General features: G+C 35.9%; 1 protein-coding gene across 2 annotated transcripts; it reads right to left on the bottom strand.

Annotated features, from left to right (window-relative positions):
* Positions 1-600: 600 nt before the first annotated feature.
* Positions 601-52,063, bottom strand: LOC138708066 (zinc finger protein ZFP2-like). 2 transcript variants are annotated; one of them, XM_069838198.1, is made up of 5 exons: positions 51,842-52,063; positions 29,542-29,789; positions 11,597-11,694; positions 11,183-11,326; positions 601-3,937 (listed from the first exon to the last, which is right to left on the bottom strand). In XM_069838198.1, exons 2-5 carry the CDS (start codon positions 29,597-29,599, stop codon positions 3,155-3,157), a joined length of 1,083 nt encoding a protein of 360 aa, XP_069694299.1. In that variant the 5' UTR covers positions 29,600-29,789; positions 51,842-52,063; the 3' UTR covers positions 601-3,154. The 2 variants fall into 2 exon arrangements, with proteins under 2 accessions (XP_069694299.1, XP_069694300.1); XM_069838199.1 differs by lacking the exon at positions 29,542-29,789 and having other exon boundaries at positions 51,842-52,061.
* Positions 52,064-52,323: the final 260 nt, after the last annotated feature.

Genomic DNA, 52,323 nt, shown 5'->3' with positions numbered 1-52,323 from the left:
CGTGTTAATTACGTAAGTCTGTGCTGCTTACAGCTGTTTCGGCGCTTCCTCACACCATCCTCAGAGCCTACTAGATCTCGGCATCATCTCGAACTTCTCTGCCTGATAGCAAACATATGTAGCTTTTTTTCAATATTTCATTTCAAATTCTGAGTTGTTCTCCTTCAACGTCTATGAAACTATTGCAAAACACATCCTCCTCTTCATTGAGATCTGCTGTAGTGTCAGCACCGAAACAGCTGTAAGCCGCGCAGACTTACATAATTAATACGAGTAAGTCCACTAGTTCATCAATTACGTAAAAAGTTCCCACTGAAATTGTTCCAGCAAACATCTGGTTGCAGTAGCAGTGTGAGGGTGGGCATTGTCGTGAAGAAGCACAATACTGCAGGAAAGCAGTCCATGCCTATGATTTTGGATTGCTTGCCATAGATTTCTTAGGGTGTCATAATATCGATCTGCATTGATCGTAGCATCTTATGGCAAGAATTCCACACCAAGAGAGCACCCTTACGATTCCAAAAAACCGTCGCCATGACTTTTCGACAGAATTTGTTTGAATTTTCGTAGTTTTTTGGGTGATGAGGAATGATGCCACTTGAGTGACTGGTGCTAGGTCTCTGTGGTGAAGTGAGACACCCATGTCTGATCAAACAAGGCATTTTCATCTGCGTGATATTGTGTCAAAAATGTCAGTGTTGCAGCCATTCTCTGTGTTTTGTGTTGGTCACTCAGTTGCTGGGGTCTCATCGTGCAGAGGCAACTGAGTGACCACCACAAAACACAGAGAAATGTTGCAACACTGACATCTTTGACGCAGTATCACCCAGATGAAAATGCCTTTTTTATCAAATTGTTACTGGTAATGAGACGTGGGTGTCTCACTTCACCCCAGAGACCAAGCGCCAATCACTCGAGTGACATCATCCCTCATCACCCAAAAAACTGCGAAAATTCAAACAAACTCTATCAATATACTTATATTCATACATATGAGGTCTCGCCATCCTCATTGAATAATCACGACTACTATTTTGTATTAGTAGTCAACAAGTGTATACCTAATAATTTGAAAAGAATTCGTTCTGGCACCGGGAATCGAACCCGGGACCTCTCAGCTCCGCCAGGACATGATCCACGGTGCCGGCCGATCTCTCCTCATTGTATAGTCAATGGCCTACTACCTGCATTTTAGATGTATGTCATATGTGCAGGAGCGCATATTTAAATGGCTTTATGGCCATATTTTAACAACAGTTTTTGAGTACTGTTAACGTTGATATATACCTATATTGTCCTAGCATAGCTCAATTGGAAAGAGCGCTCAGCGCACAGAGCTGAGAGGTCCCGGGTTCGATTCCCGGTGCCAGAACGAATTCTTCTCAAATTATTAGGTATATACATGTTGACTACTAACACGAAATAGTAGTCGTGATTATTCAATGAGGAAGGCGAGATCTCATATATATGAATATAGGTATATATCAATGTTAACAGTATTCAAAAACTGTTGTTAAAATATGGCCATAAAGTCATTTAAATATGCGCTCCTGCATATGACTGTGATGTAGTTTATGCTGTGGGCAATTTTATTGTTTATGGTGGCTGTACTGTTTGGTTTATTTTTCCTGAATGCACCCTGATCTTCTCCTCTGCTCACTGGAGGAATGACACACATCGCCAGGCTCGGCTGGGAGACCGGGCTAACGTTCAGTTGGTGAGAGAACTCGATGGAGTTACGACATCAAGAGAGAAACGGGCAGTCTCCCGTCTCGGCTGAGATAGTCGTCAACTCATCGTATTACGTCATCACGGTGGTCGGGTGACCCCGCTGATTTGGATAGCTACGACTTTCGTTTGTGTGGTATAATTCACCGGTGCAACATCGTTTGGATATCATTGCTTTACAGACTAAGGGATGGTCTGTTTCATTCTTAACAGCGTGCTGGCCAGCATTCCTAATTTTCATATTCTACACTACGAGGGATCATTAACGTCCATAAACCCACAGGGAAGTTCTCTGATGTCGCTACGCTATTAATGTACATAGCGGCTCACTTTGTTATGGTGTGTTTCCCAAGGATTTGAACTTTAATTCAGCTAAAGGTTGGAGACTACAACTTTATATGACTTATTAGAGCCCGAGTCTATCCGGACTGTATTTTCAATGAGTGTTTAATTTACTCTGTGATACATCGCCATTCTTACTTTCATTACGATGGTAGACATTAATTTTCTCTCTTTCATTCTCTCACTACTTTATATTGTTATTAGATTTATAATTCTTTGTCTTTTTGTATTTTTATATTAACTTATCTCTCTCAGTCTGTTTATATTAAATTGTTATAATTATCATGGTTTTTGCTTTATACTATTTGTGAAAGACAGCCAAAAATACCTAAAGCTACGATCCTTTTCCCTTTTCTGGGTTTTACTCAGGCATGCTAATACAACATGACTTATGTCTAAAATGCAGGTAGTAAGCCATTGACGAAACAATGAGGAGAGTTCGGCCGCCACTGTGGATCGTGTCCCGGCATAGCTTAGTTTGAAAGAGCGGTGAGAGGTCCCGGGTTCGATTACTGGTGCCAGAACGAATTCTTCTCAAATTATTCGGTATAAACTCTATCAACATGAAAAGTTATGGCGACGGTTTTTGGGATTGTAAGGGTGTCTTCTTGGTGTCGAATTCTTGCCAAAAGATACTACAATCAATGCAGATCAATATTGTGACACCCTAAGAAAACTACGGTGAGCAATCCAAAGTTGTAGACGTGGAATGCTTTCCCATGGTATTGTCCTTCATGACAATGCCCGACCTCACACTGCTGCTGCAACCAGATGTTTGCTGGAACAATTTCGATGGAAACTTTTTGTTCACTCACCCTACAGTCCGGACCTTGCTCCTGGTGATTTTCACCTTTTCACGAAACTCAGAGTTCCTGGACGGTAATCATTTTGGAAGTGATGAAGAGTTAAAGACTGCAGTGAACAACTGGCTTAAAGGGACTGGCGGCAGATGACTACAACTTGGGAATTCTAAAGCTCGTGGACAGATATGACAAATACTTAAATAACAGAGGCTAAATAAAGTACACTTCACAAACTCTCGTTACTTTCTGGATTACCCTCGTATTTGTGAATGGCAATTGCGTTACTGTCCAGTCAACTGTATGTGAGAACTATTTTTTGGGTGACTTTGAGAATGAACCCTAAATGCCTTAATACCCGTGAAAGATTTCTCGCATATTTTACAAAAATGTGTAGTTTCTATACTGTGCTTCTTCAACATGTGGGGTTCCAGCTGTGACTTCTGGCAGAAACCCTTACCACATACAGAGCACACATATGGCTTGTCTCTGGAATGAATAGGATGATGTCTCTTCAAATCTTTATTAGTAAAGAAACCTTTCCCGCAAGTGGAGCACACATATGGCTTTTCCCCTGTGTGCGTGAGAATGTGTGTTTTGAGATGACTAGGAGTCAGAAAATGTCTATCACACATCTTACAGATATAAGGTTTTTCTCCAGTGTGGGTACGGGTGTGAACCTTTAAGCTAAGAGCATGACGAAAAGCTTTTCCGCAAAGGGAGCACTTGTGCGGCAATTCCGTCGTATGCGTGAGAAAATGCTGTTTCATATCAGCGCGTTTCGCAAACGCTCTACCGCATTTTTCGCAGACATGGGGCTTCTCCCCTGTGTGGGTCAATGAATGCATCTTCAAATTCGTAGACAACCTGAAACTTTTACCGCAAACAGAGCACAAATATGGTTTTTCTCCGGTGTGGATTAGAATGTGAGTCTTCAGATGACACAGCATTCTGTACTCCTTCCCACATACGTTGCAAGTGTGACGCTTGGGCTTCAGAGAACTGCTAGGTGGTGTGTCGGCTTCTGGAGGACGGCTCCACAAGAGTGAAGAAGTGCCCACATTTTCCTGTCAATCAACAAGTTCACATTTCAACAACGATACAGTGCAAACTTACAGATACGACGAATTAATTCCATATATCCAGCAACTGACGGTAACAAATTCTTTATTATGAACAATCCGAATATCAAAAACACAAAAATAGTGGTATCTGAACTGGCGGTGGTCGTGGTGGTGGTGGGTAGTAGTAGTAGTAGTAGTAGTAGTAGTAGTAGTAGTAGTAGTAGTAGTAGTAGTAGTAGCAGCAGCAGTAGAAATGGTGGTGGTGTTGGTAGTAGTAGTAGCAGTAGAAATGGTGGTGGTGTTGGTAGTAGTAGTAGTAGTAGTAGTAGTAGTAGTAGTAGTAGTAGTAGTAGTAGCAGTAGCAGTACCAGTAGAAACAGCAGTACTAATAACAGCAACAGCAGTACAAATAGTAGTAGAAATAGCAGTAGAAATAGTAGTAGTAGGCGTAGTAGTAGTAGTAGTAGTAGTAGTAGTAGTAGTAGTAGTAGTAGTAGTAGTAGTAGTAGTAGTAGCAGAAGCAGCAGGAGTAACAGTAGAAACAGCAGTACTAATAACACCAGCAGTAGTACAAATAGTAGGAGTAGCAGTAGAAATTGTAGTAGTAGAAGTAGCAGTAGTAGTAGTAGTAGTAGTAGTAGTAGTAGTAGTAGTAGTAGTAGTAGCAGTAGCAGTAGCAGTAGTAGTAGTAGCAGCAGCAGTAGGAGTAGCAGTAGAAACAGCAGTACTAATAACAGCAGCAGCAAAAGTAGTAGTAGTAGTAGTAGTAGTAGTAGAAACAACAGTACTAATAACAGCAGCAGGAGTAGCAGTAGAAACAGCAGTACTAATAACAGTAGCAGTAGAAGTAGTAGTAGTAGCAGTAGTAGTAGTAGTAATAGTAGTAGTAGAAATAGCAGTAGCAGCAGGACTAGTATGAGTAGGAGCAGCAGTAGCAGGACTAGTAGTAGCAGTAGCAGCAGCAGTAGTAGTAGTAGTATCAGCAGCAAAGTAATGTTACAACAATGTCTGAAGAATATATCACACGCATATTTCTGATGGTGTACATTTTGGTATCTGTACCATGTTCCTTGAAATGAGACGAGAAAATGTTGGCCAGCTAACTGTTTCATTCACACAGAATGATATGATTTTCATAAAATTACACTGCCAAAGTTTTCAAACAAACTATAAATTCCCAATGGTGTGTTTAACTAATCCTGACACCATTTTTTTTTAATTCAGTGAAGAGGAAAAGTTTAATGTGTATTTCATGTAGCACAATGACATGAGCTGCCAGAAATTATTTAAACGCATTTTTAGTGAACATATTATTTAATGCTCAAGTGTTGTGGTCTCCTTGCTCATCTGATTTAAATCCTTGTAACTTTTATTTATGGGGTATCTTAAAAAATAAGGTGTGTATTCAAATTTTGCACACTTGAAAACTGAAAGAGAACATTTGAGAAGAAATTCCATAACACTTTCTATGTGAGGCATGCAAATATGGTGGAGGTCAACATCAAACACTACTGGTAACACAACCACCACCACCACCCCAGCACCACCATTAACAACATTAACAGAACCACCACTACCGTCACCACCGTTAACTTATACCAACAGCATTAGAATCACTACTGTCACTGCCATCACCAACAGTACCAAGATTACCGACAATCCAGCTTCACTAGTACCACTACTGCTGCTGCCACCACTCTAGTATCACCACCAATAACACCACCACTAATATTGCATCATCCTTACCACCACATTACTATTATCAATATTACAAGCACAACCACTCTTATTATTCTATTGAATTTTATCACTTGTGTAGCAGTAGCAGTCACAGTCCCAGTAGCATTAGTAGTAGTACATCACAACCAGTACAGATGTGTGAACCACCACTTTTACTGGTACTATTACCACCAAAATATCTACCAACTGCAAAAGCCAAAAGCATAACTACCACCATCAATAACACCATCAGTCAACAAAGCTTTCTTAACCAGGATAAGATGAATTAATTAAAAATCTGTATGTGTTATCGAGACTATGACAATGAAAAGTTCTAACATGTAACATTTGTTCAGAAACATATTTTATAGTGAGTGAATTGTATAAAAATATAAAAATGTATTAAAACTGGCCTACATCGAATCCGGCTACTTTCTTTAATGTGGTTCTTTCACACAATTATGTAGAATTTTTTTTTTTAAGATACAGCTTAAAACATACTTTCGCTTTTGTGGGTGATCTAAACTAAGATGATTTATTGGTTTATTACCCTTATTAAGCAGCTGCTCAGGAGGGGTAGCATTGTATCACCTTTAGAGAGAAAGGATATTCAATTATTATGCTTTAAGATATGAAATTAACATATCAGCAGTTAGTACTGGATTTGGAAGGTTCCTGTGCAGTTGTACACTGAAACCTGTTCAAATTGGAACCTGAATAATACGGAATCCTGTCTATTTTGGAACAATTTATTGGTCCCGGCGAAATTCGTATGTATTATGTATAATGGAAACTGTCCAACGTGGAAACGGAAACTGCCTGCTACTGTTCAAAACGGAAATAATATTTTGGATACACTGCTTTAATGTAAACTATATTTTGAAACAACGTGTAATTTCAAGGAATATACGAAATATGTAGGTCACTAAGATAAAAACAAGTTTTCTTTGCAAAATTTTAGAGGGTGCGAGGGTGTGTTGGCCTGTCGGTCATAAATTTTATTACCCTGTTGACTAGGCAGACGAGTCCCTTCAAAGATTTTCACACCCGTATACTGTCGTAGCTAGACAGAGCGCAAGTGTAGTGATTTTCTGGTAAAAAAAAAAAAAAAAAAAGTTGCGTAAAATGTGGAATTAACATTAAGTGATGAAGTAAAAGTTATCGAGTTAAAGGAAAATTATAAACGAAGTGTGTATGAAATAATGTTGAAGTTCAGTTGTGGAAAACTCAGGTGTGACACTTTAAAAAATAAAGATCATAATGAGTGAGTGGCTTGTGACATAAAAGGAACCAGAAAGAATCAGTTTATGTGGAAATAAATGAACTATTGTGGGAGTGAGTTCTTCATGACCTTTCAAAGAACAAGCCAATTTCTGGATTTATTCCGCAAAGCAAGCCATTGAACTGGCAAAGAAATTAGATAAACCAAAATTCAAGGCTTCTAATGGATGGCTTCTAGTTCAATTAATAATGTGCAGTGATATACAGTCCAGTATTATAGTATAGTGTTAGATATTAAATTGAATGAGATTAGTAAACTTTAGTAGTGTTTAATGACTAATGAGGAGTCACGATAACATTTATACAGAAAATGATATTTTAATCAAAATGATTCACGAAGGGAATAAGCGACAGAAAGCTGATTTAATGTGAGTAGTGTTAAATGGAATACTTTATACTTCTTGCAGTTTGCGACATGCCATTTTGTTTTTCATATATAAGAATGATAAAATATTCCATTTTAATTTCACACCTGAATAATACAGAAACCTGTCCACAACGGAAAAAAAATTAGGACCATGTCACTTCCGTCTTGAACAGGTTTTACTGTATTAATTTACAGTATAATAAAGAGACATGGGAAGTTTATGCAAATGCAATTTTTTTTTAGAAAGTAATATTTGCCTACAACTCAGGTAGTATCACATAAATTGAGACAAAAATAAATGTGTGCATTTGCATATTTCAGTGTAATTTAATATACAGCGCATTTTTGGATATGCAAGCTATGTTTTTTTCATATTTTGTCTAGTTTTTGCATATTTTGGCATAGTTTGGCATAAAACACAATTTTGTTTTTAATGGAAAAAAAAATTCTACTTGTAATGCTAAGAACAATCAAGCCACCTGCACGCATACTCAAGGCAACAACTCACAAGTTCTTATAACAACATAGGTAATCAAGAGAGTCCTCTATGTTGGCAGCAAATACCTCCGGTTAATACAACTCTCATTCTGCTTGCAGTGTTGTTATTTCAGTGGTTTTCCACAAGATCTTATGTGTTTCTATGTAAGTTTAGTAGGTAAAATTTATCTAGTTTATACTATACATAAGGATTTAGCAGTTTTTATGGCCCTCGCAGCAGCAAAAACATCCCTTTTTACGACGATAAAAGATAACTGTAATGACTTCTGAAAAAAAAAACCATAAGGAATTAACAGCATGGAACTCTTTTTCTTATGTTATTAAAGCATTTTAGGGAATAACAGGGCAGAAAACTACCACCAATTAATACAGATGTTATTGACAAACTATCAAAATATGGGCTGCCATATGTCACCAAAGATCAATTCTTACATTCGCATTTGGACTTATTTCCGAAAAACTTAGGGGTTGCAAGTGATAGAGAGAGAATTCATCAAGATATCAATCTAATGGAGCAACTGTTTCAAGGAAGATGGAATCGAGCAATGAATGATGGGATACTACTGCTGGTTTTCAAAAAGGGGCAATTCCACTTCCCATAAGAGGGAAAAGTACTTAATTTTTCACCATTTCATAAAGCATGTTGAGGGCTTTTTGTTAATTTACTTACATATTTAAATGCTTTAGCTGGTTTGTTAGTAAGAGTTTACATCACAGCATAGTTATCTTTGGCTAGTAACACAAAGATAGATAGACAGATAGTAACAATATATTTATATTACAAAAAAGAGTAATTAGAATAATTGTAAGTGCCAAATCTAGGGAATCGTGTAGGACTATTTTCAAAAAACTACAAATAATGCCCATGGCTTGTCAGTATATCTTTTCATTAATAATCTTCCTCGTATGTAATCGTGAAAACTTTGTAACTAATTCAACAGTTCATAGCATAAGTACACGTCAAAAAAATGACTTTCATACTCCATCGGCAAGTCTATAGTGCTATCAAAAAGGAATGCATTATATGGCAGTAAAAATTTTTAATAGCCTCCCTATCGATATAAAAAATGAAACTCAAAACATAAAATTATTTAGGGCCAAATTAAAGAAGTACCTAATTTCTCATGCCTTCTATTCTGTAGGTGAATTCATGACATTCAATAACACTTCATGAAATTGATACTAAAACTATGTGTTGTACTAGTAGACTATATTGTAAATCTCGTCTGTATATATTTCATCTAGATTGTGACTATAAATTAAGATTTTATAATAGTATAAAGTTTTTTGACTTGTTCCATATTCTAGCTGTAAGCATGTATGAATACCATGGAATGTTAATAAATACAATACAATACAAAAAAGGGACACCAATACAGTTTTTAATATGTAAAATAGCTTGAATTTTCAAGCTAAAGAAGAAATATCTACAACAAAAATGTAACATGTTACGAACTTTTCGAGTCATTTTCGTGTCAACACGTGCAAATTAGGTAAAAACGGCCTATTTTATTAATGTTATGATAAAAGCTCAATTTTGTTGACTTGTGTAATTATTAATATCATTACTGCTGTTATCATTATGACATCGACAAGAGATGTATTGTTTTTTAACAAACTGAAAAGCATTTTGATGATTAGCAATGAATTCAATATGCATTATGTGTAATTGTTTGTTAAATTTACTTACACAAGTCACGTGTATTTTGTTCTCAAAGAAGCTACTTACAATCATCATTTATGTATTGAATTCCAGTGACCATGATATCCATAAGTACCAAAGATATCTGTTTGAAATGTGCAAAACCAAATAACTAGGCCTACATACTGCCCGTGTCTCACATCCTGAACCGAGAGCTCCCTAATGCTTATAACCACGCCTCTTAGGTCTGCTCGGACCAGCAGTGTGTGGCACAGCAGCATATTACATGTGCTGAAAACATTATCCTATGCCATTGCAGGGGTCTTTGCTGCTTATAATACTGGATACTCTAATTGTGGTTACCACTATCGCTATTATCTCTGATGGCGATGGTGACGTAAGTACACACTAGGCCACTCTTCGTTCAGTCTGGACAATTGCTGAATTGCCATAGAGCAGCATTTCTCAAAGTATGTTCTGGGGTTCCATGATCCCTATATGATTTTAAATTTTATTTTATACTTTTTTTACTTGGTTACTTAACGACATTGTATCAACTACTAGGTTATTTTGTATCGATGGGATTGATGATAGCAAAATGGTATTTGGCGAGATGAGGTCGGGGATTCGCCAAAGATTACATGACATTCGCCTTACGGTTGGGGAAAACCTCGGGAAAAAATCGAAGCAGGTAATCAGCCCAAGAGGGAATCGAACTTGCGCCCGAGCGCAACTCTGGATCGATAGGCAAGCACCTTAGCCGACTGGGCTGCACCGGTGGCTATTTTATACTTAGTGGATACTATAAAAATATATATCACGGAAATATGAATCAATAATAACAAGAAACCACTGATAATAATAATAATAATAATAATAATAATAATAATAATAATAATATTCCAAGAATATGCGTAATAATAATATTCCAATATGCGTAATAATAATATTCCAATAATATGCGTAATAACAATATGTTTAGGCCTAATGAACATCTAAAACGGAAAATACCCATAATACTTAACACTTTCATCACTGGATTCTCTGCGTATGTGTCCTCTAAAACAAAATACCGAAAAGACAAAATGCAGAAGTATATCATAAATGAGACTACAACTTTCTGCCATAAAACCAGATTGCAGGCTTAAAAAGCAAATACATTCGTCCCACTGAACAGAATTATTGAGATACTAGCTCTCACTTGTCTGTTAACTATTAAATACTAATAAAATATTACAAGGATTCTGCAGTTACACTTTAGATTAAAAGGGGTTTCACGGTGGAAAAATGTTTGAGGAACACTGCCATAGAGGAAAGAGTTTACAGATGTGTACACGTGACAACCGTAATCGCCATTAGGTCGATAATCTCAAGTAGAGACTGTAGTCTACAACAGGTATTAGTGTTTAGTTACAGGAATTGATGAGAAGGGCATAATTTGTTTTGTGAGGGCACAGCCTATACATTCGCTTGTCCATGGCTGATCTTGCTCCATAGCTGACGAAAGGAATCCTGAAAAGGCTGAAGTGTTGAATGTAGGGTAGTAGGCACATGCGGTACCGAGGACTTCCCACTCACCCCCTCTGCATCTCACCCAGCAAAGAAACAGCTCAGGAAGTGAGGCACGGTCAGTACATCAACGTACACTGATAATCATAGTCTACATATATTTGAAGGGTATTCTCAGTTGGATGCAATTTATACATATGTGGCAGATAGGCTACTTATGTGAAATACTTACCAAAATTTCGTATTTCACTTCTACACAGGCAAGTGGAGTGGAAAATTCGATATCTTCTTCCTTCATGTTCGAATTTTCATCTTCGTTGTGTACTGAAGTTATGTAAATTTTGTCACCCTTTAAAATGAGTTTATCACTTATATCCTATAAAAGAATTTGTATATGAGAATAAAGTTGTTATAATTACTTCGTGATTTGATATTAAAAAATGGGCTATAGAACAAAATATCACCAAATACAGAAATAAGTAACAAGCAACAATGTTTTCCCTCATTTTTTCTATTCTTTACCAAGTCCATGTTCTTTATTCCATGGTAACAATTATCAGAAATCACAAATGGTCAATATGAAAACTCTCAATGTAAAAAAATATAATTTTGACAAACATTTTCCTTATCTCAAAAGATATATTACCTCATTAAACTGTTCCTTCTGCTTGATATCCAGAATATCTGCCTCATTGTCAGAGTTTGGCTCTCGCTTCACTTCCACAGTTTCATCCATTCTCGTGTCTTTGAAACATAAAATGCTTGTAAATACACGACACTGCAATGTCCCTCTTGTAAACTATAATCTATGCTTTAGATAATACATTCCGCAAGTTCCTTTCCCAGTATATGGTCCTACAGCTTTTCTCAGTACAGACTTATGTAAATGATATTATTCACATAAAAGAAATATTACGTAGTTTTATGTATTTGTAAAAATTAACTATTGTCACAGCTAACAATCACAACGAATGCACCCAAACACTGTCTAATGAAGTAGTTCTTTTGTTATAATGTTGGAAGCTCTGAACTCACTCTTTTATATCATAAAATACAGAACATGTGACAGAGGTATTTTTAACAACGCCATGTACAGTTACCCTTAAAAAGAATGAGACGATTCTTGGTCGTCGGAAGTTAAAGTTCTACAGCGCTGTTCACTCGATATCGACGTAACGATACATAACATGAGAAATAGTACAAGAATTGTTACAAGGATCACGAAGAAGACTGCCATTTAAGGCCAGGATTTCACAACATAGCTCGAGTAACAAAATATCATTGCTTCACTGTACCGAATGGCAAATGCCTGCTAAGGGATCTACATTCTGGACTGCTGCTGTCACTGTCTTGTCTCGGTAGCTCATACAGTAGCGTGTTGGTTGCGCTGTATAACCGAAACGTCTCGTGTTCGATCCCGGGTAAAACATTTTTTTTATTGTGGTGTAATTAATTTGTTCAGAGTTCCTCGACTGTCTAATTTGTCGAAAAATATGGAATAATTTATGCCCAATTTCTGGGTTTTACAAGTTGGCTGAACCTCGTCAAAAAAAAAATAAAACTTACTTGGAAGTTAAAAGTATTCTTCCTCAAACAAAAATCATAAGAAACAAAAAGAGACCTGTTAACTTAAAATCTTGTCCACATGCCATCAGCTTCTATTACAGATCTAAGTCGATCCGGCAAGGATGTCACGAGGTTGAGAAATAAGTTCTGATCCCCGGCGAGATCTTCCCAGGTGTCAACAACTTGATCCCACAATTCGTCTCGATTTCGAGGGCGTCGGTGGGCATAGGGACTATCCCTCTCTTTTTCAATTCCACCCATAAATTTTCGATGACATTCAAATCAGGTGACTTCGGAGGCCAATTAATGATTTCGATCTCGGGTCTCCTTTGAAACCATCTTTGAATGCTTGCAGCATAGTGCACGGGATGGCTATCCTGCTGGAAGAGCAATGTTCCTTCGGGAAAACGTTCTCGGGCGGAGGGAAGGAATATATTTTCCAGAATGTGCTCGTAAGTTCCCGCATTAAACCGGCCATAGATGCTTCTATAACGCCAGGTCCATCGTAAGACATCCACCCCCAACACGATATGCTAAAGCGCCCCGATCTTTCACGTCGGTGCACATAGCGCTGGTCATGTCGGAGACCATCCTCACGAAAGACACGGACAGGACCTTCGTAATCACTCGAGATGGTTGTTTCGTCGGAGAAAATTACATTTCTCCAATCGAAATCCACTCGATTGGTAGCGAAGGCAAGACAGTCGACAGCTTGTGCTTCCCCCAATATTTCCATTCGCGCAGCCCTCCGGCTCCTAATACCGCGGTTCCTCAACCTGCTGATCACAGTCTGTGAAGAGCCGGGAAAGTTAGATACTGCTCTTATTTCGTTAGCAGTCAGAAAGGGGTCCTGTCGAACTGTCTCGAATAAGAGAGCATCCTCTTCCAATGAAGAAATCCGCGGACGCCCAGGAATAGGGCGATTTTCGACCTCCCCTAAATTTTGGTAACGATAACCCACCTCGCGGCTGTACTTCCAGGAACACCGACCAAACGGCCAGCAGATCTAGCCCCATATCCAGCCTTAACTAGAGCTATAACTCGCTGTCTCATGTCACGTCGGTTCGCCATTACGATGAGAAATGAGGGATGACGATAATACTTTATTGTAGACAATGACTATTTAACGTGATATAGAATTATTGAAATAAGAGACATCTTGCATAGTAAGAGTTAATAAATCAACCCTAAATTAAATATCTAAATAACAGGATATAACAGGAAGTCCAACTGTTGCGAAACTAATCAAATTAAATCTAAGCTGAAGTAGCACAGCCATTGATAAATGTTTTGTACACAGAATTAGACTGAATTCCTATTCGAAAGAACCTATAATCAATGGCTTGTCTGAACATGATTAACAAATCCTAAGTGTTTCCAATGTCACTGAACAATTTCAAAATATTAATTTAAAAACTAAGAAAGGATCGTAAATGTTGTATCTAATGATTATTTACATTTATGTCTACAAAATGAATCATGGAAAAACGTATATGATACTGGTACTACTGATATTAAGACTTAATGTATTGCATTTTTCACTTAATTTCATAATCACTTCAGTGGATTTTCTCCACTCAATGTTGTGAAAAAATTCAAAAGTAAAAACATGTAGATAACGCAGGGACTTCAAAATCTATGTATTAAAAAGAAGAATCTATATGTAATGAGTTGCAATGTAATGATCCTCATGTTCTTAAATACTGCAAGGAGTACAGTGTAATTTATCAAAAATTATGAAAGAGGGAAATAGAATATATTTGAATAGAAAAGTACAAAATTCAGATAATGCAATTAAATCTATTCGGAATATTATTAAATTTAAACTTGTAGATATCCTAAGAAAGAAAATATTTTTTCACTAAAACCAATGATTATAAAGTAGAGGATCCCAAATCTATTGCAAATTCTTTTAACGTATTATAGTATATAGTACAGAAATATTATTGACAACTTAAACATTCAAGATTTTGCAAAAGATACTGCAATTGGTTACTTAACAGATGCATTTAATAATTAGTATTAATATATGTAATTAGTCAATAACTGCAACAGTGCTTTTCCATTCAATCATAACATGAATAAAATTGAATGCATACTAAATTAAACACTGTTGCAAACACGTAGATAAAATAGTTAAAATTAACTGAAGGTGTGAGAATGAAATAATCTAAAGCCATACTTTTAACTAAAATTGTTTTGTGCGAGTGCATTTCTTACACATATGGGAAAGCTATTAATAAAATATTGTAATAATTACTCAACAAATTACATAGCCTAAGGACTCTAAACCTTTGTAAAAGTTTGTCTATTATTATATATATTTTTATAATTTCATTTTAATTGTTAGTTTTTAATATATATGCATTTACATTGTATATGTGTGTATATAAATGCATTCATTAGATTAACGTTTATAATATTATAACTTGTAATTTTGTATTGTTTGCGATCATTAACACTTAATCTCAGGACTTTGTAAAACTCTATTTCAAACGTTACTTAGCTATTTCAACGTTATTTAGACAAAAAAAAATTGTTGTATAGACTAAGAATCGAACTCGCACTCTTCTACACAACACGCAGAAGTCTTACCGTCTGAGCTATTGAAACGACATGAAAGCTTTCCTTTCTGTGTGGAGTGTCGATCTAGTCATGAAGGTCCATTGTCGATTTAACTACACAATTTATGTATATATTTATCTTTCATTTACGTAATATTATCATATTTTTTGCAGTTTTTGAAGTGAATTTCGGAACGATGCTAGTAACAAACCAAATAGTCTGAATTTAAGTAACTCAATATTCGTTATCTTGTGTATCAGTGCTCTGGTCTCCGATCATGCGCAGTGTCTCACATCTGAGACTTAGGAATATTCAATCGTCTCATCCTTTTTCAGGGAAACTGTACTTCCTTTTCCACTAATACATTTCCAAGTTCAGTAGGTATATAACTATAGGGGAACAACTTACAAAACTCCGTTCTGCGCATGCATCAATCTTAAAGAGTGACGTAATATAGGCCTATTATTCACCTCCTTCTTCGTAATTGTCAACCAATAACAGAAGATATTATTCATGTAGACTTTCGATGAAGTAGAATATTTTCGCATTTTCTATACTTAATAACAACTCAAAAAGTAGTAGTCAGATTCTAGCAAGGAAAAAAGCATGTTGAAGAGTATTGTTTGCAGATTTCTAAGATGTTTGAGTCACCACAATATAAAAAGTGACTTCTTAATTGGGGTTTGTTTTATACTATTGTAGTTTGGGAAAAATAAGTTTTTGAAGTAGAAAATCAATCAATGGTAACTTTTGTTTTGAAAAGATAAGTGGGTAGTTTCAATGTATGAAATCGTCGAAATAGATTCTACTCTATGTTGAAAAAACCCCATGTTAATAGAATGAGTCTATAAGATATTATCACTTGTTCAAGGTTTATGTCTGACTGCTTGCAGTCCATCACATAACACGTGTACATAAACGTTATTTATCTTAAAAACTCAACAGTGCTTTAAAAATAAGCATTTATTGTTTTGATTGGTTTCATTTATTTAAGGGCCTGACTAAAATGTTTAATCAGTTGTCTCCAGTATTTTCAATTGGATTTTTGTAACAAAAATTCCACTTAACGTAAAAGAACGATTCAGTCGCCGCCTTTTCGCAGAATATGAAAAAGACAAGTGGAAGAAATATGTTAAGCACGTTAAAGTAACAAAGAACAATATTTTTGTAGAACTAATGTATTAGACAGTGAAACTGACAGAATAAATTCGTTAGAAGTTTAAATGATAGCAGTGATGCATCAGATGACTTGTCAATCAGTATGACAATGGTTCAGATTAATGGAGGAAGGCTTTGCCTCCAGCGCAGCAGTAAGGATTAGTAACCTCCTACAGCAGAGTTTTGGCAGTTGTTCACCTATGGTAGTCTATCTGAGCATCAACTATGATTAATTACTGAAATTATGAATTCCTATTAACATAGCAAGTGTAATTGGATTCTGGTAGACCCAAAATATATTTTACAATTATGCTACGATTTACATGAAAGTTAGGAAAGTGTTTATGTGATATGAAATACATAAACACTTGCAAGTGTTATTTAAATACCGTTTCCGGTTTAACAGGAAATGTCATTAACTTTCTTATTTGAAATGGAACACCTTGTACATTCTTTCACATGATGTATTATCTACAGATCGTGAGTTCAATGATGTGTCATAAGTGAGATTTAGATTGTCAATCTTTTTGCAAATTACATTAAAGTAAATGTAATATAGGCTTTAAATAGTTTATTGAAACTTAAATTCTTTACAAAGAACAAAGAAATTTCAACATCCTAATCCATAATCAGCATCTTGACATAACCTGGCTCTTTCAATTATCTCTTGCAAAATATTATGTAACTTCTGAGGAGTTATATTAGCTATAACTGCTGTAACTCGATTTTGTAGGTCATATAAAAGTACGGTGGTGGTGTTGAATAAACAATATTTTTTACACATTTGCAAAGCAAATGTCAAAGGACGTAAGTCAAAAGACAAAGCAATAGCAGTTGTGGAGGTGTATCAAATTCTACAATTTGGAATTTCTCATTAGAGATCTTTCCTTCTCCAAATGAGGAAACACGAAGAAGTCTAACACTGACAAGTCAGGTGACATAGCTGACCACAAAACAGGTCCATTGGTTCCTATCCAGGTATTGCTGAATAATATGCAGCAGGATAAAGATGTTCAGGGTATCTTTCGGCATAAAAAATACAAGCTGCGTGTGCATTCATTTCTTCTGCACTTGTCCAATATTAATAACATATTCACTTTTTCATCAGGAATATAATAGTAACATTCCATTTTGCACCACCAATTGCAATTTCTTAATAATTGTGTAATAAATTGTCCACCATCACAATAACAAAGAAACATGTAAACAAACATTAATTATTCCTCTATATCTACAGACCTCGAAGTGGGCTGACAACCATCAAGCAACCAGCATTGAGTGCATACTAACTCTGCGTGACTTAAATTGTGGTTTTCTGTTAACGAACAGTGATGTGTATTATGCAAATCAAGCTTACAGGTATAACTCCCTGTAAAGTTAATTTGAATAATTGAGGGAAGAATTGTTCTGGGGCCAGGTATCGAACCCGGGACCTTTGGTTAAACGTAACAATGCTCTACCAACTGAGCTACCCAGGAACTCTACCAGACACTGATCCAATTTCTTCCTCTATATCCACAGACCTCAAAGTGGACTGACAACCTTCACGCAATCAGCATTGAGTGCACACAAACTCCGTGTGACTTAAATTTTTCCCTCGAAATTATTCAAATCAACTTTACAGGGAGTTATACCTGAAAACTTGATTTGCATAATACACGTCACTGTTCGTTAACAGAAAACCACAATTTAAGTCACACAGAGTTAGCGTGCACTCAATGCTGGTTGCTTGACGGCTGTCAGCCCTCTTTAAGGTCTGTGGATATAGACGGCGAAATTGGATCGGTGTCTGGTAGAGTTCCCAGGTAGCTCAGTTGGTAGAGCGTTGGTACATTTAACCAAAGGTCCTGGGTTCGATACCCGGCCCCAGAACAATTTTTTCCTCAAAATTATTCAAATCAACTTTACAGGGAGTTATACCTGAAAGCTTGATTTGCAAACATTCATCAGTTTCAAATCACAATCTTCCACAGCAGATAATGTTTTATTTCTTATTAAACAAAAATGTATTTATTCAAACCTGGACATGTTATACATCATAAAATCCAGAATTTGTAGACGAGTCGAAAAATTTACAAATATATAGAATGTTCCATTTTAAACAAGAAAGTTACAGTATGAGTCAAGACAGTCTCCATGGTAAACGAAAATTTTCATTAGACTCCACATAGGTCCTACATAAAATAATGCTGCATTGATCGGTATACTCACTTTCATGTGTAAAAAACAGGTTCAAATTGCACTACTGCAAATCAAAATATCTAATTTCCCTGTTAGTACTCAGAGTTATAAATAAATTTTATATCAATATTGCTGCATATAGTGCACCATTACAGCCAAAGAATCAGACTTTCCGTGCTAGTAACCTAGATTCGAATCCCAGCAGGTCCAATCGGAGTTTGTGCTGGACAAGAATTTATTATGCTTGATGGTAGGTTTTTTGGGTTACTTTCATTTCCCCTACAGACATTTCACCATTACACCATTAAGCTATTAGTGCCCGTAATTCCCTGTATGAGATTTTAGTGCAATATTTCTATCATGTCATCTCTGAAAGATCATAAGCACTATAATTCTATCTCATTCATGTACAGTAAATCTAAAGTTACCACTGAGCGCTGATGTGACTGTATTTTGTTACTGGGGAATGAATGCAATTGATTTCAACGAATACCGTATTTGCCAGCGTATAAGACACATACCCTTTGGCATACATCTCTTTGATGGAAAAACTTCATCACTGAAAATTATAATGAATTTACAGTATTTCAAATAATAATAATAATAATAATAATAATAATAATAATAATAATAATAATACGTAGGTCTACTTTCATAAAGTACCCAATCTAACTAAGAAAAAATACCCCTTCAGCTTCTTCGTCGAAACCCAGAAATTCATCTCCAGAGCTAAATGAAGAGTCATTTGAAACCTCTTCTAAATCAGAATCTGAATGCCCACACAACAAATTGTTTTCTGTACCATACAGGGCATTACTAATGCCACACTTCTTAAATGATTTAACTATTGTCTCAGTTTTCATAGCGTCCCATGAAGTTTTGGCACAATCACAAACTCAGTATCAGCATATAAGATGCACCCTGTTTTTCAGACACATTTTTCAAAGAAAAATAGAGTGCGTCTTATAGCCAGCACATACGGCATATTATTGCTATATTTAGCACTTAGGCCTACAAATTTTTTTATTTTAGTAGGTTATTTTATAACGCTTTATCAACATCTTAGGTTAATTAGCGTCTGAATGAGATGAAGGTGATAATGCCAGTGAAATGAATCTGGGGTCCAGCAACGATAGTTACCCAGCATTTGCTCATATTGGGTTGAGGGAAAACTCCGGAAAAAACCTCAATCAGGTAACTTCTCCCAACTGGGAATTGAACCCGGGCCACCTGGTTTCGTGGCCAGATGCACTAACCGTTACTCCACAGGTGGGGACAGGCCTACAAATTTACAAATACCATATAACTTTATAAAATTACTTATACTGTTCCTAATTATGCCAGATTTAATGGCAAAATCTATTTTATTGAACATCAAATGCCATTGTGCATCATGAAAGGTTTTGAAGCAGGAATCAGGTCGAAACGCAGCATCACAATTAATGTAAACGAATTTTCTATGGGAACCACATATAGGAAACTTTTCATACTTGAATACTGTACACGTTTTTCGATTATATGGCCTCTGTCATCCTTAGACATTTCATTCAGCACCACGGAAAATTACAAAAAGCAGCAGCAGACCTCTAAAAACCTTGCTGGGAAAACACACAACTTCAGGAGATGACTGACACATTCGTGTTTATATTCCGAAAGAAAGATGTCATTTCCAATTCCTCCTTCAACACAACCGACATCACCTACAGAGCATCAAAAAAATGGCTCCACATTCTTAGTATGGATGCTGAAACAGTAAGTTTTAAATTAATCAGGAATGTTAACACCAACACTGCAGGCATTATATTGTGCTATAGGACCTGAAATATTAACGGAAATTTTCTTCTTGTGATTCTGGAATATCTGCTTGCTTTTTCATGGGATTAGCATTGTGACAGTTTGTGAGCACTGTAACAAAACAGTGTCATCATTTCAACAAATTACCAGCAAATCCTTGCAAGTAGAGGATACAATTTTACCTCCGGCAATTTTATTTTACCTTTTTTTTTTATCAGGCAGATTCACTGAATCAGTAATTCCGTTTAATTTCTTACGCTTTCTATTCCGTAGGTGAATTTAGGACATCCAACAACACTGTATGAATATTTCTGTCTTGTATTAAGTATCGATACTAGCTCCTTGTGTTGTACTAGTATATTGTAAAACTCTTCTGTATATACTTCAATTAGACTTTGACTATAATTAAGACTTTGTAGTGCTATTAATTTTTTTTAACATGTTCCATATTCTAGCTGTGAAGCAATGTATGAATACCACGGAATGTAAATAAATTCAATAATTCAATTTTCTCATAGAGTTCCAGTGCCTTCAGGCCTCTATTGGTAAGTTCTTGCGTAAGTCAAATAAATGTAAAAAAATTGTGCCTTCTTGATATCACTTGTAAGTGTCAAACTTTTCTTCAGGCAGTTGACTAAACAACAACAATGTACAGGAATAATTGAATAAAAAAATATTAGGGCGAAAACTTTCGAAATCTTCAAAATGTCGGTCGAAATCTGAAGTCAAATCTTTAATAATTTCAGTATACTCCCCAGACTTTATGTCCTTTTCTCCAAGAGTTTCCGACAACATTTCTGCAATGCAAAACTAAATAATTCTAGCATTTTTTAAGAAACTGTTAACGAAGTTAATCATTTGACTTATTATATGTTTCCTGGCACGCAATTGCAAATTTAGGGCTATTGAATGATATCGGTGAGAAAAGCCAAGTTCCTCTAGAATTCGACATTTTCGAACTCGTTCTGCAGTTCAATAGATTTCGGATTGTGTTCCCTTACCAATGTGCCTATTTCACTACGGACTTCAAAGAAGAGTGATGAACATTTTCCGCAACTCAACCAGATTACTTCAAACAGCGTAAGTAGATCCCAGTAATAGAACCCATTTCTCCCAAGGAGGATTGGTATTTTTTGTGAGTGAGATCGATTTTCACTTTTGAACAAATTAGTGATTTTCGTGACAGTAACCATGGTTGTTGACAGTTTAACTGAAATTGCATATAGTAACTTTTGTTGTACACAGAGTAGGTACAGTGATTTATGTCTTAAGAGTCCAACAAAATCACTTACTGTCACCATCACTGATTTTGTGCCATCTGTATGGTATAAAAGTTAATGACATTAAAATGTTGCCTGTATATACTAGACTGTGTAGTCAACTGAAAATGGAGACTCCGTTCAAATGTTTTGGTGAAGCTAACATTAGTGAAATAGAATTTTGGTAAGTGAATTAATATTTTATTGTTTTAGAGACTTTATTTTTTCTTCTAATCTTTATATTATGACGGCCACGTGAGATTCGATCTCACGACCGATGGAGGAAGGGCTAAGTCGGCCGTGTTTTGGGCGGGTTGCGCGCGCATCTGCTTCCTGGGGCATGTGCTATGGAGAGAGGAGAGAGAGCGACCACGGCAGAGACGGGAGATATCGAGATTATTCGAGATCGCGAACTCTCCAGAAACTATGGTTTGGTTATAAAAGAGAAGACGCAAGTGAACGTCAGTCAGTCAGTAAGTTAGTGTTGTTATAGCCAGTGGACAGCAAGCCAGCCAGTCTTGTGTAGCAGTGAAGCCAGCTTTGAGACCGAAGTTCGACTTGAGTTGTGTCCGTAACTGTGGAGCCGGAAGTCCTGAGTTTGAGTGCAGTGGACTGCAGTTGGGGGACTGAGTTCGAAGTTCAGCGGATTGTCTCTGAAGGTCTGGGGTTCGAGATACTGTGAACTCGAGTGACTGAGCTAGAAGAGCTAGCAAAGGCAAACGAACTGTGAACTGAAAACTGACAGTTGTTTTGTAAATAGTGCTTTGTGAACATTAGTTAAGATTAACAGTTCATTGTTGTTCTCAATAATCCAAGTAAATTGTCATTGTCGTCTGTGGAGTGCAGTAACGAATACTGTGTTGCTGTGTGGAGAGCAAATCCCATTGTTGACGAGAGTGGAATTAAATTGTAGAAAGTGAAGAGTTATTGCTGTGAGAATAAAATTACATCATTGTTTTTAATTTTAAAATTTACAATATACTTTCTTTTAATCGTGTAATAGTCAATTAAATCCCACTCGAGTTTTGATTTTCTCTAGATAGGCCTAAATAAAAATCTCTAGTGAGATTATTGTTGATAAATTGCAGTGTGCTTAACAGGATATAATACTACTCATAAAGAATTATAACAGAATTAATGCCCGGAAATACAGATGAGATATAGGCCTACCAAAGCCATTTTTTTAATAACTTAGTAACACAGTGTGTTAGTATCCATAATCCCAACAGGATTCGGCAACTCCACATATGGAAGATGAAACATTGGATTATACAGGAGAAATATTCGAAAATAGGATTATAAGCAGGGAACGGATTTATATGGACTAAAAATATATGAAATATGTAAATATATATGTAGTTATTTTTACCAAAATATGGAATTAAATATGGATTTTTACCAAAATATGGAATTAAATATGGACTTAAAATTATAAAAAAATGACTATGTACGTTAAATATTGGTACATTTTAATCAAACTAAACAAAAAATATAATGGACGTACCTTATCTTCCAATGTAGTTTCAACAAAACACAATTTTTATTGTCTGTTACCATAACAATAGGTTACAAACATTTCTTTCAAGTGCTGAAAAGTGAATCTTCTTCTATTGTCTCTGAGGATAGATTTATACTGACTAAAAGAGCGTTCGACGTCACAAGAAGTAACTGGTACATAATTCAATTTCACAATGTCTGCTGGGGATAAGTCCAAGTTAATCTTCACTGTTGATTCACCACTCATCACAGCAACAACCTTTTGTAGTTCTTCATATCCAGGGTTTTTTGAAAGTACAGTGTCCACCTTAGCTCTTACTGCATCTGCAACTTTACCTCTACCACGATTCAGTTGTTCCACAGTACTATTTATAATTTCAAAACTTTCAGATAGTGAAAGGTGCCTATTTTGGAGACTTTTGAGCGTTTTTATGATGCATGAAAATGTATGCTGAATGTGAGCTAAGTCATTCTTCACACTTATGTCACAGGTAACTGTTTTCGCAGTATCAATTGAGACTGCATCTTCAGAGTCCAATGCAAGGAGAACATTGTTAATAGAGTCTATATGTTCGGCATAATATTCAACTGCTTCTAGCCATGTACCCCATCTAGTTAAAATTGGCTTTGGTGGCAATGGAATTTCAGGGTACATTTCTTTCAACACGTTAACTCTACTGGGAGCTTTGAGAAATACTTTTTTCACTGATGAAATCAACAAATCTACTTTAGGGAAATTGTCTCTGACCACTTCTGCCACACGATGAAATGCATGCGCCACACAAGTAAAATGAGTCAATTTAGGATATACAACAGATAATGCTTGTCCAGCTTTGACCATATAAGGGGCAGCATCGCTAATAAAGAATAACACATTATCGTACATAATACCCTTTGGCCACAGGATACCCATAGCTTCGTTGAACAGTTTAACTATAGTTTTGTTATTGCACTTTTCTAGAACATCACAATGTAAAAGAATTCGTTCAGAATATTGTTCACTTAACAAACCGATAACTACATTACCAACAAGTCTACCTTCTTTGTCGGGAGTCTCATCAATGGAAACCCAAATTGAACTATCTTTAATTTCATCTCTTATCTTCTGTATTGTCTCATCGTAGATGGATGGAGCATACGTCTTCCTAAGTGTTGACTCATCCGGGATTGTATGTTGAGTATATTTTTCAAGGAATTCCCTGAAGACCTTATTCTTTAGTTTGTAGAGAGGAATATCAGCAGAGATGAGAGAACGGCACAGGTCGATGTTAAACTCAGATCTTACATTCGATGTTGTTGGTTGTGTTAAAAACAATTGTCTCTGCTTGGAATTTAGTTGTTTGTTGGCCTGATGTTTACTAGTTGTAATGTGTTGTTGCACCAGGAACTTTTGTGTAGATGATACTGCACACTGACACAAATTACAAAATAATATTTTATTGTCAGTTGATAAACCATCTTCTTTAAATTCTGAAATGTAACTTGTTAGTTTTGATTTTAAATTGACTGAATGACGTACTTTTGGCATATTTACCGTCTTTATAGTATGATTTACAAAACTGAACCTATGTGTACTCTGACTGGCATTTAACTGTTGAGCTGCACAACTGAAGTCTGTTAAAAATTTTAAATTAAATTAATACAGTTTTGTAACTTACTTTCCCATTGTTGATAGGACTGCTAATTTTCAAATAACTCTGATGTTAAAGGGATTACTGAACATGTGTTTAAATCTCTATTGTTGAAATGTATTTTTAAAAGTTAATGGAATTTTGTTTTGTTTTATTGTTAAACCTAATATAATATGGACTGTTTTATATGAAATATGGAAAATATATGGAAATTAACGAAAATATGTACTAAACTCTAAAATATGGAAAAATATGGAAAATAAAAGTAGGATTTTTCAACCCTACACATTGTGAAACATAAAGATAATGCAAAATATAAATTATATTAGCTTTATAAGTAAATATGTATTTACATATAAATCCTTTCCCTGATTATAAGTAAAGGATTGTGGCCCCCAGAATCTCACGATTTGTAGGCTTGTGACTTTTATTTATGGGGAAGTTAAAAAATAAAGTTTATAAAAGTAATCTGCACACAATTCAAAACTGAAAGACAGTATCACAAGAGAAACTGGGCGGAACACAGAAGAATTTGTACGTGTAAATGCCAATTCTCTGAAAAGCTGGATGGAATGTGTAACCGTGGAGGGGAGTCATTTTCAACGCCTCTTAACCCCTTCAGATCTGATGTACATTATAGTGTACATTGTTTCTTTTTTTCTTTTTTGGAATGTCTTCGATACTTTTAAATATTTTGAAAAATTAGATGTGATAGATTTGGAGAATATTATTTTTGAAACATTTCTATACCTGAATTAAAAATAAAATTAAAAATTTTGGGGGCCCAGGGGTCAAAATTGTCCCCAAATTTTGATTTTCTGTTAAGACTTGATTTGGGAATTTTAGATGCCCAGAATCATTATGTGACAGTTTTTTTTTTTCTTTTTCGATTTTATTAAATATAAATTCATGACTGAAGGGGTTAAAACCAAAGTATGTGTACAAATGAAAAATGTTAGTGGTTAATATTACTTTCTTAAAAAATTTAACAATTGCGTGATTTCTACTCTGACAGAGTGAGTACCAAACTATCATGCACTGAGACATCAACTGCTGCATGGGCCCATAGTGAATCACTTGGAATGCCCTGTATTTCAGTGGACAATGTGGAAGTAATAGAATAACCTTCCTATCTATATTATCATACATAACAAACTAGATAGAGTAATAATGCAAATCCATATCCAATGGGAATGTACTTTAGAAACAGAAGAAAACTACACAAAATGTACAAACTATCAACTTTGTAGCAAACAAAAAATGTCTTTTAAGACGTAAACACGTTTCCACAAGCAGAGTTGAATTCAGAAATTCCCCCCCCCCCCCGGGGATTTATACTGTACCATAGGGGAGGTGGAATCAACAACAAAATAAACAATAATTCTAATATATTACGTAAACATGTGACTATGAATTATCCATCTGTGTAAAACTGTTCCATAAATCCGGAGTTTAGTAGCCTTTTACATAAAATGCTTAAGTTAGTAGGCCTACAAGCAGTAATTACTGAACCATGAAATTAGACAAATGCATCTTTCAGTAGGTTTTCTATAGTTTTTAAAAGGAACTGATATATATTTCCCACCTATTTTTGAAAAACTTCGATATTATTTTTAAATGCATTTCATACAGTTTACAACATGCACCAATCCAAGTGCGATCGAAATACAACCAATCATATTGTAAATTTTATTTCAACTCTTACACCACGCACCCGACAACAATGTGACTTTTACCTCTAATAATTCACCCTACAACAATGGGTATTCCACTCAACACAGCAACACAATAGTCGCTGTTGCACTTCACACGACGACAATGACGATACACGACGTGTATTATTGAGAAGAACAATAATGTACTCCTAATTTCAATTAATGTTCACGATGCACTATGTGCAGAACAAAACTCTCAGTTCACAGTTCGTTCCCCTTGACTAGTTCTTCTAGCTCACTGTTCAAGTTCACTGCACATCGAACTCAGGTCTTCCAGATGCGTCGCACTCGCCTGGACACTGCCACAGTTATGGACTCACTCAAGTTCACTGCACGTCGAACCCCTGTCTTCCGGCTACGGTCCACGACACGTCAAACTCAGGTCTTCCCAGTTGCGGTTCTCTGCACGTCGAATCCCAGTCTTCCAGATGCTCTCGAAGGCTGGCTTCCTTGCTCGCTCGAAGACTCACTTCCAAAGACTGATTCTAGTGCTTTTATTTATTACACCATAACTCCTGGAATCTTCGATTCGCGTGGCTTATAGAATGTTATGTTTTATTTAACGATGCTCGCAACTGCAGAGGTTATATCAGCGTCGCCGGATGTGCCGGCATTTTGTCCCGCAGGAGTTCTTTTACATGCCAGTAAATCTACTGACATGAGCCTGTCGCATTTAAGCACACTTAAATGCCATCGACCTGGCCTGGGATCGAACCCACAACCTTGGGCATAGAAGGCCAGCACCATACCAACTCGCCAACCAGGTCGACAGCTTATAGAATCTTAGAGAGAGACCCACGTCTCAATGCTTCTGTACTTCTGCCCAGCCAGAGTAGCTTTTCTCCCCCCCCCTTGCTCCGTACCGCGGCTAGCATCAGGGGTTTGTGTTTCCGTTTCCCCATGCCTTCCTTCTTGCTAGATGCGCGTGCAACTCCCTGATGCGACCAGAACAATCCAGATGGGTGCCACAATATTTAGTTTCCCATCGTTTTTGATATTTGATTTCGTGTTCAAATATTTTATTCAATGACTCACCATTAACAGCACGAGTTGAAGGTAACACAGATAGAATTACCATTCACAGATTTCACTTTCACTTAAAGCCTATTGAAAATTTTCGTCATTAAATGCAATGGCCTCTGACTGAAGTTCTGGCTGATATGTACATCTACTATCAGATAGTAGATCTCACTTTACGATATGTGTCAGAGGAAGAACAATTGTTTGTATATGTCTGAAGTCTGGTTAGTGCAATATGTAGCTAGTCAGAGATGTATGCAATGGAAGGGGAAAGTAACTGGCCTCCCTACCCCATTATTTCCTGGCATAGTTTCCTCAGAAGTGGTGCCTTGTTGGTATCACTTGTAAGGTTCAGACCTATCTTCGGACAGTTGACTAAACAAATGCAATGCATGCACTTTTGGTTGACTCCTCTAAACATCTCTCTTTTTAAGAAATGTAAACAATGTCTCATTTTGCCCTCATATAGGCCTACTGAAATATTTATATTTATATGCTTCAACTATTTTAGTAAACAAAGTTATCACATTTTCTAAACGAAACTAACACCGAAAACACCGCCAATAAAAACACTACAGCACACCTGACTTCATAACTGTAACAATTGAGACTGAAAATTCATACAGTTTAAATTTTAATCGATCAAGATAGGACAGCAGACCAGCAAACTTCAAGGAAACAACTATCTTAAAATGCATACATAACAATTTTATTTATTTAATTACTGAAAAGTCATATCAAGCTGAAATATAATGTTGTATAAGATATATTTCTTTAGTTCAAAATTTCTGAAATCTCAAGGGAGATCAGCCTGGAACCTGGGACTGAAATTCCCCTCCGGGCCACACCTGAATTCATCAATATCCGCAAGAATAGGCCTTGAAAAACCTGTAAGTGATCAGGGTAACTTTCTATTACTACAGAAGGGCTAACAGTGGCAATTTAATACTAAATGAATTAACTGAAAAATTTAGTGACAGAATACGTGTTATCTGATGCTAGAAATTCCCCTTCATCAGAAATTACATGAGAGAGCAATGCCAAATGAATCTATGTCTTCAAAGAAGCAATTAATCATTTGAGTCTCGAATTAAAAAAAAAAAAAAAAAACTGAAACTAGTCTCTAGTGTCACAATTTAATTTTCATGTTTAAACAAATAGTTCAGCATATCTTTTCTGCAGTAGTTAACAGAGAGCAACAATCATAACATTGTGACAGCTGCGTCGGGAATCGAGCACGCGTCCCACAGAAGGGAGGGCGCGTGAGGAGACAGGCGGCAGAGAGGGGAAAGACGCAAGTCGGCGGGCATTGCGGCACGGCAAAAGGTAGGAAGACTGCGGTCAGCCGGATTGGAGGGGACGGATGTAAGGGGAACATCTAGATTCCGAGAGAGGAAGGGGCCAAACTGCGGCGGAGAGTGGAGAAACTTCTCGAGACAAATTATTGTAACAAAACTTCCAGGATCGAAGGGTCGCGAAATGTGGTTTAACAAATAAAAGCGAGCGGCCTTCGAAGAGAGCGAGTTCAGTCAGTTTGTTTTTGTGAAGCAGCCGTGAGTGAGCAAGGAAGCCAGCCTTCGAGACTGGAGTTCGACTTGAATGGGTCCACAACTGTGGGAGCGTCCAGGTGAGTGCGGCATATCCAGAGTCTTTGGTTCGACGTGCAGTGGACCGCAGTTGGAGGATCTGAGTTCGAAGTTCAGTGGACTGTCTCTGGAAGTCTTGGGTTCGATATACTGTGAACTTGAGTGAATGAGCTAGAAGAACTAGCCAAGGCAAATGAACTGTGAACTGAGAACTGACAGTTTTGTTTTGTAAATAGTGTTTTGTGAACATTAGTTGAGATTAAGAGTACATTGTTGTTCTCAATAATCCAAGTGAATTGTCATTGTCGTCTGTGGAGTGCTATAACGAATACTGTGTTGCTTGTGTGGAGTGAAATACCCATTGTTGACGGGAGTGTTTAAATTCAGTTATAGAAAGTCATTATTGTTTTAAAATAAAAGTCACAATAGTCATAATGTATAACACTACTCCTAAGTTTCATACTCCTGTGCAGTTGCAGTGAATGGCTGAGGCAAGTGAGGCTGGACCTCAGTCACTTGGCTTAATTAAACTCAAACTTTGTGTTTTTATATAACATATTATTTATTTGAATGAAGCATATAGCGCTGGAGAAATATAAACTTTGTGGTGTATATAAACCTGTTTTGCAGTAAAATATGTTCCTGAGAAACATACTGGCTGGGTCTGGCTTCTGCATTTCATATGTTTTTGCGGACTTTGACGTTGCACTTGGAAAGCTGTAATTGAGTCACATTTCTTCTGGCCTTGTGGCCTGGCCTGTATTAATCCATCCATCGGTTTTCTCTTTCCCCATCTATAGACTGGTGTCTTGCCAATGTCCGTCTCAAGGTTGGAATGGATGAGAAAAACAATGGTGTCTCGTCTTCCTAAATAAGGCATAGATAAAATAAAAATTCTCGCTGTGTAGCAGGCATGATCCCACACTGTTCTCTTCCCTTATATCTAAGGTGACAAGATTTTCAAGTCATAAAATCACGGAACCTTGCAAAGTGGGGATAGTAAATGAGGAACTTTTTATAAAAATGTACGTGAGAAATATAAATACATAACAAAAATCAACAGAATTATAATAACAACACATTGCAATACATGAATATAAAAAACAAAAACATAAAAATAACATATTGTAACAGCTATGTCGAGAGTCGATCACGCGTCCCGCAAAAGGGAGGGCGCGCGTGGAAGGAACGAGGCGCGAGAGACGAGGAGCGCAGAGAGAGAGGAAGGCTAGCGTCGGTGAGCACTGGAGGGGACGGACGTAAGTGGAATGTCTGCATGCCGAGAGGGGGAAGAAAAGCAACTGCGACTGAGGGGAGAAATCTGGAGAAGTCTGTAGAAGCAGAAACTTCGAGGGTCGAAGGTTCGCGAATTGTGGTTTAACTAATAAAAAGCGAGCAACCTTCGAAGAGAGCGAGCAGTTGTTAGTATTGGACAGCGAGTTCAGCTTGTGAATCAGCAGCCCCAGGAGTCTAGGGTTCGACACGCGAGTGAACTTGAGCAGCGTCCAGGTGGAAGCAACGCAGTTGGAAGTCTTGAGTTCGAGTGCAGTGGACTGTCTCTGGAAGTCTTGGGTTCGATATACTGAGAACTTGAGTGAATGAGCTAGACAAACTAGTCACGGCAACGAACTGTGAACTGACAGTTCTGTTTTGTAAATAGTGCTTTGTGAACATTAGTTAAGATTAGCAGTACATTGTTGTTTTCAATAATCCAAATGAATTGTCATTGTCGTCTGTAGAGTGCAATAAAGAATACTGTGTCGCTGTGAGGAGTGAAATACCCATTGTTGATGGGAGTGTTTAAATTCAGTTATAGAAAGTCATTATTGTTGTGAATAAAAGCAACATTGTGTGTGAAATAAAAGTCACAATATTTATAGACCTACACATTAAAATCGATTGCATGTACTGAATAGATCAGTCCAGAAGGGAATCAACTGATCTGTTGTGTTCTTGAGATTTTAATTACAAATTCCATATGGTCCAGTTGCTTATCTTCTGCCTTGAAGATGGCTGTGCTTACTTCCACTATACTTATATAAACTCTTCATCGTATGAATCTGGATCTTTCATTTGGAATGTGATGGCTAAGTTATCTCTATCGAAAAGAACGAAGTGTTTTTCCAAAATTCCACTGGAATTTGCATGGCAGCACTGGTTGATTTCCTTCTAAGGGTATGAAAAGGATCTGTTAGTGACTCTTGAGTTTGAGGTTTTCAGCAGTTTTCTAGGATTCCTTTTCTCTGCACAGAAATTTAGATTTGCATCGGAGATGTCTGTTCACGCTCTATGCAGGTTTGATTGTTTCTTCTCTCTGTTCATAACACTCATCATGCCACCAAGTTTGGTTGTCCTTTCTCTCTGGGGTATGATGAGTGTATATAGCCTAGTTTTCTATTCTTTTAAGAGCAGAATCTAATTGGCTCTTTTTAAGGAGGACAGATAATTTATGAGTTGCATGTTTTCTCTACAGTATTTTTAAGACTGTGGGGTATTTCACTGTTTTTTGTTGGCTTCTCTGCTTTGTTAGAATAATTGTTGATTCTACTGATAGACATTTTCTTAGGACAGCGGACAGTAAGAAAAAGAGCACCGGTATTTGACTTATGACCTATATGAAATTGCAAGCTTGTAGCGTCAGGCTACTATACCACAAGGAATAAAAATGTTAGTCATTTAGCCAATCAGCTCTCATAGCCCAATCACAACATGTTCGAATAGTGGCATTGCCAACTCCTCTCATTGGCTACCATCCAATTTCAATTCAATTTTGAAACAAATGAGATATACTATAAACACAGGTAGTGGCAAATTAATAAATTGCCAACTTTACAGTTCACATTCCTTAAAAACATTATTATGAATTTAGAAAAAACCTAAATCGGGATAAATCATAAAAATTTTGGCAAAATCCAGACAAATTGGCGTCCTGAAATGCCTTACAAATTCTGGGACTGTCCCAGAAAAATTAGGATGGTTATCTTACATCTCAGTTTATGACTTGTGCGAAGATGTTGTACTATTGTACTTCGTAGTACAGTAGTGAGTGTGATCTAGTGTTATGTGTTTCAGGCACATAGAGACCGAAACAGATAGAAGCAATAATGATGACATAATTAATTCATTTGTATTGTAAGAGTATCTTTTTCGGAAAAGAAATAATATTGAAAGAAGGGAAGTTGTAAATAAAGACAGACCTACGCCATCACTAACAATTATTCAGAAAGCTATGAAAGAAAGGCCTATCTTAAAACGCGAGCTTTCAATGCATCCTGGTATGAGCAACATAAATGGTTATGTGGTAATGTGGTGCGAACAGGGTTGCCAGACGTCCTGGATTTCCCAGGATTGTTCTGGATTTTAATGATGTGTCCTGGATTGAGTTATATCTGTCCTCAAATGTCAAAAAAATTATAAAAATACAATTTTTTGCTCACTTCTATAAAATTATTTTTAAAATTCTTTATTCATTTTTTTTCGTTGTCCAACATATGTTCAACATTATCGTCAACATTGCCTGGTGCCTTCTATCAAGGTGTGTTTTATTTTAGTAGGTTATTTTACGATGCTTTATCAACGTCTTAGGTTATTTAGCATCTAAATGAGATGGAGGTGATAATGCCGGTGAAATGAGTCCGGGTCCAGCACCGAAAGTTAACCAGCATTTGCTCATACTGGGTTGAGGGAAAACCCCGGAAAAAAACCTCAACCAGGTAACTTGCTCCGACCGGGAATCGAACCTGGGCCACCTGGTTTCATGGCCAGATGCACTAGTCACTCCACAGGTGTGGACATCAAGGTGTATTGAAATAAAAATGATAATACTATATGTATATTAAGTATTATACAGTATCTCCATTCTTTACTTTCTTTGGAAGTTGATTTATTATTGATAGGATTTTAACAATGTATCGTGCATTTTTGCCTGTATAAATCAATAAATCAGCTCTAATATAATATTATTTTTCCAGACTTTATCATTTATTCAAAGGAAATTTCATAATCTAGTAAAAATGTAACAATATTAAAAGTTCAGGCTTATATAACTAGTTGAAATACATAAAACGAATAAAATCACTTGTATTACAAATTAAATTAATTCAAATGTGTAGTCACGTTAAGGTATGCAGTATCATCACTTATCCTAGATTCATGATGAGAGAATCTGGCAATTCTGGGTGTGAAAGAAACTTTTCTGTTAGCCATGCTTGTTAAAAAAAACTTTGTGGTTTACTGAGGGCTTCAGAAATCTGAAAAATACTTCCAGGGAAATTACAACATGTTTCTTCTGCTGAGCATAATTTGCATTACTTCATCACAATGAAATAGACACTGTAACAAACTCATAGCAAGACAACTTAGTTGATGAGTATGGTAAAATTTTATTATTTTTCATTAATATTAATGTAAATTAATAATAATAATAATAATAATAATAATAATAATAAATTTTATCACTAAAAATATTCTGTATGGGGTACTTAAACTAATTACATCAGGTCTCACTGAGGATTTAGGTCACTGGTAGCTACTGCCCTTGCGAATTAATTTATATCAGTTTCAATTGAAGGGTTCAGAACCATAATGGGCCAACCACCATTTACTAAAAGTTATCACCATAATTCAATGGAAACATATAGCAAGTAATATAAAGTATACACATTCAAACTAAATGATATGTCAATCTTCATTAAACTGTGGTAGTCACTTAATTTTAACCCTTGCTTTCTCCGTTTTTAATAAATGGTGCTTGGCCCACTATCGCTCTGAACCCTTCAATTCATCCTACTACAGAGTGATTCATAAATATTTGTAAAAACTTTGTGGGTGTAATGTAGAGATAAAAATAAAACTAAAATGTTCTATACAATTATTCCTACAAATCCTTACTTTCAGAGTTATGATGCATAGTGCCATATCTTGCCAGGCTTCAAAAACATGGACCTTCGGCTGTGTCACGTTCGCATACATAGCAACTGCGGTAGATGTTTCTTATTCGTACACCCCACTACAGTTGATTCCGACCTGATAGGACTTTGTTTACTGTACGTAGGTATGTTTAGTTGTATGGCACTGTTGCAGTTCCTACAGTCACCACGTCCCGTAGGTACACATTCATTTTGTCGTTAGTTCAGTAGGCTTCAGTTGTGTACAGTAAGATAAATCGTACAACAACAGTTGCTTGGTCAGCCAGATCACCAGACTTCTGCCTTCAGGGTCATCTGAAGGCGCTCGTTTATGCCACTCAAATTCTGAACATAGCGTAACTACAGCAGTGACATCAAAATAGCTATGAAACAGTTCGGAATGAGTTGAATGGGGTCTGTAAAATTCTAAGATCAGTACATACCTACGTACAGTAAACGAAGTCTTATCAGGTCGAAATCAACTGTACGTAATAAGGGTGTATGAATAACAAACATCTAACGCAGTAGCTATGTAGGCAAGCATTACACATCCGAATGTTTTACTGATCCATGTTTTTGATACCTAGCAAGATAGGCCATTTTGCATCATCACTCTGAAAGTAAGGATTTGCGAGAAAAGTTGTATAGAACAATTTAGTTTTAGTTCTACCTCTACATTACACCCACAAAGTTTTTACAGGTATTTATGAATCACTCTGTATATGTTTTGAGTAAAATTTTGGCCACAACATGTACCAGCATCCTGTTCTTCACGTAACCAGAAGGGAGAAGAATGGAGGAAGACCTAGTAATTGATGGTAGGACCCGGTGCAGGATGACATTAGAAAGTGTGGAATTAAAAGATGGACAAGAGTGGATGAGGACACTACAGGAGGCGAAGGCCCACTTTGGGCTGTAGAGCCATGCAAGAAGAAGAAGAAGAAGAAGAAGTAGGCCTATTCTGTTCAAGGCATTGCAAAGTAAACAAATTAATTTAACTCAATCTCTGAAGTATATAAGGCGTTTTTGGAGCACAAATCTGTCTTGAGAAATGAGGCAGATACTCTGGATTAAATTTTTAGCAAGATTATCTAAATTTTCACTTGTTACAAGAATTAAACGAATGAGACATTACATGGTTACTTTCATTTTTGAACATAATGTGAAAGGTGCAATATATCCTTCAATGATTTTAATAACAATTTTTTTAAGCATTTGTAGAAACTGTTAATTGTGGCACAAGTTTCTCATTACTATGCCTTATAAAAGGTGATTATTCTGAAGCATTAGTAATTGAGATAACAATGTCATAAAAATACAATGATTTCACTAAAAAGAAAATAATGCAGTACTATATGTTCAGAATGACTACTCATCACTTCAACTACCTGCATATTTTCATGTAAAAGACTTGTTTCTGAAGGTGTAATTCAGAGTGACAATTTCTTATAGAGACAAAACGGTCTCATCTAATGAACATTGATGAAAACTGCTATGAAAAAACATTAACAAGCAATAATTTCCTAATCTTTATATTCTTCTGAAAATATTATCTGTTTCGCCCTTTTCATCTTTTCTGCAGAAAGTTATCCTAGTATTATATAACTGAAGTCATACTTGAAATACATGTGAACCAGTGGCGGTTCCTCGGGGGAGGGAAGGGAGGAATGTCCTCTTCACATTTTTCTTCTTTTGAAAGTAAATAACAAAATATGTGCCTTGAAATTCAAGGAAGATTCGATTATTTTAAGTTCACAGCTATAAGAAAACCTCAGTTGATCGAGTTTTAAACGATGCGCGCTCATGTGCTGCTAGAAAACTGTGAGAAAGATGCGAGATTGTTTGTGTGGAGGAAAGCCAATCCATTCCTCTTTTACTGCAGTTAGCACACATAGACAACAGTGCACCAGCGGCCAGAGAAAGAAGCAAAGTTTTAAAGCGAGTAAATGAACAGAGAGGGAGGAGATCCTCCTCTGAATCAGCGCATGGGTGGGAAATAGAAACCGACTGGTCATGCAGCAAGCTCGCTACCGCTGCCATCTAACGATCTTGCATTCAACCAGACTATAACACAACTAGGAGGAGGCACAATAAAACAGTTTTAACGCAACGCTATGAAAGACACCATATAAACTTTTTTTTAAATTATAAATAAATAATTTTATTCATTGCACTTTATATAGGCTACTATTCATGGTTTGAAACTTTCAAGGATATTTGAAAGTTAAAGTCGTGTTTATATAAAACAAAGAGGAAGTAGTTCTACTTTAGCATCGCAGATCTTTTTGGCCCCTGAAATTCACTTCCGTTCATTGTGTACTAGACAGGGCAACAGCCAAGTTGTCAGTTTTGTACAAATATATTTGAAAATGAAAGTAAGTAGGTACTCCAAACTACATTATTTTTAACATAAAAAATTGGGCACCGGCAACTTTGAACAATAATGATAGTATGACTTTACAAGAACTGATATTCTTCAAAAGTTTGTGATACTGAACTTGTACAATGTACATGTGGCAACACAGACCACGTGGGTGGGTGCAGTGTTCTCGTTTTCCTCAGATTATTTCCCATTCCCATTTCCGCGGTTCCGATTACGTGTTGTAGCTATAGTGTCTTCCAACACATGTGATGCTGTAGTGTGCTCAAAAAATGCTGCGAGGTGAATTTCCTTGTAATTGTTAATTTGTGCAATTATTCAACAATGAATGGAAGTGAAAACATATTTTATGGAAAATTTAGGAAACTCAGTTTACAAGAACAGATTATTGCTATACAGGAGGGAAGGCCAACCCCAACACTACCTTGTCTTACATGTGTGCATGTTGGCTAATTTGTAGCATGTTTCATTCAAGAAGGTGTCATTTCGTCCTGTTACCTTCTTTCCTCCTCTTAAGAAATACGCAGGAGCTGCCACTGATGTGAACCATGACTTGTCAATCAAAATATTCATGTCACTCATCATGTTCATGAAAATATATTTGTACATTAAAGAAACTGCGAATTGTTTGTTAGCTAGGATAATTTTTATGAAGAGCAGAAAAGTTTGTGTATAGTAGAACAAATATACAGTGATTAGTAGCATTCAAGGCTGTTGGAGCATGGACCCTTACTGTGAGAGTTAATGCATAATCATAAGAGTGAAATAGACACCGAGAGGCACTGGTTTACATCAATCACTTCGGTTCGGAGTTTGCGAGTTAACATATTAATGAATTGTGTTAAAATTGTTATCATTGTATGTAAGTTATACTGTTCATTGTTAATTATGCCATGGCATTAGTATACTGGTAGTCTAGAACAAAGTTTTTGTGTATAATACATATGCAAAAACGAACAACTCGTGTAGGACAATGGTAAGACGATTTGCACAAAAAAATTCAAGCAATCATTTTCCAAGTAAAGAAATTGTTTGTCAACTTGTTAAAATGTTACAACAAACAGGATCTCTTTATTGGCAAAAAAAAAAAAACCCTGTTACCAGAAGCAGAGTTCTAATGGAAGAAAAAATTAGATGAAGTAGAAAAATGACTGGAACATACTCCAAAAAATCTCTCCATTGGCTTCCTAAGGAGAAAGGCATACCGGTAGCAAAATCGTCAGCAAGAATCGTCACAAAACTGCTTGAATTAAAACCCTATAAAAGTACACTATGTATGTTAATGGGAACTTTCTATTACACAAATTTCGAGAATATGTCACTGCTCAGGGACATAATTTTCAACATTGTAACATGTGTTAGAACTCTTTATTATCAGTTTCAAATATTAATTTATGTTTTCAGTAAAATAAATTACATTACGCACTATTATTAGCAGTGACATTGGCTCTGTTTTCTTAGTTGCAACATGAGAAATAGCACAGATTTGGAACAGAGTCTGATGGCCCTGAAAGCTACCAACCACCCTCTAAAACTACTATGGGGTCATTCCACAAAATTAAGGACAAAAGCATTGAATTTTAAAATGATCATTGCCTAAAATTTCCATATTTCCTTGAAGTAATTACATGAAGTGAACTTTCACAGCATTAATGTATTTTCTTCTGGAAGCGAGTTATTCTTGTATTTTCCCACGAGTTACTTTGGTGATTATTAGTGCTTGCTATGGCTGTTCACAACCAAATCTTTCAGTGTGCAAAATAGTTTTATTCGAAGATATATATTATATACATACTATTATAAGAGAAATAATGACCTAAGGTAAGTTATGATATGTTTAGACTTGAATATCACGTGTCCATTTTGTTTATAATGAGAGTTAACATGCAACCATATGCGGCATAACTCACGTTACGAAAATAATCTATTTTTGTGCGAGATCATGCGTATTTGCTTGGTTTCCGCACAAAACCAATCCACGGTAAGTCTAAAATTCCACATTCAGTATTCCCAACTGAACACACATAACAATTTCCCTCTTCTTACCGCTTAAGTGACATATTTATTTTACTGCTTTAGACTTTTAACATATTATTTTTAGAGACGTTCAATATAGTAATAATTATAATTTGGAAACTTACCACTGCAATTTCACCTAAATTGCACTGTTAATTATTGTTTTTAAATATTTGCAAAAATTAAGTAAACTCTACAACTCCACTAAAGTTACTGCATTCGTGATGCATGTAACATTAAGGAAGCCGTTTGTTTTAAGTTCGCATTTATAGACTGGGGGAAAAAAAAGACAGACGTATATCACGGCCTGCTGGAGTATAGTAAACACAGAGAACATTTTAAAGCAACAATGTTGAAGATAGATATTTTTGTTTTGCAAATTTGCCATTATTGAACAGAAACCAAGATGGAGATTTCATTGCAACTAATTAGAAATTCCTCTTTCAGGTATGTAATAAACGATCTTCGCACAAAATAATGTACGATACACGAGCGGTATGTTTTCTTTCAATTCTCGGAAATTAAAAAAGCTCAACTACGTTTCGCTTTTTCAAACTTTTCCTCAAACATGAAAACTTCAACATACCGTTCTTGTAACGCATATTACTATTTTCATACATGTGTTAATAATCACGTCTATCTCTTAAATTGTTTAGTCCTCTTAGTATTCATCATTATTTCAATCATATCTGAAAAATAGCATTATTGCTATTATACAAGAGTGTATTTTGAAATATGAAAGTGTATAGTGTGAGTGACTGTATGACGATATTTACATGAAATTTTCCTTAAAGATTGCACTTAATGAGATGCTAAAACTCTTGAAATTAGAAAGCAAGAAACGGAATTACTTCCAAGGTGTGTCAGCCGCAAAGTTTTCAGACTTGGCCTAATATCTGCCTTTGTGTTTTATTGCTTCAATACTTCGTGGCAGACACAAATTTAAGTATGATGTTTAAAAGGATTAGTACTAACACAAGTACACTGCATTAAGTCTACCATATAAGAAGGAAAAGTTGCTATCTTCTTTTTAAGCAAGGAGGCCGATATGATTATCAGATAGGTCTGTTTCTAAGAATTCTTTGGTGCATGGTGCAGACACTGATGAGTCAGAGATAGAGTTTCTTTTAAGAACAGGGGTGAATTAATATCTATCGATATTGAAGTAGGAACTTTTGTATTATTAGTCAAATTTGTTGATAGTATAACCGAAGTTTCAAATATGTTGCAAAGTTCTGTAAATGAAGATAATGTTAAAATAATGTGACTGAAGAGTGCTGGCAGTTACGGATTGCGTTTTAAAACAATGAAGAAGACATTATGTGAAACTGAACCACATTTTATGCAAGCTACCTACATCAGTTGTTGAAATGAAAGGGGACAATGTTTTACAAAACTGATAAGAAACTTAATATGAAAGAAGTCTGACTGAGTTTATATTATGTAACACCTTGAATTTGTGGTTCTTTAGAAATAAAATGACATGTTCATTTGGCATTGTGTAGGTAGTGAAAATTTAAAATAATAAAGGTTTCATACACCATGTAATGGAGTAAGAAAATCAGCTTGGGAGAAAATATTATAAAAGACAATTGTTAAAAAAAGTTTGTCTATATTTTAAACTAAGATTTATGAATCACTGTGTAACAAAACATAATGATCACAAATTTACACTTACGGACAAAATGTAGCATGAGCTACTAGCACTTCTTAATACATTTTATTTTAGTAGATTATTTTACGACACTTTATCAACATCTCTGGTTATTTAGCGTCTGAATGAGATGAAGGTGATAATGCCAGTGAAACGAATTCGGGGTCCAACACTGAAAGTTACCCAGCATTTGCTCATATTGGGTTGAGGGAAAAGCCCGGAAAAAACCTCAACCAGGTAACTTGCCCCGACCGAGAATCGAACCCGGGCCCCCTGGTTTCGTGGCCAGATGCTCTAACCGTTACTCCACAGGTGTGGACACTTCTTAATAAAATTATTCTCTTATATTCCTCTTTTTGTTACGCATGGTTCAAGAAAGTGACTGTATGTTTTAAATATATTAAACAGTAATACTGATAAAACTGGCAGCCAGTAGCTCAGTTGGTAAAGCAGCTGGCTACGGACTGAAAGGTCCGGGGTTCGATCCCAGGTGATAACAGGATTTTTTCTCGTTGCCAAACTTTCAGAACGGCCCCGAGGTTCACTCAGCCTCCTATAAAATTGAGTACCGGGTCTTTTCTGGCAGTAAAAGGCAGTCAGAGTATGGTGCCGACCACACCAACTCATTCTAGAGCTGAGGTCACGGAAAGCATGGGGCTCTACCTCCATGCCCCCCAAGTGCCTTCATGGCATGTTATGGGAATATCTTTTTTTTTCTTCACTGATAAAACTAAAAACATGTAAGACATTTACTTTCAGAGATATTTGAAGTGGCATTATTATCTTTGTTTGGAATTTTTCTTGTAACATTAATTACAGCAGCTATTTCGTCAATAAATCACAAACAATTAATTATATTCCCAATTACTGGCTACTGCCATGAAGAATGTTCGTAAATGTAATAAATAAGCCGAAAAATCTGCCTTTTTATTTTGTGTTTTAGTATATCTAATAAGTTCATAACTGTATCTGACTGTAATGCAAGTTACTGTGGAATGACCATATGATTAGTAGCTTCTAATTATTTCATTAAATATATTAGAACAGTAGGTAGAGAAGTATGGAAAGAATAATAGTCAGTTACTGTATCCACTAATGAAATGTATGTAAAAAAAAAATTATGGTTTATTTAACGATGCTCGCAACTGCTGAGGTTATATCAGTGTAGCCAGTGTGCCAGAATTTTGTCCCGCAGGAGTTCTTTTACATGTCAGTGTATCTACTGACATGAGCCTGTCGCATTTAAGCATAGTTAAATGCCATCGAACTGGGCCAGCATCAACCCAGCAAAATCGAGCACAGAAGGCCAGCGTTATACCGACTATGCTACCCAGGCCTATGTATGTATACTCTGTAAATACATACTCTATTATTATTTGTAATCAGAGAGAAGAAGTTAGATATACTGTAAAAGTGGATGTAGGCCTACTATGGATTCGTCCTGTCCATTAATGTTCCGATAATTTTAAATATACCGGTACAGCAACATAAAGTAACAAAATTACTGAAACTGCAAACACACAAGATTTAACTGATTCAAAGACTTTGTGTAATATGATTACTTAATTTGTACACTTCTTATTTTATGTTTATGTTTTATTTATGTTTATAGCATATGTGTGTTTCTTTGACCCGGTACCCCTTCCTTCACATAAACCTGGCTAGGCACATGGTAATAAACACTGTCACCATTTCCAGCCACTTTCCTGAATCCACTTTCCCCATCTCATAATCCCAAAGATCTGTTTTGCAGAATGGACATTTTCCCAAATTGATTATATCAGCTGAACCCATTTTCCCGAATCCAGTCTCTCTAAATAAAATTTTCCCGAATCCAGTCTCCCAAAAGTAAAATTTCACAAATTAAAAAAATAGCCGAATGCTTAAAAGAATGATGTACATTTATATCGCTGCAAAAGATATGAACAATTTATTGATATTGCTACGATATAAGCTTAATAAAGTTTTTGTACATTTTACTTCAAAATTACATGTTAAAGTGATATGGTTTAGACTTATAAGTAGTGAACTGGACAGCAAACCAAAAATTATAACATGTGGAATAGGAGGCACAAAGTTACAATAAAATGACTATATTAATTTATTATCAGTACAAATTGAACAGAAGGAAAAAAATTACAGGGATTGTCAGAGGGCGTGCAATGCAAGAGTCAACACATCAAGCCAAGCTATATGCCTACGAGCTATTAAAAATAACATGGACTCTCCACATTCTCACACACTTAGAAGCTCAAGCTTAAATGGTAAAAGCGAACCTGAAACGTGTGGCTAATGAACATCCTGATCCAAAACCTTCAGAAGTCCTGAGAAATGATTTATACGAAGTTCCTTCATATGTTCTTACACTGGTATCAAAACGTTAAGATTTGAAGAAAGCAGTAAGATGGGAGTGGCAGAAAAATCTACCAGTTAATCCAAAAATGCTGACAGAATTTCAGATTCCAGAAAGGTGTAAAAAATATTTAAAAGGAAAGAACTCTGTGTTTGATACATACGCTGAAGGTGGAGGGATTGAAAATTGGGTAATCATGTTTGGAACATATGTCTAAATAAATTTAGAATTATTATTAACAGGCAAGAGGCAAGTAACATGCCATGCATCCACATTATCTCCTCATTTTGTGGAATCGGTATGAAACAACATTAACAAATTCAGACAATCACCATGGGATACAATGAATATAAAGAGGAAAACAAAAGAATAGACTATATGAGACGCACTGGGTATAATTTCACCACAGTCTAGTATATACAGTCACGAAGTTTAATACTTACTAAATATGCAAACAAAGACAGTTGAAATATGCATCCATAGATAGTTGCTCACCACCAGGATAGCTACTATCGCCTCATCACAGACTCTTTCCCTAGCAGACCATAAAATGTATTATACTTTCGATATCGTATTCTTTTGAAAAAATTAACACCTTCCTTCCACTATTGAAATATGAAATACATCAGGTTTATATATTATTTCCATAAAATATATATTATATTCTATAAACTCATCTTCCTGGATCTTTCGGAAGAAGGATAACTCTAACCTATTTTTCTTACAATTTATAGTACTACAAACATCTCCTTGTCCCATATTATTATTCAAATTATTGTATTTTAGTCATTCACAGTTATTACAACCGATAACGAACATTTCACAGTTTACATACCCTTTCACAAAAATGCGAAATACGGCACAGTCAATGCTTTTTCGATCTAGACCAGGCCGTAATGTTTGTTCAGATTTTCTATTTCAGTGTATGGAGCTCAGTGAAATATTATATTATAACTTTATTGCTTATCATTGCTAAGCTTTATTTAGTGTAATGTGTCCATAAGTTCCGTTTACTTCTTATTGCATAATATGTTGCAGAAATAATTACAAAACTGTGTTATTTTAATGTGAAGAGAATTTTACATGTTAACATAATCTGTTCGCGTCAACATTTCAAGTTTAGAATGGAAGCTATTTTGAGGTTTAACAAAAAAGAATTTATATTGTGATTTCAATTTAGCACATCTACCTTTCTTAGTTTTAGACAAAACATTTACCATACCACCCCTATGAAATTAGTGTACGTACAATTGTGTTATTTCGTCTCTTAGGTAGTAGATAAATACAATAATTCAGTACTCAATTGTAGTATTAAAATACAGACAAATTGAATGTCCGGGGTATCATACATGACATTATGCTTAATTATAATGCATGATTGCGAATTTAGGAATATAAGTTAAATATAGTAAACATAACCTATAATTTTCATATGAATGGCAAGGCATTGGAGATCACTAAATTTAGACAGAAAGGGGCAACTTGTACAGTAAACATAACCTATAATTTCAACATATCTAAATATCCGTGCGATGCAATTGAAAATTATTGAATCGTGCATAAATGAATGTACAAGAATTTCGCAATATTTAATCGAAATAAAGGCAGGTATTACACATATGAACAACGTAATTTTCACACCATAAATAATATTACATCTTAACTCGCAAGTGAATTATGTCTGAAGTGTCTCATAATCATTGTTTTAAATTTTATTAATGGAATTACACCACATTTTAGAGAAACATATGTTACTGCTTATGCATTCCAACTAATTTATATGGTTGAAATGCTGCCCTTCGTGATCGGGTTAAGCGAGTTACATGGTCTGCCTTACGGCCTGTATTAGATCACGATGGCTGTGGCAGAGTCTATTGTTCCTATTACTCACAGCACTCCAAGCGGCTAGCAACTATCGCGAAATTTGCAAAAAATCATCCCAAGCTTCGTGACTGTATATAGTAGACTGTGATTTCACGTTGTAGACGCCAGTTCACCGAAAGTACCCAACCACTGAATACAAATAAAAAAAATACCGCAGTCAATATTTTTTTCGGGATTTTTATTTCGGGAAATTGAGGTTCAGGCAAAGGCAGTCGGGAAATAGGATTTAGCAATTAAGTTTTTCAGAAGAATGGCTTCTGGGAAAAGGTCTGGAAATCCACTGTGAAAACATTTAACTACATTCTCTTAATCACATACTGGTAGTTTAAACATAAGGCTTAAGAGCAGTATCTGTTTGCATATTTCACGACGAAATCAGATGATTTTACAGCAGGCAAGGAAATGGCCAATATTAGTTACTTGGTTATTTTCACTACTGGTAGACACACTGAGTAAACTCTTGTTCCAGAGAACACCTCACTAATGTTACGTATGTTTCTACAATCCTCTTGAAATTTAGAATATCTTTCTCCATTCCAACGAAAAAAAGTGAAAATTAAGATATTGTTTTACGTATCTATAAAAAAGTGAAATAATACTTCAGCTGTCTTAATTTATTTTCATTAATATATTAAGGAATTAATTTCATCTACAGTACCGTAAACTGGGGTAAAGAGGATCACATGTGGTAAAGTGGATCATATGTGTATTGCTTAGATAAGTCAGCGCCACATGGATCACACATGCAAAGAAAACCTTTCTTCTATAAATGCCACTAAAAATAGTTTTCTTTGCATGTGTGATCCATGTGGCGCTGACTTATCTAACAATACACATATGATCCACTTTACCACATGTGATCCTCTTTACCCCAGTTTACGGTATATACTGAAATTTTACCTCAGGAGTAGGCCTATATGCTATTTTCACAAACTGGGGTATATAGCCTACACTATCTCTAAGATTATAAATGTCAAGTTCTTAAAGACGTTTATACATAGAGATGTTTATTAATAAAATTAATTTGCATTAGTGGATACATAGAGATGTGGTAATAGAAGTCTCTAATTTAACATCTATAGGTTAGGTATAATTCATAAATATAATTTAAATGGTAAAATGAGAATCTGATGGAAAAAAGAGAATGAGTAATGGAAAGACACTGTAAGGATAGAAAATACTATTTAATTTTAATATTCCCACCCAAAACTCATAAAGCCAATGCTATTCTGTTAATGTAAAATGTAGCGTAAGTGCAGTAACAGATTGATCAATTGTAATAAACTACTGAATGCACATTGAATCAATTACTATCCTCACCAACTTAAAACTAATGGAACAGGCCTCATTTTAAGATTAGTTCAGCATTTTTTATTTTAGAGTTCTCCCAAGCATGGTGGCTGCCTTACAAAATATCTTTAAGGCATGAACACCAAATCTATTAGGAACTACATTAGCTTTTGAATTGATGTAAGTGAAATCTGAATACAGGTTATTTTGAAACTGTCTATTGCGGAGAACTTTAATTCAATTTTAAAACTACATGCCAAGTTGCAGGATTTCAAAAATTATTTGAAAAACGTTTTTTGATCTAGCTTAAATTTTATTTTAATTTTAATAAAGATAGTCAACTTGCACATCAAATTGAAGCTAGTGAAATTCCTCTTAAAATGACGTGTAAAACAACTCTGTAGGACTTACAGAATCAGAATTATCCAAGATTGAAAGGGTTACCAGTGAATAGGGATTATAAAGAATGGACACTGAGCGAATTTGCCTGTGTTTTGTTTCTCTGTGCGCTGGTGTTTAGTTCCACTTTCAAGCGCTAGAGGTTAGTGTAATCGAGTATACGCTAAGATAATAATTGAGTATAGAGTTGAGACACAGGATCCAAACATCGCCTATCTTATTGCATAATACAGTAACGCTTTGCTTCAAATAAATTCAAGTTAACAGTTTTTCCTTATTTCTCAGTGACAAACTAGTTGTAATAATAATTTTTTATATTTCAGATATAATAAATTATATTATAAAATAATATAATACATTATAAAATTAAGTATCGAATTCGTTTAATATTTGTATATAATATAATATATGTATATGGTTTTACTTCTCATAAGAGTTTTGTTTTTCCATTTTCAGTGCTATCAAATCATTACATATTTTAATTGTTGTTAGGGTCAACGTCTCAACTTTCATTATAAAGGAACTCTAGAGTCTAGACATTACAGTTAATGACGGATTTATTATTTTATGGATCCAATTTATCTTATTTGAGTACATAATGTACCTAGATGTATTAATTATATGTGTTATATTTCCGCTGTGTCGACTGCTAGCTGGTGTGATGTCAGCGCCAACTCTAGGGAGAAAACAGAATCTCATGCTCTAGCTGGCTTGAAGATCATTGAAATCAGTCCGACTATATCAAAGGTACCGACATGAAGTGTCCATACTTAATTACCTATATGCTGGCGTTACTGTAAACGAAAAAAACGTGGTTTTTTGCTGAATTTAAAAATGAATTACAACAAAACCTAATAAGATACAATTTTTCTATAAATATATTTTAATTTAGACATTTAGGGAGAATGATTTTTGAAATTTTCATAAAAATCTCTGAGGTGGTCAGGTTGAGTGACTGGTTGGTTTGACATGGAATGACCAAGTTTACTACTTGGCTGCAGTAGCTGCGAAAGTGGTTCCTAATGTGTCTGTAATTCTGATGATGTAGGAAGATATAGATGAAGTCCAGATTGAATGGAATCCGGCTAAAGAAGTTTCAACTATTAAGAAGGCATATGTTAGCAAATGTACCAATAATTCATGTACAGGCCGTATCTATTTAGCAGTCAGCAGTCATTGAACACTCCATTATTACATGCACATATATGTTCCTGAGAATAAGGAGTCATGCTGTGATTGTGAGGGCAATGCATATGATACAGATAATACACTGCCATCATCATCTACTACAGAACAGAGTTCTAAAATGTCACCTGGCACATCTTTACTTGTGAATGTTTTTGGTAAGAAAGCGTGGAAGCCATTTGTTGCACAAGCATCTTCTGTGGACAATTCTAATAGACCTATCTGAGTAGTTCTCTTTAAGAAACAGTCTGAACTTAACTATATACATCCAGATGATATAGCTACCATAAAACTGGATGTTTGTTTCCTTTTTCTTAGTGAACTGCCTGAAGACAGGTTTGAACCTCATAAGGGACACCAATAAGGCATCACTCATGTGACAACTAAGCCAGAAGATAATTGGGTAGGGTGGCCAGTTCCTTTCCCCCTCCATTGCATACATCACTGGATACCAACATACAGTAAAATCTCTCTTATTCGGCACCCAAGTAACCGGCAATACCAAAACAACGGCACTTTTGACTACGCCAAAAAAAAGTCATTCATGCAAAAGGGAAGAGTCGGGCGAAGATGTGAGTGGTTTTCGTGGATTGCACATGCTGCATAATGTTTACTCTTTACATTGTTCACATGTGAAAACATAGAGAGAAAACCCCGTTATGTCCCTGGAGATTGGTAAGCTGTCACTTGCGCCTTGCAAACAATTCACAGAGACGATATCTTTAAATTTACCACTTGAACTCACCCGTTCAAAGGGGTGTTGGAAGAGTCTAAATAGGAAAGTGTGAAATTCTCTGTTCCTACGGTGCGTAAAAGTTTCATTCGAGTGATAGATAATATATACAAACAATAAGACATTAGAGATATGTTAAAGAGGTTCAAATCATCGACCGCTACTTCATCTTCATAGTTGCGATGTTGGTTACACTGCTCTTCACGTCACATGGCCGCTATTTAAAATTGTCATAAGATTACGAAAACGTTCAGTATTTTTTACACTATTATGCATTACAATAAATTATGAACTGATGAATGTAGGTAGTATTCAGTACTAAAAATAAACATTGTACGTATTTCAAAAATTTATTTTCATTTTTCTACATGATAATTACTAAATTTCAACAAGGAAAAAAAGTTTGTGCAGTACAGTATGTCTTTACATAACTTATAAACATATTTTCCAATTATCTGGAAAAAGCAGTTATCCGGCACTGGCTTTGTCCCACAGTTCCCGGATATGAGGAATTCTACTGTATCACACTAATCAGACTTCAGATGTATACAAACAATAATAATTGTTCTTTCTCTGACACATATCATCAAGTGAGATGTACTGCCTGATAATAATAAATGTACATATCAGCCAGAGATAAACTGGATGATATCACCCAAACACTAACACCACCATAATTAATAATCGTGGAACTGTAGTATTTTCACACTCAGTTATCTAATGCTGTACAATGTCACATACGTGATCACCTGTCACAAATATGACAGACAACTTTATTGCATTACACAATTATAATATAGGCCTATAATTATTTAATTTTGTTTAGTGATGTGTGTTGTTAATCCTTCACTAATATAAGAGAAAATCCACAGTATGTGTGTAATAAAATTCACAGAATTTTTAAGAATAAAGAATGTATGCCAACCGTTACTTCTATTTTTTGTCACATATATGATCATAAAAAAAATAGCATTATTAGAAACTAAGTGTAATATGTATCCTACGTTAATATTTATTGTAAAAATCTTGTAATTTATGTACTTTAATAAAATATGGTTCTGCCTCTATTTCCATATTTTTTAAACAAATTCCATATTGTACCTGCATATAGATGTATGCTTGTCACGAACATGATTGTGGAATGAACCTAACATAGGCCTATATTTCGTTAAAGACATCAGCTCAAAGAATTTGAGTGACCACAAGGGTCTTGAATACAATAAACATGTACAATATAATGTGATATTTGAAACATTAAAGAAAAAAGAAAGTTAATTGTTGAAGGGAAATATAAGCGAATTAATTGAAATAGAGATGATGTAATATATGAAGAGAATCCTTGATAATATTTATAAGAATAGACATTACATAATTAAAAGGGATGTGAAGTTCCTTAAGATAATTCCATGTGACTTATTTAGACTTCAGAGCACGACAGTAATGGAGTAAGGTTAGATTTCTTTCTATGAACAGGTAAATAGACACGAGGCACCCTTGTGTCATGAGTGACCTCCAGATCATTTATTCTATAAATTTAATTCGGTGGTATTTGTTTACATCCCGAGGAAGAAGAAGAGTAACTTATAAACCTCTCTCCATGACCGTGAAGTGAACTGGGGACAAGCATGAAAGTAAGTTTTGGATAGAATCCAGTGGTATTCCCTTGGAAAGTCTCTACACTGGTAAGGTACAAGAGGAAGTGAGTAATAGTAAGATAGGTTTGTTTACTTTAGCAGTATAACCACAGTCTAGTATACACAGTCACAAACTCAATACGTAGTAAATATGCATCCATAGATAGTTGCTAACCACTAGGATCGCTAATATCGCCTCATTACAAACAATGCGAAATAGTATCGGCACAGTCTATTGTTCCTAGAACCCTCACAACTCAAGCTCCGTGACTGTATATACTAGACTGTGATATAACTGTGCCCAGATGTGGGAAGACAGTAGCGACATCTGTGAATAGCCTTGTCACAGTCATCTGTTTCCTGTCACTTATCTATCACCTCACCTAACCCACTCAACCTTGTTGCATCACTTGGCTTCATGTCACTTAGCTATTCCCTAACCTAACCCACTCTAAACTTGTCAAATTTCTTGGCCTCATGTTAATTACTTACGTAGCCCCCATTCTAACCCTGTCACAGTTCTTGATCTCTTGTCACTTAGCTATGCCCCCATCTAAACCCATCTAACCTTGTCACATTCCTTGGTTTCATGTAACTTAGCCTAAACTGTAACTCCAAATATTTACGGAAATACATACCGGTAGATGATAAAACACAGTGCAAGATGATCGCCATGATCAGACACTACCAACAATATGTCCCAAACACGGTAAACCACTGTGCCTTTAAGCAAATAATGAAAAATATTTTGCTTTTTAATATTCCGCAGACTTCTATTCCATTGAATTCAGAGAAAATGAGTACCCAGCAAACTGGTAAATAATAATTACAGCTATTAAATTAGCTTGTAACAATTCGACCCATTTTCCGTTACAATTTGTATGCACTTATCCATTACTTCTCACTGTCAAACTGTCTTTGTAATGTTGGGTACATGAAAAAAGTTGCATATAATTTGATTCATGCCTCTGATTGAGGTTCTGGCTGATATATATATATCGTCGCCCTGGGTGGCGCAGTTGGGATAGCGCTGGCTTTCTGTGCCGAGGTTGTGGGTTCGACCCCTGCCCAGGTCGATGACAATTAAGTGTGCTTAAATGCGACAGGCTCATGTCACTAGATTTAGTGGCATGTAAAAGAACTCCTGTGGGACAAAATTCTGGAACACTGGCGATGCTGATATAACCTCGGCAGTTGCGAGCGTCGTTAAATAAACCGTAATTTATAATTATATATTATTAGGTAGTACATCTGACTTGATATGCGTCAGAGGAAGAACAATTGTTTATATACATCTGAAGTCTGATTAGTGCAATAAGTAGCTATAATCGGTGATGTATGCAATGGAGGAGGGGAAGAAACTGGCCATCCTAACCCATTAAATCCTGGCCTAGTTGCCTCATAAGTGGTGTCTTGTTTGCATCACTTGTGAGGTTCAGATCTATCTTCGGACAGTTGACTAAACAACAACAGTCTGATTCACATAATAACTATCTCACTCGATTTAGCAATAGCCATGATTAATTACCTCCTTGGTGAACATTACTCAAAAAAAATTAAAGCCCATTATTACAAGTCTTAATGACAAGAATTAGTAGGGCCTAGGTCTATTTGAAATAACGGTAATTCGGTAGAAAACGTTGATCAGTATGACGGACATCAATGAAAACATCGAGGATCAGTAACAGGTTAGGTTTGGTTTGTTCACGTTTCTAGTAGGACCTATGCCTACCCTTCTTTCTTTCTTTACCTTAGCTTAACCTCTCCCTTTTAGGTTCATTTATACGACTCACGCCACACGGGCCTTACAGGCCCGCGACCTGTCGGGAAAGGAATTAATCTATTGGATCACATACATACTTTTTTGACCACACGAGGACATGGAAAGCCTCCCCGGATGAGGGATCAGCTCAATGCCAGGGCCACCTCCGATACAACACAAACATTTAAGACATTACACAGCATTCACTCACACATATGAAAGGATTAAGGGAAGGATCGCCGTCCATGGCCGGACTTTCAAGAGGTACAATCCCGGCATTTTCCTGGAAATAACTGAGGAAACCATGAAAAACTTGTTAGGATTGCGGGCCCCTGGAATCGAACCCCGGACCTCCCGAATGCAAGGCCAGCCCTCTACCACGCCGCTAGCCCGCTCAGTCTAAACCTACCCAAAACGTATGCTATGCAAGCCAAACCAAAAACCTCAACAAACCCAACATAACTTGTCACTGATCCTCGATGATTTCATTGATGTCCATCATACTGCCAAAAGTTTTCAACGAATTACCGAAATGACTTAGTTCCTAGTAATTCTGCTAATTTAACTAAGTAAAAGCACAATAAAAGCTTAATAACGGCTTGCAGGTAAAGCAATAGGAGAAAAAATACATCCCAATACCACAAGTCTTAATGATGTTCAGCAATTTGCATGAAAATCACATTCATAACCTAAATCAAAATTACTTGGTCCTTACAACTTACCGAATTTAATGCTCCAGGCTGCATATATATAATATATGTATCATATATAGCGATATCAAATCACACAATTCAATAACAATAAGAATGTATAAATTAAATAACAGCCTAAGGTGTAACACACCCTAAAACGAAATCATATTATACAGAGTAAATTCCATCAGCAACAACTGACATGTGAATTCTGCGCCTATCATCACAACAAACTTACCATACTCACGGCCACTTGTGTTCCACATCAAGAAAATATAAAATATAACCACAGTCTACTATATACAGTCGCGAAGCTCAATATGTAGTAAAAATGCAAACATGGGTAGTTGCCCACCACTAGGATCGCTACTATCGCCTCATCATCGCAGATCTCTCTCCTAGTAGACGACAAAATATGTTACACTTTCGTTGTGTTCTTTTGGAAAAATTAACACGTTCCTTCCATTATTGAAATATTAAATGCATAAAGTTAATTTATTATTCTAGTGAAG

The sequence above is a fragment of the Periplaneta americana genome, chromosome 10 (genome assembly GCF_040183065.1).
Source record: "Periplaneta americana isolate PAMFEO1 chromosome 10, P.americana_PAMFEO1_priV1, whole genome shotgun sequence".
NCBI lineage: Eukaryota > Metazoa > Arthropoda > Insecta > Blattodea > Blattidae > Periplaneta > Periplaneta americana.
This window is presented reverse-complemented; position numbering and strand designations above follow the sequence as displayed.

What these genes read in the sequence shown, in the direction of transcription:
- LOC138708066 (XM_069838198.1), bottom strand. Translation starts at nt 29,599, where the DNA reads ATGCAGAAGCCAGACCCAGCCAGTATGTTTCTCAGGAACATATTTTAC. An exon ending in CATATTTTACTGCAAAACAG is followed by an intron (nt 11,695 to 29,541) that starts GTTTATATACAC and finishes TATGTTTCAAAG; the next exon opens with ACACGAGAATGGATGAAACT. An exon ending in AAGTGAAATACGAAATTTTG is followed by an intron (nt 3,938 to 11,182) that starts GTAAGTATTTCA and finishes GTTGATTGACAG; the next exon opens with GAAAATGTGGGCACTTCTTC.